The sequence below is a fragment of the Monopterus albus genome, unplaced genomic scaffold (genome assembly GCF_001952655.1).
Source record: "Monopterus albus unplaced genomic scaffold, M_albus_1.0 scaffold344.1, whole genome shotgun sequence".
Lineage (NCBI taxonomy): Eukaryota > Metazoa > Chordata > Actinopteri > Synbranchiformes > Synbranchidae > Monopterus > Monopterus albus.
The window spans coordinates 140,770-192,027 of record NW_018128224.1 but is presented as its reverse complement, the minus strand read 5'-3'; the positions used below and the strand labels follow the sequence as shown (position 1 = coordinate 192,027).

At 38.8% G+C, this 51,258-nt stretch overlaps 3 protein-coding genes across 4 annotated transcripts; 2 read left to right on the top strand and 1 right to left on the bottom strand.

Annotated features, from left to right (window-relative positions):
- Nucleotides 1-611: 611 nt before the first annotated feature.
- On the top strand, nt 612-4,739 carry LOC109974708 (tetraspanin-13-like). Of its 2 annotated transcripts, none has more exons than XM_020625048.1 (6): nt 612-852; nt 1,833-2,000; nt 2,206-2,286; nt 3,258-3,371; nt 3,478-3,594; nt 3,677-4,739. In XM_020625048.1, the coding sequence occupies exons 1-6, from the start codon at nt 790-792 to the stop codon at nt 3,749-3,751; spliced, it is 618 nt and encodes a 205-aa protein (XP_020480704.1). In that variant the 5' UTR covers nt 612-789; the 3' UTR covers nt 3,752-4,739. The 2 variants fall into 2 exon arrangements, with proteins under 2 accessions (XP_020480704.1, XP_020480703.1); XM_020625047.1 differs by lacking the exon at nt 612-852 and adding an exon at nt 970-1,137.
- A 3,815-nt stretch (nt 4,740-8,554) lies between these two features.
- bag6 (BCL2 associated athanogene 6) lies at nt 8,555-23,973 on the bottom strand. Its single transcript, XM_020625045.1, is given in 26 exon segments — nt 8,555-9,064; nt 9,706-9,852; nt 9,941-10,048; nt 11,552-11,764; nt 11,872-11,928; nt 12,255-12,389; nt 12,503-12,627; nt 12,865-12,973; nt 13,614-13,667; nt 13,889-14,058; nt 14,178-14,436; nt 14,873-15,198; nt 15,327-15,399; nt 15,502-15,696; nt 15,699-15,802; nt 16,899-16,949; nt 17,270-17,492; nt 17,579-17,779; nt 18,163-18,295; nt 18,576-18,778; nt 18,877-18,999; nt 19,083-19,154; nt 20,176-20,390; nt 21,217-21,334; nt 21,432-21,519; nt 23,889-23,973. Coding segments are annotated over 25 exon segments (3,591 nt in total). The 5' UTR covers nt 21,513-21,519; nt 23,889-23,973; the 3' UTR covers nt 8,555-8,968.
- Nucleotides 23,974-24,024: 51 nt separating this feature from the next.
- On the top strand, nt 24,025-25,631 carry glrx3 (glutaredoxin 3). The gene has a single exon (XM_020625046.1). It carries the CDS (start codon nt 24,049-24,051, stop codon nt 25,024-25,026), a length of 978 nt encoding a protein of 325 aa, XP_020480702.1. The 5' UTR covers nt 24,025-24,048; the 3' UTR covers nt 25,027-25,631.
- The last annotated feature ends 25,627 nt before the right edge of the window (nt 25,632-51,258 follow it).

Below are 51,258 nucleotides of genomic sequence, written 5' to 3'. Positions count from 1 at the left end.
GACATGAAGTTAATTGGGGTGAGAGTAGAGGATGCCGAGGATAGTTAGGTGGAAACAGATGATTCGCTGTGGCAACCCCTAATGGGAACAGCCTAAAGAAGAAGAAGTAAATAATTTTTAATTATTTTTTAAAATAAAATACAAGTAATATTTTAAAAATGAGTAAAAGCCTCAATCACAGGCAAAGTACTGACACTGAAGCATACAGACTGCACACAACACTGCACTCAGTGAAGTTTCTGACTCCCATTAAATGCTGAGCTTACATGAAGCACCTGTAGTGTGCATGTGCTGTCACCAGGTGGCGCTACAGAGTACACTCATAATGTATGAAAAACGATTAGGTTGTGCTTTAATTTTAAACTCAGTCGTTATACAAATGACGTTAACAAGGCTCAGTATCTTTGTGAGCAGCTCTGTTATGTTGATCATTCTGTTTTCACTTCTGCTGTCAATATGTAGATTAAACATATATTTATTTAAAAAATGTAGTGTAAGTTTAATTTGAAGGTCTGATTTTTAGTAAACCTTTACCTATGATAATCTGTGTTCATTTGTAACTAACTATAAAAAGCTATTATCTGCATGACCAGTGACTCATATGTGTCAGAGGTAAGTGACCAATCAGCGAGCAGGATCTGCTCAGGAAACGCTCCCTGGTTCAGTTTCGACCTGCGCGACAGGTGCAAGGAGTCTGGTAGTGTCTTGCTGACATCGTATCGGTTAAAAAGTCGGAGAAGTAAAAAAAAAAAATTGTATCATTTGTGAGGGACTGTCCTGGGAGCAGCGATGGTTTGTGGCGGATTCTCTTGCACCAAGAACGCACTATGCGCTCTGAATATACTTTACATTGTAAGTACAAACGAACTTCCTTTATACCGTAGGACATTTAGCCGATATGTATTCTAAAATATCTCGTCTAAGTTGGCAACAGAGTCTCTGCTTTTGACTTGTCTGTTATGGGAGTGCTACACGCTTTAACAGATGTTGAAACGTTGGCGGTGCTTTGTGATTCTCGTGCTTTCTGTGGTGACGCCACTGGCAGGTGTTGGTGGTAAGCGATTAGGACCAGGTAATGGCAGCCAGTTGGTTTGTCAGTGCTGGTTTGACTCGGAGATAAAAGCAGACCGTGATAAAGTAAGTTATAAATGTTCTTTGTGTGCAGTGGAAACATTCATAAATGAAGCAACAGGCAGTCTTCATGATATACTACAGTGGAGAAAAGCTATGCAATTCTCTGTAATGTCAGTGGACAAACCTACTTAAAATTAAGTTTCCTTAATCTAAAGAAGGTAATTAGTAGACCTGATATTTTATGATAAGGTTTGTGTTTTGTACCTTGACTACTGCAGTCGTCTCTTAGGCTGACTATGGCTCAGAAATCCTCCAGCAATAAGGAAGGGGAGCCTGCGTAGCTATAAAGATCAGAGATCTTAGTAAAAAAAACGAAAGCTGTAAATGTTGGGTATATCACCCTGGCATTTTATGGTTTGTACACTCTGGAGGCTTTGTTTTTGTGAAAGGAAAAACAGTTTGTGTGGAGTTCAGGCTGAAACTGAAAGAAAACTATGCATTCACAAATTTACCTGGCTTTATGTGGATGTAGGCTTCTCTGAGCCATAAGTGTACAGAGTTTTATCACCACCAGACAGGTAGGAAGTTAAAAAGAAAAACCTGAAAAATGAGTGGACTCTTCCAAGATGACGGGGTCCCTATCCGCAGGGCCAAGGGGCAGAATGGTTTGAGTATGAAAATGACGTGAATCATATACTATGCATAACATGTCCTTCCTTCTCTCATGCCAGCACTGTTTCACTTTCTTTCCTCTACAGTTGGTGAGTCTGCTGCTGATCGGAGTGGCAGCCTGGGGTAAATGGTTCGGCATGGTCTCCAGCATCAGAGTGGTGGCAGGGGTCATCGGCGTGGGTATTTTCCTCTTCCTAGTTGCCTTTGTGGGGCTGTGCGGTGCCATGAAGCACCACCAAGTCCTGCTCTTCTTTGTATCCTTTGGTTTCTCTGAGTGGTTTGTTTGTAGGAGTTCAGGAAGTCATCTTGCACCTTCTGACGACTGGTTGTGTGCCAAATCACCATAAATCTCTCTGAGGGTTCTCTTCTTCTATTGAGCTTGTGTTTTACTTGTTCCTGTGTAGCAGTAACACACTGAGATTTCAGGAGTTTTAATCCAACTTCCTAAACTTGGTGCAGTACATGATGATCCTGTTCATTGTGTTCGTGGTGCAGTTCTCTGTGTCCTGTGCGTGTCTGTCCCTGAATACAGACCAACAGGTATGTTTTTACCTGTGTTGAACTACATAAGTGAAGATATTTTTGCCTATGTACTATAGTTTTCTTTAGGGCTACAATCTCTCATTTCTAAACAAATTTTTATGCAATTCTCTTTGTATGAACTGAGGTAATCTGTGTTATGGGGGGTGGGGGTGTACTTATTAAAGTACTGCACAGTTTTGAGGTACTAGGCTTCAAGTTTGTACTTTTTTTTTTTTAACTCCATTTATTTGACAACTTTATCTACTAGGTATTTGATAGTATTGATTAATGTATTAAAGTGATGTAGCCTGCACTAAATGCATTAATAATTATAATTCCATAACAGAATAAATATTATTCTGAAGTGGGCCATTTAGTAGAATGTACTTTAAGTATATGTTATGTGGTTTGTAACAGTGTTTCTGCCCTGAGGTATTATTTTTATTTAAAAGATCTGAGTACTTGTACCACCACTGTTCTGTGATTCAGTTGTCCACCTCATCCTGCTGCTGTCTATAACAAACAAAAAAAAAAATGCATAAAACACTGTAAATGCAGCTTTTCTGCTAAATTCGATTTTATTTGTATAACGCTAAAACACCAAAGTTGTCTCAGGACACTTGACAAAGTATGAAATAATTCATGAATGTGTCGCATGCAGACAGAATACAGAACAAAGAACTGTAACATAAAGTGAACATGACATTTAGTAAACAATACGTGACTAGACATGACCCTGCTTTATTTTTACAGTAGTGCAAAGCATTGTTACAATACACACATCTACATAAGGCTATAAAACTGCCACTTCGTATATGTTGTAGGCTCACGAGTCGCAAGCAACACACCACCTTAAGTCATTAAACAAACAATTAAGGGTGGACTGATTCAGTAGACGTCAGCAGTTTCACCCATTCCACTATTATTAATATTCTAGAGGAAAAATCCAGCAAATTGAAATGTAACCAGGATGTGGCTTTCATTTACAGAAGCACCTGCTGGAGATTGGATGGAACAAATCTGAGGCCACACAACGGGACATAGAGAAAACACTTCACTGTTGTGGCTTCTCCTCTGTTAATGAAAGTGACTCATGTGCTGCTGTAAGTAAATCATCTGAAAAATTTTATTTTTCATCTTGGTCTAATCTTAATCTTCATTTGCATGATCATGACTCAGTTGTCGTGTCCCCCCCACCCGTTATTCCAGAGTTGCTTTAACAACCCTACACAGCCTTGTAAGCCCTGCTCAGACATCATCCAGCAGTACGCTGGGGAAGTGCTACAGTTTGTGGGTGGTGTCGGTCTCTTTTTCAGTTTCACGGAGGTCAGTAAATTGTCATGGGAGCAAAGCCAACTGGTTTGAAATGTTTCCTCAAATCAACTGACAAGTGTGCGTTTCTTTTTAGATCCTTGGAGTTTGGCTCGCCCACAGATACAGAAATCTCAAAGATCCACGATCAAATCCTGGAGCCTTTCTGTAACCACTCACAATTTAATAAACCAGAAATGACGCTGCTGAATACATTTCCCCCTTAACTATGTAAACCACCCTTTATCTCTCTGTTTGTATGATTTAAAGCAAGAATGAGGCTCTTGTTGAATAGTTCTGTAAAAGTCACAGGAGTAGAGAAGAGTCCAAGTCAAAAAAAAAAACACATTACTAGTGTCAGTTAGCATGAGCCGCTGGCCACACGAGTCTGTGAGAGGCTATAAAATCCTGTACTGTTCTGACCTGAGCAAACATTTTTTTTTTCTTGTTAATTCAGTTTTCTGTTTGTAAGAACTGTTCTATGATATTCTATTTATCAAATGTCCACAGTGTCACTATATTATATGCTGTTTGGTTATTTTCATTTGAATTGATGCTTTGTTTGCTGCCGAGAACATAAATTGTGTTGTTTTTATAGGCTTTTTTTTAAGACTAGTTTGAAATTTTGGGACATGTATCTACTTAATTAGTGAAAATTAGAAGAGTGATCACTCCTGTGTCTGTATGGTACGTATGTAGCTGGAGTCGGAAGCCATTTATCTTAGCTTAGCATAACAGGGAAACTGTTTGCTTGGTTATGTCCAAAGTTTACTATAAGAGTTCTACCTACCAGCACCTCTAAATTTCACTAGTCAACATGTTGTATCTTGTTTAATTTGTACAAAAGGCAGTGTTTTACTGGAAGGTATGTGCCTGCTGGGATGACAAGGCTCCAAACTCCCGTGTTGTCTTGATTAGCAGACATTAGCAGGGCTGATGGGTTAATTTTGTTATGTTTGCACAGAGCCAAACTAGCTATTTCACATTTTTAGTCTTTATGCTAAGCTATGCTAACTGGCTGTTGCTATAGCTTTATACCCACAGATGGGATGGTGATACCAGTCTTCTACTTAAACTCTCAGCAAGAAAACAGTATTTCCCAAAATGTCAAACTATGCCTTTAAGAGAAACCTGATAAGTATTTTAATACGTCTCGTAGTGATAGAGGTTGACAGCATTTGTACATGCTCACCACACAAACACCTTATGCAAAGAAACTGCATAAGGTTAATGAGGTAGTGTTGACTCTATGGTGACTGTAGTTGCCACGCCCAGACTAGTCATGGGTGACGACATACATTGAGTAGACTGGAGCTTTGCGTGTTCCATTCCATTCCAACTTTATTTATAAAGCACTAAAAACAACCAAGGTGGACCAAAGTGCTGTACAGTGTAAATAACAATATACATTAAAAATAAACACCAATATAAGATATCAAAACGCCAATGATAATGAGTTTTCAAAAGGGACTTTTGGGTGCTGGATGTCATATGAGCAGGAAAAGGTTAGAATCAGATTAGTTGGACCTGTTGCTACTTCTAGACAGACAAAAATATTATTAAACCAATAGTTTTGTTGTATTTATTGCTCTTTGCTTTCTGTTTAACCCATGAACATTGATTTCATAATCATTGTCTCACAATTTGGAGTTGACCCTAATATGTCCAAAATAAACGTGCACAGTTGCAGAACACTGATACTCTTTTATTATGCTTTGCCGGTCGGATCAAGTGCAGATAGGTGTGTGTTTATACAGGAGCACGTAACTTGGTGCCATGTTATTTGCTCACCCCAAACAGGATGCCAACCAGGAACTGTTTAAATTCCTCTGATGGGGAAATGGACTCCAGTCCAACCAGTTCATCAGTGTGTCTATGAGCTCAGATAGCTCAGCTGCTGCATTGCCAACTTGACAGGTTGGAGTCTACCACGTGGCCATTGGTATTAAATATTTAAATAACACGCAGTGATGAACATGTACAGTAATACTCTAAGAAAACTCACTGCATGAGATATCTAGTGCACTTTGAGATTGTGAGTTATTTTTTTCTTAAATAAACAGGCAACTTTACAAAGGAAAAGTTTGGAAATACTTCCAGGGTCAGAGGCCACTGGGGAAAAGGTAGAGAGGAAGCACATGGTAAGTATTCACTGATGCAGTTGTTTGTTTGAAAGTTTATAATAAATAATGGTCAAAGTGTTTTGGTGCAACAACTTATAACTTAATAAGGCAGTTTATTTTGTACTAAGCCCTGCAGCAGTTAATAGGGATTTGATTTAGAAGGATAAACAATTAAAATGAAATGAAGTTAGCACAGATGATGCAAATGGATACAGATAATTAAGGCATGTAAAATATGCCAACTGTATGTAGTGTGAATTAAAAGAGGTAAAATGTCTAAGTGTTGTGTAACTTTATCATACTTTACTGAAATGGGGGCATGGGCAGAAACAGGTTATATTTTATGTTTGTCGTATGCTAGCATTGCCTCGTTTAATTTTCCACAAATCTTAGCTGAAACCTTCTAGAGATTCCCAGTTTGTCTGAAAAAGAATAGTCATGTTTCCAGATGGACACTGGAACAGGTTTTGCTTGCTGTACCCTTCCAATGACAAAATCTACTCTCAAAATGACAAACATATTCAACAAATTATCTGAAGCATGTGACGACAAGCCCCTGGGTACAAACTTGTGAAAGGTCCCCCACCTCTGATACATAGAAGCCGAAAGATGTAAAACAACTACAAATAATGTGTTGGTATCATTATGTCTCTTAGTGGCTGTTTTGCATCTTTTTGTGGTTGTTTATGTCTTCAGTGTTATGTCACATCTTTGTAGTTTAGCCTGTCTGTCATTTTATTTGAATCTCTTTTTCTTGTGTGTGTCTCTGGTTATTTAACATCACTTTGTCCTTGTTTTGTATCTCTTTTTGTTGTTTTGCATGTCTTTGTTATCACACAATAAGAACTATTAAGACACCTCAGATGTCCATTGTAGTGAGGTTGAGCTCAAGTAGTGAGGGGCTCCAGGCCTATGGACCTGTTCAGTAATCCACCCATGATCATAAACTAATGTAAGGCTTCAGTAGAAGACAGTTCAAATGAATGCCATGCAAAGTTGCAGTGTTTATTTGCTGAGCTGTGGAGGAGGAGGAGTAAAAAAAAAAGGAGAAGTTTGGAGTAAAAAGGCCAAAATTTGGTAAATATCTACTTGATTTGTTTAACCCAGACTGTTGAAGCCTCACATTTAACATCAGATACAGTTTTTAATGTGTTTTGGCACTGAAGGAGAATTGTGGATCAGGGCTGCAACTACTAGACAGTGAAATGTCAAAAAGTAGCGACAAAAAAAGCTCATTACAATTTTATCCCATGTGACATTTTCAAATTGATTTTGTCAGATCACGAGTCAAAAAACAAAATATATTTATATAAGTATAATATAAAACAAAGAAAATCCTCATGTTTGCTTGAAAAAACAGTTAACTGATACACTTAAAATAATTGCATATGAATTTTGTCTGTTGAATAATTATGTCTTATACGGTGGATTTTGTCCCACAATACTTACAGTATATACTGGAAGTATATTAAGACATTTTAATAGCCAGTATTGACAGGAGGAATGATTAGAGCAAGCAAAAATCCACATCAATCAACAGGAAAATGCTTCCTACATATTGGTACATTTGTCTTAGTATTCGAACTTGTTTTTCTGCAAAACAAGTACTTTATATTACTTTCGATGTTTTGCTGATAATTTTCCTTCAGTAGGATATTGAATGCGAGACTTGTAATGCAGTGTTTTTACATTGTAGCTATGACTTTTACTTAAAGGATCTACCTTTTTATTTTTTTACTTTCAGCACCAAGTGATGGGACACAGTGAGACTCCACTCAGCAGATGAGACTCCTGTTTACAGAGGAATGAGATGGAGCAAAGTAAAGGTTGGTCGAGAGGGGGAGGGGGGTGGGGGTGTAAAATTATAAAATCGATTAAAATAAACAATTTGATAAAACATAAAAGATGGCAAATAATATATGTGAGTATAAACATTTTACTCACTTTTGTTGCCAGCAGTTTAGACATTAATGGCTGTGTGTTGCGTTATTTTGAGGGGACAGCACATTTACACTGTTATACAAGCTGTAGACTCACTACTTTACATTGTAGCCAAGTGTCATTTCGTCAGTGTTGTCACATGAAAAGATATACTTAAATATTTACAAAATGTGAGGGGGTGTACTCACTTCTGTGGTATACTGTAGCTTATATTTCCCAAACTTTGAAAGTGAAAGCAGGTCCCTTTTCCATTTAGTTTGAACTAGGGTCTGAAGCATTATTGAAAATTAAAAAGACAACAAAACATTTCGGTTTGTATCCTATGAATTTGGCAAAGAACTTGAGACGAGATGTTGATCAGGACATTTTACGGATGAAAAAGTTGTCAGTGCCCTCTAGTGTACAAACAGCCATGTTGTGGAAAGTACATTTATCCAAATACTTTACTGAAGTACAAATATATATACCCTACGTTAAATATTGTACTCCACCTGATAGCTGTATGTAATTACAAGGTAACTAGTAAAACTACATATACAAAGATCTTGTATGTTTTCATAGATCCGTTTTTTTTTTTTAAACTGAAGCAATTGACAGAATGTAATTATTTTGATAAATGTCATATTTCATGGTTCCAATGAGGAGTTGCTGCTTTTCCATTGATTATCCATTCATTAGAAATGAAAATTTGCTAACCAATCAACAAATTGAGGAGAAAATCAACTTATAATGAAAATTTCAGCCTTATACAAGTTGAAAAAAAATAGCTCAACTTCAATTAAAACCTGTAAAATGTATCCATAATTTGTTGCTTACCAGCAAATGAATGGGATACTGATCTATAATAAGCTACTATCAGGCATACAAAGCTGCTTTCAACCCTTCTCAAATTGATATCACCCAGAAAAGGACCGTTGTTTTGTAATGTATCAAGATTTTTATTAAGCTTCTGTACATTCATGTACCAAACAGCACTCCTGAGTGCAGGAGTGCTGAGCGCATGTCCACTAAATAATGAGATCAGGCTTCATATTAACAAAGCTACATGAGGATAAGAAATCAAAAGAAAAAAACCGACATACAGTCAAACATAACATGGAACATTCTCTCAGCAAGTGTTGGACAAAAATAAACACAAAGCAATAAATAGGCACTGGGGAAGTAGTCACACTAGCATTAAGCTGCTAACTGTTCAAACAGTATACAGACAGTCTGGGGGTGAAGCTACATTGAGCAGGAGTCAGAGGAAGATCTAAAATAACAATAATACAAATGAGGATGGAAACAGCTCGAGTGCTTGCTGGTTGGGTATCAGCTGAACTTGATTATGAGTCTGAGGAGAAGGCTCTGTGTGAGTTGGGGAACTGCTGAGAGCTGAAATCCGGGTCTTCCCTCACTCGTTTCTTGATGTCTGATTTAACCTGGGAGACCAAAAAAAGTACAGTTATCATGGTGGAACATAAAAGCAGTTTGTCAGAAAGTGACCTTGTGGTTTGTTCACTCAGATTAGCACAGAGTAAAGGTGAAATAATGACAGCTGTGCCCCTGGAATAATTAGGCATTTAAATTGTTTCATCACAAGAAATATATTATAAATGTACTAATTAAAACCTAATGACAATAACTTTATTAACTATCTGCCAGTTTTTGTCTGGATTAATCACTTAATCATTTTAAAGAAAGTGAACATACTGTCCATGTAACAGAGTCCAAAAGCTGCAAATGTTTACAATTGAGAAGCTATAACATGGAATCTTTGTTCATTTTATCCAATTAACTGCTGAATATTTTTAATTGACTAATCAACAAATTGTTTATCTCATCTACTTGTATAAAAGAAACACACCAGAAGTGTGAAACTACTACACTGTAAAACTGGTTTGGTAGGTTCAAAATTAACCAAGATGTACATTTTTGAAATCCACTTGACTTTTACTTTACGTTAAAGCAGACCTGACTTCTACAGCAAACACGTCTAACAGTGTAACCAACCAATGTCAATGGTACCTAAACCGTAATGTAAATGCTGTGCTGTTGTGAGATCCAGATGAGGGTTTGTTACCTGTTCTGCATATGCTTCCTTGAGCTCATGTGTTTCCAGGTCGTCTTGTAACCGCTCAGCAGAGGTGATGGGCTTCACTCCTGCTGTCCTGGCTGCCTGACTCACTGCATCAGACAGGGAGAGGAGGCTTCCACTAGCCTGTCCAGTCTGAAAACGCAAACACACAACTTGAAGAAGGTAAGGGCTGGAAACACATTCATGTAATGAGCTGAGGGACTAAAACAGATTTGATTACCTTTCTACGTTTAGCTGGCATGCCATGCAAATAGGCGTCAGACAGAGGAGGCTGAGCCTTCATCTTCCTCTGGGTGATCATGTCACATCTGATAATTGGCACCCACTCCTACAACATGTGCAGTAAATACACAGGAGTGATAAAATTATTATTTTTAGTTAGCTGGGTACGTTTTAAAAAATAGGTTCACACTGGTTTAAGTCTGTCTTGTCTAAAAGCAGTCAAACCCCTTTCTGTGCTACTAATACTCTACCGTAAGATGCACTTTACAGGGAAACGCAGTGGAAATTTGTGCCAAGAAACCAAACTTTAGAAAATTCCACTTGATTTAATGAAGCCACTGAAGTCTCATATTAGAATGACATGGATGTTGTGTTGTTTTAGGAGATGAGGCTGGTGATTTTTTTATTAAACCAAGTCCACACAAACTAAAACCAACTGAGTTTTGCGTATTCACTGTAATGACTGTGAATCCGGACCCTGGTTTAGCTTATTCGTCTCTGCCGTAGACATTCCTTATTGTCCTAAAACTACTATAAACACACCCGTGAGCCAGTGTTTACTTTACTTTGCTTCTCTGTCTGTTTACTCTGAAGTTAGTGTGTGATCTCTGCTCCAAAGATAGAGACTAAAGAGTGATGGGTTCTTAACCTTTGGAGCTATTTTTGAAGACCAGCCTCCTGTTTTGCAGGCAGAATAAACAGAGTGCAGCGGTGTGGCTTACTTGAGTGCTTTTTTTTTTTTTTTTTTTAATACTTTTGGCCAATAACTGAGTTCTATGACATAGACCAATAAGCTGAACCATGGTCTGGATTCACATGCATTAAGGTGAGTACACAAAGGTCACTACTGGTTTTAGTCTCTGTATGAGATTTGTGGAAAATAAACACATAATCACCGGCCTTATCCCTCAAGACACTTTAAAATTAATGGAAACTATCCTTTAAAGTACTGCTGAAAAGATCATATAAGGCTGATTAAAAACTCCACTAGATCAACATCAGTTTGTCTTGCCAGAATCAAGGGGTACATCTCAAGTCTCTTATAAGATCGTTCCTACGTCCTCTGGCGACCTGGAGGTGGTTCTGGTCAACTGAGAACATTCCAATTCTCTTATATCATATCGACTCTGAGGACTGAGGAGCCCGCTGGAGGAGCCATGACCAAGGATCCAACTTTGTGCAGAAATTTTTTTTTTTTTTTTTTTTGTGAAATAAACCAACATGCCCCTTTATCAGAAATCGGTTGGTGGTCAGATGCTTCAGACGAAGGATCTGAGAAAAAGATGCCATGTTTTGTTGTTTTCTCCAGTCATGTGTCATCACAGCTTATGTGGGCAGGACCAAGACACAAGGAAAAGCAGCAAGTGAGGGATAGGACAGTACTTATAAGAGACTTGGGATGTAGTTACTCTGGCTAATCCCCAGACTTCATTACAACAGTTTCTACTGGAATTACTTTCTACAGAAGAAACCGTACCAATAAAAGCTGTTGAGTTTGTTCATCCCATTATTCAGAGTAACAGGGATACTCTTTGTGACTATGTTTAGTTGCACTGCCCAGCTTCATATTTAGAAACAAAAAGAATAATCATACTGTGGGGGCTCTTACAGGGGGAACAGCAGCAGCCCAGGACTCTCCAGCAGACTCGTCACTCCCTCCCTCTGCTCCTGCCATGCCGCCACCTAATGGTACGGCTCCTCCCGAGGTTCCCAGGTCTCCAGGCAACACCCTCGTCTCCTGTGAAGACGCCCTTGTGTCGTTTGACACTGACATGGCCTCCTCTGCTGTGGTGGCTGCAGCTGGTGAGAGGGTGTCCCCAATCTTTAGAGGTGGAGAACAGTGAAGTGAGGGAACTAAAACACAAAGCTGTACCTAAGCTGTCAAAGTGAGTTAATCTGAACAGGACATGAAAAAGACCGTGTGCTCACCGTTGCACTTTCTGTTCGCTCAGACTCTTGTGTGCCAGTTGCAGAAGAGTGATCTCTCTGTAAGAATGTCATTTAAAATTTATCAGCCATTTCACATGTGCTGTCGAGAGTAACTGGATATGTAATAGCCATCAGATAAGATAGGCTGCTTTCTCTGTGTGTAACGTGCATTCTATTCTGAAAGAAACTAAAATTTACAGTTACAGTAACTACATTTGCAATAAAGAAATTTCTGATCGCTGGTTGTAACTGATGACCTGAGAGGCCACACTATACCTGTGAAGCTTGCTAAAGTGTCCATCCTTATTTTGAGAAGAGGGCACAGACACTGAGCTAAAATAAACAGTAAATATTTTGAAAGAGCCGACTGACTGAGCCATTACCTGTGTGTGAACTATGTAGTTCTGGATCTGCTCCTGTGAAACAGGGATGTGCTCCAGTATGACCTGCAGCCTCATCGTCATCATGCTGGTCATCCAGTTGACCAGAGAGGGGTTGATGTCACTGGACATCCTCCGCTAGAACAACAAAAGGAAACTTTTATATTTGTGCATTTTGTCTTTTAGCAGGTTTTCTCTCTGTGACTTTTCTAGCATCACAAAACCTTATGCACCAAACATTATATACTGACTATTCTGTGGTTGATGACTGCGGTGAGAGCTCTCTGGTCTCCTCTCAGGCAGTGCAGGTTGAGGGCAAGGCATTCAAACAGTGCCTGGTTACACATCTGTAGCAGCTGGGGCCCAAATGAATCATCTGCATGAGAAAAAATATTGATATTAAATAATTAACAAAAATACACTAAATTTCTTTAAATAAATTCTAGCACCATACTGGCTACAGAGAACATGAAATTGACTTTTTTTTTTTTACCACTTGTTCACCTCAACAGTATTCCTAATAAATAATTCAAATACGACTACCTGCAGTACTTCCTCTACTTGACACAAATGGGAGCAATGGCAGGATCAAAACAACACAACTACAGCTTACCGGTGCAGCGCAGAATGTGTGTAGCGATGCGAATCAGCTGCTGTCTGAAGAACAACATGTTGGTCTGTGTGATATCAACACCCTCCAGCACAGTGACTGAAGATTCTCTCTGGGGGAGGTGAAGATGTTTTTACAATTACACGAGAAAGGAAAAAAAAATTACAACTACATATGCAGAGAATTTCAATATTTAGGTAATTTGATGTTAAAAGTGGCTTTAAAGTTCCACAGGTAGAGCAGAAAGACAATGGGCCAAGAACCGGCTGTATGAACAGTGTAAGAGAATTTGTGGCACTTTCCAATTTTCCAGTCTAGTATCTCTGACTGTCATCCCCCTTGACCACCTTGCATGCTAGTCATGAATCATTTTACTTAAAGATTTTACCTAATACAGAGGGTTCAAAATACCCAAAAGGAACACTAAAGTAATTAATTTCATTTCCAGGTGAAGGTCCAGGTACCTACCACCATCATAAACTGTCAATTCACTACTTGAAACATGGATCTAACTTAATGTGTAACATCACAGTATTAGTGGTCAACTTTCTACTGACACACGATGCATGCATTCTGCTACACAGCATATGAATAATCAATGAAGAAATATTAAACACAGCCTTATTTGTGGTGATGTAGTTTTTTTGGCTTTTATATATAATTTATACTGTAAATAAATATATCTTGTGGTAAAATTTAATCATATACCGTTTTGTATTTTACTGGAAGAGGACTAGACATTAGGGACTTACAAAGCTCTCAGTGATGTACTCCTCCAGTTCACCAACAAGGCTGTCAGCAGCATCCTGAGGAGTACAAGGGGGAAAAAAAGAGAATCAATGCAAATAGAAGGAGAAGGAGACAAACATACAGCAAAAGAATACAAAACCTTTAAAATGGGACCAATAATAAAATACACAACAGAACTAACTAGGTGTAAAAATGCCTAATTATTAAATGATGTTAAATCCATCTTGAGATAACATTCAAATAAAAAAAAAAATCTTTTCTGGTGAAAAATACTGACAGCGATGTTCTGGTCAGTGGGCTCTCTGCCACCGAGGTAGTTCTGGGTGAAAAACTGGGACAGTTGAGGCTGGATGCGACCCAGGGGCTGGTGCTGGCCATGAAGCAGCATTACTAGGTCTGACATGGTGAATGTCTGGCACACCAGCATCAGCAGCTCTCCAAAAAACCCTGGGAGCCATAATTAAACAAAAGGGGAAAAAAAACAAAAAAATTAAACAATCCAACTGAAACAACTGAAATTTAGATATTTTCTCTCAGCAGCTGTTTTTGTTTTGTTTTTTTTTTACCTGTAGGATCCTCAGGGCTGATGAACATGTTGGTTGCCTGAGACAGCCTCTGCATGAACTGAGCAATGCTCTCTGTGTCGTTCTCAGCCTGGGCCAAAGAGCCCATCATGGTGTTCAGGACGCCACGGACAATGCCCGTGAACAGCTCGGGGTTGAGGGCTTCAGCTGCTGTGGAGGGGTTAGGCGCGGGGTTGGTCCCTGCAGCAGGAGCTGGAGCAGTACCAGAGGGAGGTGGGGGTGGAGAGAAGATGGGCTGGGCCTAGAAATGAACATTTGTTAACATTACTTTGCTTTACTCGCTGTTGGCCTTTCTACCCTATTAGCAGCCCAAAAGCCCAAAATAACCAAAATGAATCCACAGAAAGTAAAAATGTTGACAACACTGATCTGGTTTAGGTGATGTATCAGCATTCACTAGTTGTAAGACATTTTAAAAAATATGAACAGTGTGCACCCGGTTGTACTTGTCAAATTAAATATGTTTATTAGATCTAGATCTAAAATCAATTCAGTTTTCACAGATAAAGGTTTGTCATTTTTTACCGATACAATCCTTTAACATGGTCTGTGTGCATCTCATTCCGGATTACAGAAATTATATGGACATTATCCAAATCACATCCAAATGCATGAGTAATTTTCAGCAATTTGCAAAATCTATTACGAGCAATCAAGTTGAACATTCAAACACTAACCTGCTGCATGAATTCAGTCACTCCCTGGATGAAAGCTGGGACACCAGACGTGGTGACTGTAATAGAAGGGGCTCCTCCAGAGCCTGCACCAGCCACACCGGCTACCCCCATGAGAGAACCCAGGAGTTGGCTGAGGTCTGGGGGCATCTCCTGGGACTGGGGCTCACTGGAGTTGGTTTCAGGTTGGTTCGGTGGACTAGTAGCGCTGACACTAGGCTGGGGTGTTGGACCAGAAGTGGTGAAAGAAAAGGAGGAGGATGAGGAGGATGTTTGAGAGGAAGAGGAGGATGTGGATGAGGAGGAGGAGGATGTGACTGTGTGATTGGCTGTGGGGGAAAAACAGATTAAAATATAACTGATGGACAGCAATCCTTGACTAATTCCCAACTTGTAATTACAAAAAAATGCTGCTGATTAAATCCAGATCCAAATTTAAATAACTAGAGAAACTTACCCATTTGTCCTGGCAGCAAAAGCTGTCCAACCAGTCCGCTAATCATCTGGTTGAGAGCAGCAGGGTTAAAAGCCTGTAAAGCAAGACTTTTAAATTAGTTTGAAATGTTGATCATGCCGACAATCAACCACAAAAAGCAAACAGGAACCAAGAGAAAACATGTTAGTTATCTGACCTGTCCAGGCTGCTGACCTGGCATGGCAGCCCTTACATTGATGGTAGTTCCCCGGGTGCCAAAAGCTGGAGGCGGCATGTTGGGTACAAAGGATGGTCGAGTGAACACAACCCTGGCCTGAGGATGGGGGCCAGTATGGGGAGGTGGTGGTGGGGCAGTGGGGGTGGTTGTGGGTGTGTTAGGACCTGTGGTGGTAGCTGAGGAGTTGGCTGTGGAGCTGTAGCGGCACTAGTAGCTACAGCAGCGGCGTACTGGCTGATCTGTTGCATGAGATTCCGCATAAAGTCAGGGGGAAGGGCTCCTGATGGGTGAAACAGACAAAAAAATAAAATAAATAAATAAATAAAAATAAAAAAGAAGAGCACAATTTAATTCTTTTATCAGCAGAAACTAAAATGGATTTTTAAGAGTTAATGCAATTAATAATAATTATCAATTTAGCTTTAAATTATCTTCCTGGATTAAACTTTTGTCGATTGAAAAATGTCCATCATAGTTTCCTATAACCCAAAGGTGTCATTATGAAAGTTGTTACAGTTTTGGCTGACAATGATTATGAAAACAAAATAAATCGAGATAAAATGATTGTCATATTCCATTTCACTATGAGGCTCTTGTTTTGTCTTGTGTTATAAATCCAGCATCGGGTGAAGTGAAACATCACTGGAGCTGACAAAACCTAAGCTACTTACTGTACATGCAATAATACCTCCACGAGGAAAAAGTCAAGAGTTATCAAAATCTCCGCCAAACAAGCATAAACAAGTCATAATTTCAGCGTTGCTTGCAGTCTGTCATGCACTGGCAGTTTGTGTTAACCGTAGCAAGCTTGTTATGAGAAAGCCAAAGTGAAAGATGCCTGTGTGTAGCCTTGCTGTTAAAGGAGAGGAAGAGAGATACTGTAGATGTGGCTGTGTCATGGTGAGCTCAGCAGACAGAACAATTTTTTGGGCTATGACAAGCAATGCTGATAACCTGAAGTAGCAAAGTTTTGTTTGTAAAATAAATGTAGAGTAATCAGTAATTTCCTCTGAACTGTCATTCACGATTGGGTAGATGGTATACTTAATATGTTCTTAAGTTCAAGTTCAAAATAACCCACTGTTAAAAGACAAGCTCTTTTTTAAGTTCAGTAAATGCACAATGTTTCCAAAAACAGAGTTAGATAATCATGATCTCAATATTGACCAAAATCATCATAATGATATCTGCCATAATCATGCAGCCCTAGCTGCTATTTAGTTATGTCAATCAATTTATTACAAATAATTTATGATTTAGTGAACCTAATTGTTACAAACTGGAAGAACAGAAAAACTGGACTGGAAACAGTTCACATGACTACATGCTGTGATGTGAAATGCAGCATGCCAAATAAACCATCAACTGGCTTTTACCTGGTTGCCCAGGCATTTGCTGACCAGCTGCTGCAGGGTTTGCACCTTGGCCTAGACACACAAAAACAACACAGACTGCGTGAACTCCCTTGTACAATCCCCAAGCATCTACCAGTATATCACTCATTACAGACATGCATTTGTAGTAATAAAGCCATCATTCAACAAACATGGGGAAAAATCTCATGAGCCTAAAACAGACAAGTATCATTCTTCAGATTAATCATCAAATCCTTGCAGCAGCAAAACACTGAAGATGCAGTGGTGTGGTATGGGTATTCATTTCACTCCAGTGCACTGCTGCCCAGCAATATGACACAAACTGCTTTGAGGTGGAGCATTCAATCAGTGGGAGGTAGGGGACAACACACCGTCCGTGTTCATCTGCATCATGACCACCGGGACTGCCTGGTGGCCGATCCTGATGACTCGGGGGCCAGCCTGTCCCTGCCCAACCTGCTGATTGGATGGGGAAGTCTGTGGGGGGGAGGTCTGTCCCTGACCTGCCTGCTCTGATTGGCTGGCCGACTGAGTGGGTGGGGCTTGTCCCTCAGAGCCGTTAGCTGCCACAGTCACTGTGGCTCCTAGGTTCATCTGTTGGTGAAGATGCAAGCACATTCAGTGGCATTAAATTGACAAATCAGGTTAATAGCCTCTAACTAAAATACATGCTCACTTACTTGCACTGGGATGTGGTGGTGTACAGCTCCAGGCAGAGTGACAGGGGTGACATAGTGGGAAAATGGCCGGACCACATGTAGGTGGCGGGGCACAGGGCTCATGAGGTTCAGTCGAAGGTCACTGAGGGCCACAAGGGCATTACCAAGAAGACGTAGACACTCCCAGGTCAGGATGAGAGTCCGCTGGTCCTCCTCTCTCTCCTGTGGTAGAAAAGTAAGGAGCTTGGACAACTTTCTAAATAACAACTAATCTATGTTGAACAGCTCATGATTTTGATGATTGAAGAGTTAACAGAAGCTGAATATAAACAAACAAGGATTGTATTTGAAGAGTATTCTACTATTAGCACAGTAATGTATGAGACTGTGTGAAAGTCTTCATTTTGGTCCTACTGCACTGTGATGTCACACATAGAGGAGTGCAGAAATAGCTCAAAGTACAGGTGTGTTTAAATAAAGCCTTAAAGAGCTGCTAACATGGCTCCAGAATTATCTTGTTTAAATGTTAAACATTTAATAGACATCCTATCATTGATTTTCACTTATACAGTGAGTGAATTATTATTTTGGAGTTCAAATCCTACTGTATTGTTGTTGTATTCTGCAGTGGTGGCCGTCTCCAGGATGGTGTGAGCCCTCTGAATGAAGGGCTGCAGTCTCTCCTCCACCCTCCGCAGCTCAGATAATATCTCTGCCAGCTCAGCTGGGCTGGGATGACTACAGAAAAAAGAACAACAAAGCTTTAGATTCTATATATGGAAAGATATACCACTGGCAGGAGAATACATGCATATGCACACATTAGTTTTAATAAAATGATCTGTTTTATGTTTTCAAAGTTCAGGAATGATCAGCATTTATTCTACATAATTTCACGTTCTTTTGACATTCATGTGGCTTAAAAAACTTGTAGTTAAAAAAAAAATGACTGCTTGAGTCAATCATTAAGTATGTGGCATAAAAATGATCTGGGTCAGTAAGCAATAAGATTTCTCACTTGGGTCCAGGTTGGGGAGTTGGTCCATCAGACTGTGATGAAGAGGTGGGCTGAGGTGAAGGAGTTGTTGGAGGTGGGGAGGTGTCCATGGGCTGGGCAGAGGGAGAAGGAGTAGAGGTTGTAGATGAAGATGACGGGGGAGGGGGTGCAGCAGCAGAAGCTGTTTCTGTCTCTGTTTGGGAGGACGAGTCGCCTGGCCGACCCTGACAACAGACACAAGATAGCAGGTGTATTTGTTACTGAACAGCAGCCATTTACCAGGAACTTTGTTACTCGAATAAGTTGAAGGTTGGGTTCTCACCTCCATCCTGTGGATAACATCACTGACATCCCTAAGTAAATTCTCTGCCAACACCAGCCTCAGCCTAGGCTCGCTCTGCACTGGCTGATCCATGTCAACATGCACATTCACAGACCCATTGCTCTGCAACAGAGAAGGTGACAATTAACAAAACATAGTGTAATATCATGTGAGATTATATACAGTCACTGGGCATTGGATCTTACCCCGGTGCTGGTTGTCACTCGGGCATTCCTCACATTCTCCCCCATTCCAGACACCATCTGCTGAACTGACATCTTTAAACGAAAAGAAGGAAAGCAAAGAATGAATACAGCTTCGGAAACAGTTAACATGAAGGACAAACATTCTTTTTAGGAATATACTACATGCAACAATTTAAATTACAACACTTCTAAAGCAACAAACACAGCAGTATTTTCACCCAACCATAAATAGAACAGGTCACTTTTTACCAAGTGCGGATAATCAATCAATTAAAAGTCTCCTAGTGTGTCAAAAAGCAAGCATTTGTGTACAATTCATTTTATTGCCAAAAGAGTTGTCTAGCAACATAAGCAGCTGTAAATCTGTTATCACTAACTAACAAGAAATCTTGCATTGTTTAATTATTCTAAATAAAAAAAGAAAAAAAAAAAGACCCATGGTTGAATTATACCTCCGCCAAGGAGCTTATGTTTTTACCAGCATTTGTTGGTTGGTTTGTTCACAGCGTAACTCAAAAAGTAATCAACAGATTGGATGAAATTTTTGGGAAAGGTAGAGTATGGTCCATGGAACAATCCACTAGTTTTTGGTGGTGATCATCATCTGGATCCAGGAACATTTTGAAGGATTTTTCACCACTGTCAATATTTTTTGCTTCTAAATTCATATATAATGCCTAGAATGCATGGAAAAAATGTCACAATAACATCCACGTAAGATCTGCCACACACCAAAGTACAATTTGGATCCAAGTAATATTCTGGATCCGGTGATCCTGAAAGTTCAAATTTATAGGGCTCACGGAAAACTCGCAACTGAGAGACAACAAACAATACTATAGACTTGCAAGTAAAATCAAATTCTGTCTGAAACTCTGCTGGTCCAACAGAGGGCCGCGAACAGTTGCTGAGCTAGATATTGAAGAAAATCACCATTTGTGAAACAGTGATTTTCTTGAATAACTTTCAGAGTAATAATGATATCAATGTGATTCCAGATGTTAAGGGCAGATTTTCATGGCCACAGAATCATATTGTGACAGTCAAACTATAATAGGAATACTGTTTTAAACAAGTCACAAAGCAGACCTACCTGTATCTGCTGGGGGTCCATGATGTTGACAGGGAGGTTGAAAGTGCCAAGCATTACATAGCTGTTAGCGTTGCGATCATGTGGAGGCACTTGGGGTGTTCCTTGGGAGGATGAGGAGTGACCACTGTCAGCTGAAGTGCCTCCTGACCCTGAGCCAGGCTGGGAGGGTGGAGGGGGTGCCCGCTCCACAAGGTGTATCACTTTGCCACCCACATCTTGGACAACAGATAACTATAGTTACAACTTCACACATAACAGCACGTTGACTTCACTTTTTTGTTTTGAAAAACAAGAAGCATTTTCACTTTTGACTTCATCACTCAAGTCCAAAAAATATATATCTAACAAATGCACTTCTGCCAGCAATTCTACATAAAGGCTGAGACATGGTTGAGTGAGTTCCACTTAACTGTTTGTTTAAATTGGAGCCCAAGGAGGGTGTTTGAGAAATAACTACGCGATGCAACAAGGCTGCAACTAAGGCACATTTTCAATGCTATTCATCTACATTCATCCACTGGTTATTTTCTAATTTTTTGTTTGTTTGGTCTGTAAAGCACTAGAAAATTGTGAAAAATGAACACTTTTGATGTTTGACCAATAGTCCAATTCAGTTTGCTGCAATATCAAATCAGGGAAAAGTGGCAAATCTTTACACTGTAAAAACTAAAAGCATCAAAAGCTCTGCAATTAACAAAACAGTTGCCGAATAATTTTCTGTCAAACAGCTAATCAATTACTCATCTAACCATCGCAGGTCAACAATGCAATACAGGCTCTGACTTTCTCCCACAGTGGTGGTCGACCACAATAGCAAACTAAACCAAAGCTTAAGAAAAGTTACAATAAAAGAACAGCAAACTCTCAAATAAACTGTAACAATCAGTGTCAATGTAGATACAAATAAATGACAAAAACATTTTTAACCTGTGACTTAAAAAAACAACACTACATTGAGTGTTAAAAACAAATCTAAATGAGGCCTTGAAAGAATTTAAAATCAACTTACATATTACTTTAATTAACCCCTTGGTTACTTACTATAGTCTGCCAGAGTCCTTTCATCCTGTAGCACTCTGCCCTGGTAGATGAGCCTCTGTTTGTCCACAGGAATACCCACTGAAGGGGCAATATGCTCCTTGAACTCTTTCACTGTCAGCTAAAAAAAAAAAAAAATTTTAAAAAGTGGAACAGAGATGAGGGAGACGACCTCCAAGGCTGAAAATGAGTATTCAGTCAAAAACTGATGAATATACCTGAGCCCCGACAATGTAGGTTCTGCTCTGGGAGTCTAATGTTTTGACTGTGACCTCGATGTCTGTAGTTTGTTCCTCCATGGTGTTCCTGTATCATAAAACAACATGTCTCAGTAATTACATCCAGGCAGACATGGGATTATTGAGTCAAATATCTATATCAGCATTTGACATCTTAAACATTTTGATAACACCAACTGAAATTAGGCCAATTTCTTTACTTAAAGGTCCCAATATAAACAAACAATCATTTTGGACAAGGATTCCTTAAATATGTCTTTAAAGAATATTGTACCAAAAATATGTACAGAGCAGGGCATTTTACATTTGCATAATGAACTTGTCAGCCCTTGCTGGTGTACAGAGACTGTAACAGAGACACTTCTAAATGGTCCCACATATCTGGTATTCATGTATTGACATTTCTTGATACTTAACAGATGCCAATGTCAGTATGATACCTTGGTAAAGGACTAATATTGGTTGATACATAGGCCAAAGTGATTGTGTTCAATTTCCAGTCACTAATCTGATGCAAGGCTACAACTAGTGTTAACATCACTTTTCATTCTCAATAGGTCTGTCCAGTGTACGATTTGAGTCTTATAGACTCTAGTTACTTTATAAGCTTTAGTTACTTCTCATAACTTTAGTTCCCTTTCATAACTTTATTTTCCCTGTCTATACATATTACAGCTGTATTGATGATTGTCCAGAACTACTGAGCTTTGGTTATTTTTAACACATTTATTTTCCTTGCTTATATATCTTACAATTGTATTGATGAGAATCAAGTGATAGAAACCAGACAGCCTATTTACATTTTAACAGAGACAGGTTGGCCTATTTTACACTCATACCTCGACCCACTTAGCTTATCCCAAGCTTTGCTTTGTCTTGGGATGTCCTACAGAGGACGGGGGCTACAACCTGAGATGACCACCTGGTCAGTTTAGCATACTTAATAGCATCACACACACAGGGGACCTGCAACTCAGGCCACCCACTGTTTTGGGCCCATTGATCAAGACCAAACTGCCACCTGAGACACACAAACATACCTAGATTTACCATATTTCAACATGGAAGTGTGAGCTCCGGCTCACACCAAATGACCAATAGGATCACAAACTGTCCAGGGCGGAGCAGCCCAAAAAGATAAAATGTATTGTAAGAACTTAATTCAGGGTTCAGAGAATGGAATTCCTCTGGGAGCTCTGTCTCTCTGATCCCAGTGCTGTAAGACCGACCTGTGATCAGACTTTCAGTAAACTTTCTGTTGATTTTAAAGAGTCCTCTCCCATCTTCACTTCTCATGCTTCCAACAAAAGAATTGGGTTAATTTCTAACACCAGTCTGAATTAATCCTAACTTTCCACATGGACAAAACAAGGACTTTGAAAGCATCACCATGGGCTCTGAAAACATGTGACACCAATCTATTACTCTGTTTTGGGGATGAAACAATTAGTTATTTAATCAATTGACAGAATAATAATCAAGAACTATCAAATTTGTATTGTATTGTTCCCTGCTCAGTTCCTGAAAGACTGCCTGCAAATTTGTGATGGGAGCTTTTGCTGTTTCATAGAATAAATGATTAATCGGCAGATTTACCAATAACGAAAACAATTGTATGTTTCAGTCCCACAAAGTGCACTTAGACACACGTACATTTATTCACAAATTATTACAATACATTAGTACTTCAAAAATATAATGAATAACATCCACGATCAAATGCATGCTCATAAAACTAAATCGTTACAAAACTGGCTAAATGTTACTTCCTTAACATCAGTAACAATAAGAAATGCAGCAATGGTTTAGAGGTCAAGCAAATAGCATGTGTATATTTGTTTAATCCTATCCATATAGTGAAATAGACGATCTTGAGGTTTCACAAATTTACGTTTAACTAATCTAAAAATTAGCGCTACCTCTCGTGTTAATGTTGTCCAGATTTAACGTTAGGTGGGTAGTAAACAAGTAGACAAAAAATTCTGTTTCTTGCTTATTCTGTCAAATCTGAACGGTTACTGATGTCTAATTGTTAACCATTCGAAGTCTGCTTGCTAATTAACGTTAGCAACGCAATGTCAACCAACTTACCTTAACGTAACGTAACGTTACCGTTAGCTAAGTTAAGTTAGCGAAGCTGTACCTCGCTGGTTCAGACAACGGCACGGACACTTTAGATTTCAAACCTTAATTCACCACTTTGAAGATTAACATTTAGTAATGCTAACGTTAATCGGATAATGCTAGCCAACTACCGTTAGCTACCACTGGCTTGTTAGGCGGATTTAGCTTAACGTTAGCTTATCTCGGAAACAAGGCAGTCATTTGAGAAGCTAACTAGGCTAAGACAATGCTAAATAATGTTAGCCTAAGCTAAGCCTTACATTTAGCTCATATCAGAGAAATTAAGGCATATCAGTGTTATTAAACGGTTACCTTAAAGGCCGCACTATCCGTTTAGCTTATCCACTATATGAAGCTGCTTCTTATCAACAAATAACACGTAGTAGAAGCTCTGATACTTGCTAGAAGCTACCGAGCTGTAGGATGTGACGTCAGGACAAGACCGGAACCGCTGTGCAAGAGAAAGGAAAAAATGGCGAATTTCGTGGAAGTGACGACCCAACAGCAGTTTGAAGATTTCTTAGCTAGAGCTGGAAAATGCCTTACTGTGGTGCATTTCCAGGCGGCATGGGCGCCTCAGTGCGAACAAATGAACGAAGTGATGGCCGAGCTGGCCAAGGAGCACATGCACACCACGTTTATCAAGCTGGAGGCGGAAGCGGTGCCAGAGGTTTCGGAGAAGTACGAAGTGTCCTCTGTTCCTACTTTCCTTTTCTTTAAGGGGGGAGAAAAAGTGGACCGCCTGGACGGGGCCCATGCGCCAGAGCTGACCAAGAAGGTGCAACGCTTGGCAGTGACTAAGAGTGTAGGGGAAACTGCGGAAACTAGCACCACAGATCTGAACCAGCGGCTCAAGAAGCTGATCAACGCGGCACCCTGCATGCTCTTTATGAAAGGGTCCCCACAAGAGCCCCGCTGCGGTTTCAGCCGGCAGATAGTGGCCCTGCTGAAGGAGCACAACATTCAGTTCAGCAGCTTTGACATCCTGTCTGATGAGGACGTCCGACAGGGGCTGAAGACCTACTCCAACTGGCCCACCTACCCTCAGTTGTATGTGAACGGAGAGCTGGTGGGGGGACTGGACATAGTGAAAGAGCTGGCAGAGTCTGGAGAGCTGGAGAACACCTGCCCAAAAGCTGTCAACTTGGAGCACCGACTGAAGACCATCATCAACCAGAGCCTGGTCATGCTGTTCATGAAGGGCAACAAGGGGGCTGCAAAATGTGGTTTCAGCAGGCAGATATTGGAGATTTTGAATAGCACAGGTGTGGATTATGACACCTTTGATATTCTGCAGGATGAAGAAGTGCGTCAGGGGCTGAAGACTTACTCTAACTGGCCAACCTACCCCCAGCTATATGTGAAAGGGGAGCTGATTGGAGGTTTGGACATTGTCAAAGAGCTGAAGGAGAGTGGAGACCTGATGTCAGTGCTGAAGGGGGAGTCATAGGTGGATTTGCCATGCAGTCAGAGAGAGGGAACAAGAAACTACCACACATGTCCAGATTGGCCTGCAGTCATTGATGCAACACTATTAGAGGGGCAGGAAGTGAAAGAGAGAATTTCCTCAAAGGAATTCGAGATAATAATCTAATTGCCAATTTATAACTGAATTATTGTAGCAGTTGGATCAGTTCATGTTGAAAAATTAAAGTGCAGTTAACAGTGAGAACTTGGTTTCATTCTGAATTTTCCATAGAAGGAGATAAATCTTCAGAAATATTTGAAGTCAAAATTGGATGATCCTTGTGCTTAACTGAGTTTAGAAAACCCTGCAGTTAGTGATTGGTTAAACCCCCGGCTTCTTGCAGTTTGACACTGGGAGTGCACACTGTAGGTTCACACTTGAGAGCAAGTTTATATACAGCAAACCATTATTTTTTGACTGGTAAAGTGCTTGACTCTCCATGGCAGTCTATCCACACTTTCTGAAATACATTAAAATAGTCTTTTACTATATCTAAGAATCACTAGCTGAAATGCTTAGAACTAGTTCTATGTGGCACATTTTGTTTGTTCATCAATAATGCTATGATTAAACCAAAAAATAAAATTGAATTTATTATTACAAATTGAATTGTCTTTTTTTTGTGCAGCTTCCATTAACTCAGTGTTATTGAAATGTAGCTTTAAATGTTGTCCTACACACAGAAACTGATAGCAATGAAACTGGATTCTACATGTCATTTTACACTGCATAATATACACTACAATGTAGATTTTATCAAGTTAAAATGATCTGTAGACACAATTCCTCTTATCACCTGGGCCTGCTCAGTGGATTTAGATAGAAATAGATAGATAGAAATACTTTATTAATCCCAATCTGGGAAATTGCATTGTTTCAGCAGCGGTTCAAAATCAATATCAAACACACATACCAATAAATAGAATAGATAACTCACTAAAAATATAAAACAAAATATAAAATACGTTAAAAAGTTAAAAACAAACCCAACACAATCAACTGGGGAATTTATAGACAAGTTCATACAGGTCTAATGTGTGCAAACCAGTTATTTGACACCACCTTGTGGATGTAGGTCTAGAAGACAAGCATAACCTGATATTTTGACCTCAGGATAACCTATGTTAGAGTTGAAAGGCTTAGTCAAGTATTCAAATATCAGTCAATAATTTGAATTTACAACATATTGGTTTTTGGTTCAACAAAGTGAATATTCGCTCCTAAATATCTTTTGGTTTTCAATTCAATTTTATTTGTATAGCACCAAATCAAAAGTCAGCTGCTTTATAAAGCAAGATCTAGCCCTTACTATTATCATTATAGAGGAAAAACCCAGCAAATCCCCATTGAGCAGCACTTTGTGACAGCAGGGAGGAAAAACTGCCTTTAACAGAGGAAACCTCAAAGGTTTGTCGGAGCTCTATCCACTCACTCTGTCTGGAAAAGGTGAGTGGAGAGAGGAAATTAAAGCAACAAGACACAATAAACACAACAACAAACACTGGGCAGGTTGATGTGGCCGGTGACTGCTCATTAGAAATGTGCAGTTCCAGAGCCAGGGCTACCTGCAGAAAAGTACAGGGAGAGCAAGAGAGGAGACACAAAGTTAATTTCATGTAATGGTGGCATATAGATGCATGGAGAGAGAGGAGAGGATGGTTGGCAGGCTGTTAGGACAAAACAAGTCATTTGAGTATGTCAACATAGGTTGTTTGTTTGTGTGGTATATTTTACCCTTTTCTGACATTTTATAAGAGATGAATTGATTAACCGAGAAAATAACTGACAGATTGTGTTAGCTGTGTGTGTGTTTGTGTTCTTGCAATTCTGTTTCCCGTAACCTGATAGAGACACATCAGCACTAGTGTAGGCTGATAGAAAAAAGCTAATTTCAAACATGTAGTTAATGATTCCTAGTAGATGTATGTTGACAGAGTGTGTGTGTGGCAAGACAGAGTGAACGCAAACAAATCAGCAATGTTCTGTTTTCTTCCAGTGTTTTTGAAGAATACTTGAGATTGTACTTTACCAGGACTGTATATGATTAACTGCAGCTTTAAGTGAGTTAAAAGAAACCACCACCTCCTACATATGATGGTGACTCAGTTAGTGAGAGTGCTTAATGTAAGTTTCTCCTAAAAGACGATTTTGGAAACTGGGTAAAACGCACTGCATGAAAGAATGATTAATTTTACTATAAACATGCTTTTCCTGAATCCTTTATTTTCAAGGACACAGATACCTCACATTCAGTTCAGATCAGTGGTATTACAGCTACAGAGGTTAATAATTTACCCACACCCACACTCCTTTAAAGTGACTTGTTGGAACATTACACAAATTCAGAGAGTGTCCTGAGAATATGCAGGCATTCTAATCAGGTTTATTATTAAATATCAAATAAGACCGCCGTTATGTTGGCTGAAGCATGGTCATTTTTTCTGTATTTATATAGTTTGTTGTGTCAGGGTATTGTTCCCTGCTCAGTTCCTGAAAGACTGCCTGCAAACACTGTGAACCGTCAGCAGGTGAGAAATAAAATTCAATTTTGATTTTCTAAATTATGAAAATGCAATACAACATCATTGCTACCAAAATGTCTAAAAGTTTTGATTTTGGTATCAGGAAGTGTGAAAATGATTAAATATTTATGTCACTGGCACTTTGTTTTGGCTGACTTTGCAGAAAAACTGAATTTAATGATACATTTCATGTAATGTAAGCTAATTTTACTGTTAGTATTGTTGTATAACTCTGGTAACTTGCTGCTTAATGCACAATATCACACTTACTGCAGATATATGGAGATTAACAGAGATAAACATAGAGAGACGCACTTTTCACTCCCTCTGTTCTTTCCTATAATGGTCTCTGCCAGAAATTGTGGGCTTATAGCTTAAAATAGGTTCTGTTAATATATCATGCCTGCCATCCCACGCTTTTATTCCATCTCACTCTGTTTCTCTGCGTCTTTTAGTATCTGGGGAAATGGTATTTCAAAGCAGCAGTCAGTCAAAGAAAGGCTGACATCCAGAAGTTCAAAGCAATGGACAACATTTTGTTCAACATGGAGGAGACAGCCAGTGACACGCTGCTGCTGTCCGGACACATGCGCATGTGAGGAGCAAATACACACATACCTCATCTTAGAGGGATTAAAAATGAAAGTGAAAAGAAGTTCAAATTTTTCACAACATGCATCACATCTGCATCTTTCGTGATGCAGCTGATGACCAAGTCAGACAACCATTCTCCAAAATGAGATGCAGCAAGAATATGCATATATGATATACAAAATATGAAGCTATTCACTCTAGAATTGAGGTTTTCATACGACATTCATCATGATAAGTGATGTACCATCACTTTTTGAGTTCATCATATAGCAGGTGGGTATAAGTCAATATAATACAGTGGAAATGTTTATTAAGGCTTAGAATTCTTTTGTTTTATAGGTAAAGTTTTATGTGACTATTTGAACTCACATTAAGAAACATATTTGAGTTTGGATTGAATCTAATAGATTTAAGAAGTACTCAGATCTTTTACTTAAGGATCTGAATATAATGTAACACTCCATTATAAATCCCTAATCTAAAAGTACATAACCATTTTTAGCCAAATAGATCTGAAGTATCACATTTTTGCAGAAAATTTACATATAATTATGCATTATATTATTAGATTGTTGTTATGCTGCCCCTAGTCAAGGAACAGCTAGTTTTACTTACTTTATATACAGCTAGGAAGTTTTGTGGTTCCAAACGGGTCAGGCCCCTCCAATGACTCATAAGATAAGATCAAAAGGTTATGGTTTGATGATGTGTTAATGTCATAACTAATAGGGAAGGAACCCTTTATATAATATTTGGTTTGCTGAAACCATTCTTTCAGTCTTTAACGATGTATTATATTTTAAAAGCTCATCATGTGTTTTAATGTAAAATTTTAATCTGAAAAGTAACTAACTATACCTAAATGTGGTGTAGTACCACAAAATTGTGGTATAAATTGTGCTGAACTGTAGTGAAGTAGATAGTATAAAGTACCATAATGTGAAATACTCTAGCAAGGTCAAATCTGTACTTAAGTACATTACATAGGTTAAATATAGTTTACCACCACTGACAATATCAAAGTTTTAATATGAAGTTAATAATATAACATGTTTCATACATGTGTATGAATCTGCTTTACAGCATAGTTATAACAACAAAGTGTCATGAGAAGTAACAGAAACTAAAAAAACCCAGGACCATAAATAGATACTAAAATTTGGGAAGTGATGTTTAGAAAGTGTAAAAGGTGTAAATGTATTTTTCAAAATTGAAAGTTTTCATGTTGTGTGTATTTTAATCCTCAATGTGTGTGTCTATTTTTACAATAATTTTAGGGGAGATGAGTGCATAAATAAGACGTGGACTTATTACATACATCCCGAGAGGGAAGATTTGGAGCTGGAAGGTACATAACTACCACTTGCATTAACATGCTCAAAACACACACACACACACACACACACACACAATCACTAAATATGGGTTTCTGAAGGCTGAAACCAGTTTATGTTTGAAGAAAGTGGGCAGTTTTGTGCTAGTGTAAAACAAACAAACAAATAAACAAACAAAAAACCCTCTCTCCAATGGATTCAGTAATTTTCCCAACACACTGGGAAACTCCCCTGAGCCCATCTGTCAGTCAGGTCAATTCAATTTTATTTTTGCGACCCATTATCACAAATTCTCCTCATGGGGCTTACATAACACACCCTTTTACCTTTGGGTGTGTTTTCCTTTTTAAAAACCTGCATGTTGTCATGTAGAAAAAATTGGTGGATTTCCTTTTTTCAAAGTCATTTGACCTTTTTTTCCAGCTGACTGGACAACCAACTACAGTTAGCCAGAAATTATTTCCAAAATGGCTTTTTATTGTTTCGGTTAATAGAGTCTACAGAGCGAAAGGAATTTCAATAGGTGGATACCAACAGGGCAAAGAGAGAAAGTACCACATCAAGAAACAAAAACTAATGTAAACTTCTCAAATTATCCCCTTCGGGTGATTCACAATGGCTGCAATGAACCATAAACAAGAATTTATCAGTTTACTTAATGTATTGATTTGTTTAAAATAAATAAGTTGACTTCATTGAAATCCCTTTCAAGTTGTTTCTCCAGTATTGTTGTTCTGCCTCAGCTCACTACATACTGTACTGTATTAGTGAATATTATTGTGATGCAATATATGTATAAGTACAATTTTATGTAATAGCTGCTCTCTCCTTCCTTATAACATTCCATTAAACAGACAATTTAAATTAAATTTAACTCTTGTAGTTGACCAAGAGCATGGACCCTGGGGGAAAAATCAGACACAGGGCCCCCGTTTAACCTCCTTCACACCTTTTGTGCAATGTGTACAGTTTTTTTTTATTACACTGAAAAATAATTTTATGAAGCACGTTCATCTAGAAATATTTAACATGTAAGCACAAAAAACAGCATAATAAAGTTCTTTCAACAGTAAACCCCCCTTAAAGCAAAAATGTGGTATTTTTGTAACTATGCTTATTTGCTTTCTTGCCAAAAAATGGACGAGGACATTCACACATCATCCTATCTGTCGTTAAATGTAAGGCTACAGTCACCGGCTGGTTAGCTTAGCACAAAGACTGGAAACAGGGGAAATCCAACTGGCCTGCCCGTGTCAAATGGTAATAAAAAGGGCCTAACGGTATTTCTTATGATCACTAGATAACATCTGATACTATATGTCATTTGCTTAATCTGTCCAAAAGCCTATGTGTAAAACAATAGTTTTCTGTTGCAGCTGTGGCTGAAACTGCTTAGTCAAGACACAGATCAGTATTTAACCGCCATTACAGCAAATTATCAATTTTATACCAGAGGTTTTGCTCAGATTAAGCAAACAAGATGTGTTGTGGTGGATTGTGCTTTTGTGGTGTACAATATTCATTGAACTACTCCACCTGTTGACATCCAGTAAGCCTGGAGCTGCCTGCTTTGCCAGGTTGGGAATCCAGCTTTGACCAAGGCCTCAACATTCTATTGGTCAACCGATCAACTAAGAGAAAGCCACCTTAATGATTAGACTTTTAACACACAGGGTCTATAGTATACTGCAGCATGTCCACCTTATACTGTGTCACTTACTGAAGATCACTGCTGTTGCTACCTTGCTGATGCCCTGTGGTTTTCATCCAGGAAGGCCAGAGCGGCGGAGCCTGCTCTGGAGCGGCAAGTGGGTCAACTGCAACAACTGCATCATTCTCCAGGAAGTAGAGCCGCCTCTAAACCAGACAGACACAGAGGACTCCCTCAACAGATACATGCTGTATTGTAAGCCATTTTAAAGAAATAATCCACCCAAAATAATTTCACACATTTCACAATAATTTCAGCCTCCAACATCTGCAACATTCTCCAGGTATCTCTCCTAAAATACCTGTACGTTATTGAACACATTAGCTGAAGTCTGATTAGTTATCTAAGGGATTAACTCGTTTGGTCAGTTACTCTGTAGTCAAGTGATTACACTGTGGTCACACCTTTTTCTTTAACTTACCCAACTATTGGCGATTGCAGCAAAATTCAAGGAAATCATGAAGTAAAAGCTAGAATTGAGTTTTGTCTGGCTACAAAGCATTTAGCTCCTAACAGATGTGGAGGTGAGTGAATACAAAAGGCAGTTTTGTTTTTTACACAACTGCTCACAGAAAGGATCATTTAAACCAAAACGATGTGACTGTTGTAAATGTGTGGTAGCACTCAAACGGTCTACTGTGCTCACACAAGAAATAACCATTTTTGTTAATTGCTTTTCACTGTAGCTAGGCAGCCAAGTGTGGACTCTGAGGTGGTGACTACATTTCTGAAAAACTCGGCTTGTCATAAAATGTTGGCAAGTGTCAGACTACTTCAAGAGAAAGGTTTGTCATTCAGTTCATTTATTTATTTTAATTTGAAACTTTTTTTAATCTAACAATTGTATCTGCCTTTGCAGCATTTTGCATCTAAATATTTACACCAAGGTAAGCACAAATACATTTGAATAATTTTTCATACTTATCTTGGTCTGTTCTTGCTGACTGACATCACAGTCCAGTCTTTTGGTTCTTGGTTTCATACAGGATGTCGCTGTGGCTATAGATGCCTGGATTCTTTATGTTTCTTGTTTTCCCAGTGAGAGTGAAACAGTGAAATAAATAAAGCCAAAGTGCAAACTTTTTTTTCTAGAAATGTGTTGTTTTATTCACATACAAGAGACAAAGAATGAGTACCAGCAGTTTTTTTTAAACATCAAAATACTTCATATAAAGACTTACTTGTACTGTCACAATAATGACGCTACAGAGAAACGTGAAGCCAGTCACGACATCATCTTATACAATCATCCAGTCATTATCACTGTTGCTTTCAGTACGAAGAACCCCAGGTGCGACAGCTTTGAGCTGAATAAAGAAAAACTTTGTGGGAAGATCCACCCAAATCTACCTAGCAAAAAACCAAAAAACCAAAAAACAAAAACGGGGTAATTCCCATGATGCCACTGAACAGAAATACCTGTTCAGACAAGGGCTATGGCTCTGTATCCGTGTTTCTTAAATCCTCAAAGAACCGTTTTTCAAATCTAAAAGTGGAAGGCCAAATGTTAAGCAATTCTGCCAAGAAAAATCATTAAGAATTTTCATTAAGACTCCATTAATGTTCACCATGATTTTCACATAAATATATAGAACATAGATTTTATTCACATTTCATAAAGTTTTGTTATTTATACTCAGTACCTGGTCAGTTTTTGGAAAAATGTCTCTCCTGCACAGTATGTGACAAATAGATACTTTATTAATCCCCAAGGGGGAAATTTGTTTGGTCACCATAGACGACAACACCAAACACACAGTCAAACATCTGTAAAGCAAACAACAGCAGTTCATTCTGAATAAGAATAATGCAAACAGATACATGTTTGTGTATGTGTTCTTGTTTGTCACAGCAACCAATATTCCAGTCACTCCTACCTGCTTTGTACCTGTGGGCCAAACAAAATACGCCACTTGATTATAAAATTCATGTTCCGCTCTGCCTCGTCACTGCTGACTGTAACACTACAATGGTGACACATCCAACATGAGGAATGTGACACATCTGCAAACACATATGTAGCTAGTAAACAAAACATGGTCACTCAGTAACACACGTATTTGTGAGATACAGTAAATGTCAGTCAGGCAATGCTCACATGGTTGAATACAAAGACTCAGGTGACATACTGTTCATGATGGCAGAAGAAATGACAAGTATACAGAAGTTGAATTTTCTCAGGCTAGTTTCCCTTTATTTGTTCCTGCTTGGTTAAGGGACTCCAGTGTACCATCTTATTCCTATTTGCAACTATTTGGCATTACAGGTCATTTGATTAGGTAAAAGTACCAGTACCCTACTGTAGAAAGACCTTGTTACAAGTAAAAGTCCATCCATCCAAAATGCTAATGAATTTAATCAATTAAACTGAAGCATTCAACATGTTTCCCTAGAACCAGAAACTAGACAAACTCATAATATTTTAACTGGAACTCTGTATTAAGGTCTCCAAGTCTGACACTTGGATTTTTGTCCTGTTCAGTGTTGCCAACTTGGCGATTTTCTCGCTAAATCTGGCGACTTTCCAAATCCTCTTGTTGCTTTTGACAAAAAAGTCGCCTAGCGACAAATTTAGTGACTTTTTCTGGTGTTATTGGAAACTTTTCTGGTGTTTTGGAGACTGACATGAAAGCACATATCACTCTACAGTTCCTGTCCTCAACGAGCAGTGGGTGCTGCCGTGAGGCCCACACCACTCCGCATCCACACTGCAGATGAATCATGTGTGCGCAAAGCTTCTGCTGAGCCCGGATGAAGGAGGAGGGATGGATGTAGAACTAGCAATTACACTCCACATAACAGTCTTTTGATTAAATGTGATATTCTAACATTTAACAATACAGGACAAAATTGATTTATGTAATGTGGGTCTAAACAAATTATTTTGAGAAGTGATGGCCTATTTGTAGTTCTAAACGTATTTAGGGTGTTTTTACTCACTTTTACTCACCCCAGGAGCTGCTGATACAGTTCTACAAAGGAATCATTGAGTCTGTTCTCTGCACCTCCATCACTGTCTGGTTTGGCTCAGCAACCAAACAGGACAAGTACAGACTTCAGCGGACAGTCAGGACTGCAGAAAAGGTCATTGGTGTGAGCCTGCCCTCCATGGAGGACCTGTACACCTCACGGGTTAAAAGGAGGGCGGAGAAGATCACTGCAGACCCCTCACACCCTGGACACAATCTGAACTCCTCCCCTCTGGACGGCGTTACAGGTCACTGTGCACCAAGACAACCAGGCACAGCAACAGTTTCTACCCCCAGGTCATCACTCTGATGAGCCATCTGCGGCGCCACCTCAACTGATGGCTCTAGCCATTGGGGGCAACAGGGGGGGTTCAGTGTCTTGTCCAAGGACACTTCGACATGTGGACTGGAGGCATCAAGATTCAAACCTTCAGTCTTCTGGTTGGGAAGCGACTTCTCTACCCAACGCACCACTGTCGCCTCACCTGCAAGAAAAGGAGCCAGAAACAATGGCTGTAGCCTTAATCATCTGCCACTGAGAAATCTAGCATTTGCTTACTGCAGCAGAAACTGCAGCTCTCTCTCTGAATTTCCATGAAGACAGCATATGCCACAACTGGATGACCTAGTAGGGGGAAGATGTGCAGCAGGATCATTAACATAGAAAATAACATTAGGGTTAGTGAAAGTCAAAGTTCAGTGGTGATTTTCACTCGGGCTTTGCACTTAAATCAGGGGTGGCCAATTCCAGTCCTCGAGGGCCGCTGTCCTGCTTGTTTTCCAACTGTCCCTGCCTGACCTGCTGGTGATTACCTGGCTCAGGTGTGTTCAGTCAGTCAGAAGCTGGAACATACCATCTTAGGTGACAGTGGAGTGAAGAAAGATAAAATGAATTGGTATCTTCCAGCTTTTGACTGACTGATTATAACAGTGTTAACATTCTTGCATCACACAAGTACATCACCAGTTCTGTACTTTTCATAGTCAGATTAATAGTACACCATACACTATAATCATAAGACTTTATTGATGCCTAGTGGAAAATTCACAAGCTATCCAGCAATATGTAAAGTACTTTAAATTGTAAGTATATAGTTAAAAGGTTTCTACAACCTGTAAATTCCGTGGTGTGGGCCTCACGGTAGCACCCACTTGCTCTACCTTTTAACCTGTAGTTAAAAATAGCTCCACCTTTACCAGGTGCAACAGTGATGCACACAATAATGCATCAATAATGATGATCCAAAAATATGATACACATGCTTGTGTAATGTGCTATTCTGCATAATGAGTACATTTACTTTTGGCTCTTTAAGTACATTTTGATACTAATACTTTTGTACATTCACTTAAGTAACATTTTTATGCAGGACCATTACTTGTAACATAGTATTTTTACACTGTGGTATTGCTACTTTTACTGAGTACTTCTTCCACCACAGTTGGTTGCTTGATAGTAGGATTTTTGGACTCTTCAACATGATCAGACCCGAGGGTGTAACCCTACAGAGTGATAATATGGCCCAGAACATATTGTAACATGGCTCACTCTGGGAGATCAACTGCAGATTGTTGCCACTATGGTGGGTATGCTCAGTGGGCAAGTGGAGCGGAAAGTTGTCACTATACTGTTTCCACATACTACTACGTAGCTACCCAAAGAGGAAGCTACACCATAGCTAAAGTAAAAAGAATAAATAAATAAATGGAGTGGGGGGAGGCTAATGGTTTTCTTCAATGGTAAAGGCAAATCAGAACTGAAAGTTGCAGGAGCCTACAATGTGAGTGAGAAATGAAGAAGTGCAGTTGCTACCGATGTTTGTCTATGTGGGGCTAATTTTAAAAAAAGTACATGTATTCCCAAATGGAGACATGTATTTTGTTAAGGAGCATGGGTTTTTGTTTTGTTTTGTTTTGTGGTGGGGGTGTGTTAAGAGTACACAAGATGACCAACATTTCACAAATATTCAGGAGAATTTACAGGTTGTAGAAACCTTTTGCTGACTGGCAAACAGCTTCTGCTTTTGTGGTGAGCAGTGAACCTCAATGCCAAGCAGGACCATCAACTCCCACCCCACTAAATTGAAAGAACAGAAACCACCAGCTCCTCTGACTAACACTATCAAGAATCAGTGTAAATGCTCTTACACACTTTTCTACTCACTGATGCACACTCAAAGCACTTTATACTATTTCACATTAACACACAACAGTGCTATCACCAGGAGCTACTATGGGTTCAGTGTCTTGCTCAAGGACACTTTGACATGTGGACTGGAGAAGCCAGGCACTGAACCATTGACCCTCCATCGAGGGAATGGCTTGCTCTACCTTCTAAGCCACAGCCACCCCAAGCAGCAAGGTGGAGCTAGTCCCATGGTTCCCAGGCTACTGTAGGGCCCGCACCCCTCCAGAGGGTCACATGACCAATCTGAGCAGTCATGAGATGATTAATGGCTGTGTGGATATGACTTTGATTAGAAGCAGAGGACAAAAATCTGATTTGTTACCAATTTGTTCCAAGTAAAGAATTACATTTAGCTCTGTCCACAATATGAGCCTTTGGTCTTGTATATCCTGTATATTATAAAAATGAATATACAGTACATTAAAATGCTTTGCGTTTGTTTTTATTTTTGTAGTGTGGAAGCAAAAAGTTTTTACATCTGCAGGCTCCATGCGTCTTTCTAGAGGTAGACCATTAACTCAGCCTGACTAAGTCAATATATTGGTATTGGTAGCTATATCAGCCAATAGAAAGCCAGAGAAATGCCAGATCATGTTTTAGTTAATTTAGAAACAGTGTCACAATAGCATAAGACTTTACTGATCCCCAAGAGAAAATTCACAATATCATGTAGTGTGTCACTGAGAGAGCGCTGACATGTAGGTTGCTCAGCTATAAGGGATCATCATCAAATTATAAATGTCACCTGATAAATTGTTATTGGATTTTTTTTATCAAATATTGATATTAGCCTAAAAATCCTGCATCAGTTTGGCTATAATGTTTTTACATTTGAAAAATGATTTAACTCAAATTCCTTTTGTGGTTGTAAAACCCAATGCAGCACTTTACAATGAAGCACAAACATAGCACCACAAAGCAGAACTCTGATATTCAAATAAGGGGATTACTCATCAGGCTGATATCAGTGCTGTAGCTCCAAACATAGGAACATAAAGTTCTCCTTGGTCAGAGCTGACCTATGACTTGATCAAGAGCAACCTAACACTAAAAACAACTTGTGCACATAACCTTTTACTGGATACTACACTGACCTTACTGTACGTGTTCATTTTGTTTAATATAATCAGAGCTTAGTTTGACCCCTATCCATTTCCATGGACCTACTGTGGGAAAGCATGCTGAGGCTTTTAACAAAAATAACTAGAACCTGTGTTTCCATCAAATACATTACTATTACAAGTAAGATGCATGTAAATAACAATGAACAACAGTTCCCTTGCTGTTTTGAGTGGGGACAGCACCAACGACCCACAGCCAGCCCATATATCTTTCATATCTTGTATGTAGGTGCGTGTGTGCAGGCCTGATAGAAATACGGTAGAAGAAAGTTGGTGACATTTACAAAATTCAGGAAAACATAGATTGGTTGGTTGGGGATTCCCCAAGGAGCATGAAACCAAAAAAACAGTAAAGTGAAATGGAAATTGACCATCTCACTTTCTCGTCTGTCTGGCTCCAACTACTTTCTTCAAAACCAACCTGTAACTTTCACTACTGTTTTCATAAAAAACTTTCTTGTCCTCATACTTTGAAATACTGTAAAATTGTTTCTCTTACCATCATTTCATTCCACACAACAGCATTTCTGCAACTGAGTCCCACTTCTAACGCTGGTTATTTTTAACTGTTACTGCATTACAACTTCTTTCAGAGTATGGGTAAAAGTAATAACACTGCAGCCTCTTCACTTCAGCTTGGTCAGTATTTAAAGGAGAGGCTCAGAGTTTTTCAGGCCAGTCTTAGAAAAACAGTCAGGTGCCCATATCGAACATAGAAACAGATCTGCTTGCTGTAATAATTCCTCCTCTGCTCCCTGGGTATTAAACAATAGGGGTGGGACAAAAAATATCACCACCAACTGACTGATGCTGGTGTAGCAGAGCAGCAAAGTCATTAACAAAGGAGAGCAGCTCAACGACACGCACTGCAGCACTTCAGTCAGACTGGTGGGGCAAAGAAAATCCCTTGTTTCTACAGACCTGTGCCCAATTTGGATAACGCTGGCTTTTTCTGGTAGTAAAATGCTGAAGCAGAGACACTGTTCCACAACGCAACCAAGTGCTCTGCTTTGTTTATCCCCCTCCCCTTTACAACACACACGCCAGCTACCTAAAACCAGCGATGGAAGAAGCACTCAGATTGTTTGCTGAAGTAAAGTAGCAGTACCACAGTGTAAAAATACTCAAAGTGCTGCCTTCAAATTGTTATGCAAATTGGGACATTTATTTTATTGAATTATATTTACTGATGGATTATTGTGTTAATCACATTTAAAGCTGTAGCTGGTCAATGTGGAGCCAATTTCAATAACATTATACTTATAATTTCAAGTACTTTACATGCTGGTGGGCAGCAGTATGTAAAGTACTTGTATTTGAGGCTCATTAGAACCAGTTAGCTTAACTGTCAATCTTCATTAGTGGGCAATGGATAGGAATCAGTTGTTTGACACACAGTAAACTACAGCCAAAATGTAGTGCCCTTATTCTTTTTTAATTGAATTGTTTTGAATTAAAAATCCTTGTGAATCAAACTATGACACCATCTGAATCTAATCATGAATTTACCAAAGGTTCCCACCCCGATTAAACAACCATGACTCACTCCTTGAAGTTACCCTTACACAGTATGCTACTAAACAGTCTTCTCGATTACATTGTAATCAGGGAGGTGACACCTCAGTCTGGGGTTTGTGTTTCGGTTTAGGCAACAAAAGCACTTTGGTTAAGGTCAGAAACGGTCACATTCAGCACATTTGCTACCTGCCAAAACAACATTTCCTCATGGTGTTAACAGAAAACATAATCCAGACAGTAATACATTTTACTGTTGCTGTTGTTGTGTAATTGATAAGAGATTACATGTATTAAAAATAAGTCCACGTAAGTGTTCAGTGTAAGATCAGTCTTGCTGTGTAAAAATATTTTCCAAAGCTTATTTGAGGCTAATGTGAGGCTTCAGCTGTGTCACATCAGCCAATAATGTCCACCTTTGTCTTATTATGCCGCCAGTACAGCTCAACAAGGAAACACTGCCCAGGGAACCAACTTTTATATTAAAATGATTCTTATCTTTGGATGATATCCACTTTTATTTGTCAAACTCAGGCTGTTGAAGCCTCATATTAGCACTGGAATACATTTTTGCAAAGAACAAGGACTGTGAATTTTGTCCACAGAACTCATTAAGAAGAAATCTCATAATGGTCAGTATGAACAGGAGGAATGATTACAGCAAGCAAAAATCTTTTCAGTGTTCAATAAGGACAACTGACTGAACCTATCGTTTAATCACACCACAACAGCTGGAGAGCAGAAATCTGAGATGACCAACTACATCAGGGCTAATACTGTACATGGGAGGGACAGTGGCCACTGATGCAGATCTTACTCATACTGTCTTTTGGTAAATGACCTAAAACATGCATGCCATTTTGTACTTCTTATACTAAATAAGGTCACATCAAGTGCATAAGAAACCTGTGCAGGAAGGAAGAGGACAGACTGAGGAGGCTGAATAATCATCTTTGGGGTTTTCTTACCCGATCATAAACACATTTAGCAGTTTCTGTGTACTGAGTCTGAATCAGAAAATATATTACAAATCTGTCTTTTTAGCATTTTAAAGGAAGTTTTAAAAGAATCTATGCCGATGATAACTGTTTTCTTTTATACTCAAATAAGATTAGCTCAATTACACAAGAAACCTTCAAGTTGCAGTAGATGAACCTTGTGCAATTGCTAATGATTAGTCAAACAAAGATTAGTGAGGAAGTGGCTGAATTTAATTGGTCAAAAAAACTGAATGCAACAAATGAGATCAACCCAGCTGCATAAAATATGGATAAAGCGTGCAGGTTTGCTCACACGGGTTCAACAAGAAGCAAGAAGAAAGGAAGTGGCTGAATTTAACCTCATTGTGATTTATAAAGAAACAACCCTGCTGTAAGTTGTGGTATATGTGAGCACTTCACGAGGCTTTTGGGACCTTTCCTTTAAACTAATGTAAACATTTAGCAACAGTTGTGTATACTGCATCTTATACTCAAAAGATCCTTTGGACAGAGAGAAACTGAGGCAATGGCATATCACAAGGGATGCCAAAACTCACAACGTTACTTTAAGGCAACAGCGTGCTTCCTCATTACACACCAGTCAACTCAGATCAACTTCATGGTGTGAAGAAAAAGTCCCTGTCATATTTTTTAGGTGTTAAAACTCTGACACTGACCTACAAGCGTGGGAAGTCACAAACCACCATCAACAAACATCAGTGTAATAGCGAAAGGGCCACACCACAAATGAAATACAACAGTTTTTACAACTTATTCAACGTCACCTCTACTTAGTGTTAAATATTTTACTCCAACTCTCATTTTAGGGGAATTAAAGGCCATTACTCCACATCAGCTTTACAGCATTTTGGTTTCATTAATCAAATAAAAATTTCAAACCAGCCTTGTATGATGCTACCCAGTTTCACACTACAGACAATACACTTTGCTGTCCATAATTGGTGCCACCTACAACACTGCTTCCCTCCTCTGTCTAACCGCAACTCTCTGTACAGAGGGGGAAAAAAACCCTCCGTCTCATCTTCCCTTCCATGACAAAGTGAAAGCCCTGCTAACCTGAAAACCTGATCTGTATCAGAGAGAAGCATCAGATGATTTTGGACACTGAGCGAACAACACACACTGGGTGAGTCCAAATTTAGTGGCGGTTTTTAATTCCTCTCTTAAATGTGTTTCAAAATATTGTTTTATATTCCTGTGACATCTCTGAGAACATTAGGCTTTCTCTCATCTTTTTTGTTCAGCAGTGTGTAAGAGAGAAAATGGTTGTGATGCTGAAATGCCATTATATAATATTGGAATATGATATTCCAACTATATAACTGTGCAAGACAAAGAAAGACACAATCAAATCCACAGTCTCTTTCTCTGGGTCACTGTCCAGAAGGAACTGGAATTTGGTACAAAAGCATGATGAAATATTGAGTTTACAGAAAAGGATACATTTCCTCGATTTTCATAGTCAGTGACAAAATATTAAATGTGCTATTCATATTAGCCTAGATGATTTATTTAATAGGATTTGTTGGGATAATGTTTGGATATTATAAATATTACTATTTTCTCAAGTAGCATTTTGTGTAATTAACCTAAAGGTGCCTAACCTGCATGGGACACTTAGTACAAAAAAGAAAGTAGACTCAGATAGTAATCTATATTAACATGAAAGATGCTGCAGCGCACTATCATTAAAAATGAGAACTGATTTAACAGCTGTTTCCCTCTGCAGAACCATGATGATGAGTCTGTCAGTGCTGTGCCAACTGAAATGGGTTACAACCACAGCTCTCTCTCTCTCTCTCTCTATATATATATATACATACATACACTGTATGCTCCTGGAAAGTACCTGTGGAACATCATAACACTCTCATTTAAAGGTTTGAGGTTTGATTGACAGCTACTTGGCACACAATGCAGGGTAGTGTACTGGACGTTTCAGTCTGTCATTCTAAACGACCAAACCACAAATTGTCACAATGTTATGCTGTCTTCTGTGCAGGACAAAAACCACTCCCACTGAGGTAAAATCCCAGCAAAGTGGCAGCATGGTGGCTCAGAGTACACGTGCAGCCTATGTAGCACATTTTATGTGCAGTCATGTTTAGTTGTACTTCTCAGGTCATACTCTTATATAAAAAGAGTTCTTTTATTTAAATTTATGTAATTTATGACTTTTATTCCTCTGAGTCATGTTAACATTATTATTACTTACCAAAAAGAGGTAAAAATTCATAAGGACAAGCAGCGGTCGGACAGGTTTTCCTCAAATGGTCATAGAACTGCAAATATGTTTGAAACCTGTCTGACTGCACTTACCGCCATAATAACAGTGGTGAAAGAAGTATTCAGATCCTTTAAGTAGAAGTACCAAGTACAGCACCAAACACTACAATGTAAAAATACACCACTACAAGTCTAAAATTCAAGTACAAAAGTACAATGAACAAAATGTATTTCAAGTATTGAAGTTAAAGTATTTGTTACATGCAGTTATATACAATTTTAACTGTTATGGTCAGGCCACGCCAAAGGGTCACAAAATGAATCTGAGAGGTCATGAGATGATTAATGGGCTGAGGAAAAACAAAGTTCTGCCGCACAAACTTGTCATGCTTTTTGGAACTTCTTTCATCTTTGTAGTTTTAAGAAACATCGGATAATCTACCATCTTTGGGCCTCAAACACCGATTTAAATGAAGCTAGGCGAGATGGTAAAAGGGGAAATCTAACAACTAATAAGCTTCTGAAACATCATGTAGGCACTGATTTTTCTAAGGGGCTACAAGCCAGAAAGGTTGGGAACCACTAATTTAATTTTTAATACTGTTACATTTTATAAGCTTACCACACATGTACAGTCAAAGCTTAATTTGAAAAGTAACTAGTAGCTATTGTTGTCAGATTAATGCAGTTCAGTAAAAAGAATAGAATGTAGTGGAGTATAAGCATAAAGTAGCATAATGTGAAAATACTGAAGTACAGTGGTTGAGAAACTGTACTTAGTGACCTTCCACCTCTGCCTAATGGACTCCACTGTAAAGGTGCATCAGCTGTTAGAAATGGAAATGGTGAGTCTTTAGCAGAACTGATAAGAATGATGCACAAAACTACGAAAGAAGGACCAGTTTAAAATATTCAAACTTAATTCATCATTAAGTCTCCAGAGAACCAACTATAATCACTATAATCTTAATTGCGTGTGTGTGTGTATTTGACAGAATGGAGGCTCAGCCAAGGTCCTCTCATAAGTACCTGGTGCTGCAGGTGTGGTGCGGTCTCCTCACTGTGGCCATGGTGGTTATGGCTGCACTTCTCGTTTCAATCAGACCAAAGTCGACTGAGGTCAGTACACCTGGCACCACAAAAGGAAATTACACTCAGTCATACTCATTGCACAGGTGGCTTCTTATCTAGCAGAGTTTGGAACATTTTGGGTTTTTTCTGATATTTCTCATGTCACACAAATAACCAATGTGTGTTTTAAAAATCGTGCCACTCCATGTGAAATCCCGTCTCATCATACGTATAAAATTCCACTTGTGTAATTCTCCTGATGCCACATAATTAGCTTTTCCATGTGCCTAGTCTGCTTTCATTTTAATAACACAAGGTACACATGCACAAGTTAGATTTGTTGCTAAGAGTCAAGTCGAGACTCAGCTCCTCTAGGTGGCAACAATATTATGACTGATGATAGGGTCTACAGTAGCAGGTGGACAGGACCGGTTTTGAGCGGAGATATGCACACTGGTGCTCAGTGTTGGAATATATGTACACTTAAGGGTTGGACACAATAACAGAACACTTGTATAATATAATGCAATAGAATACAAACATAACCACAATCTACAACCAATTTGATTAGTGAAATCAAAGCATCACAAAGCAGTTACTCTTCTGTATTGGAGTACAGTATATGTATCAGACTGCACCGATGTTTCTGCTATTGTAGTCTGCCGCTGTACTGTAACAAGAGTACAAATGGAGAACATGTTCCTGATTCTCTTAGCTCGTACAATCCTCCCAAACCACATGAAATCATTTAAAAGATGCAAATTTTCCCCAGTGTTGTAAAGCACCGGCTTTCACTGGACACTGACAAAATGTAATCTGTTAGTTTATTTCCAGTGAGACAACGAAGTACACTAGATGGTGAAGATGATTACGATGATAATGCAGACAATAATGTACTGTAAATGGCAATGGTGATGAATGTTTTCTATCTTTTCAAGGTTGAACACTCTACACTAAAGCCAGAAAATATCAGTCCAACAGGTATGCTAACTGGATGTCAGACTTTACAGCTTTTTCTTTAAATGATGCCTTTTAAAGCAACATCATATTATTGTACTAATTGAGGGCTTATGAGTATTTTACAACAAATCAAAAAGTATGCTACATTTACATCAGTGAAGCTGGATTTAACTTCTTTTTTTTGCAGTCAACACTTTTGTGGCCCCTTTAAAGTCAGCAGGTAAGTTAGAATTGACTTTTTTTATTGCTAATGTCTCACATTTACCAAACCTTCATAAAGGTATACCACAAACTAAAAAATAATAAAGGGAGAATTCAAAAAGTACACAGTTATTGCATTATCAAATAACATCTAAATTATGTTGGTTTTCAGGATCACCTCTCTCATACATCCAACTATTCCATTGTAAGTTCACTTCCTCCTTTTTTTATGGTTTAGATTTGTTTTCATAGCTTTTTCTCATGTGGTCAGTTGATGTTTGTGCAATAAAGTTATTGTACTGTCACATACACTTTTAGTAAGAAGTCTCCACTAAGATGAGTATGAGGCCTGACTTTCTTACTGATCTCTCTTGCAGTCACACTACACACCTACAGATGCTGGGTACAAGTTCAAGTGCTCTGGGAGCTACTGAAAGTCATTCTGAGAAACGTAGGAAGTCTTTATGCAATGCAGATGTAGATATGATCGGCTGAAGGGAAGTGGGTGTACAAACAAGTAAATAATAACAACGTAAAAACTCCTACTTTATTTCGCGATGCATTTAGAGTGAGATTTCCAGACTGAGTGAAACAAGTTTGACTGGGTCTATTTAGGCCCTGTCATGTTTTATTGTGAAGCTTAACAACAGTGAAAACCTACATTCTCCATCAGCTTCTTGCTATGAGCAGTAGGGTTCTATTGCAAATGAACGTAACATTTTTCTGCCAAAGTCAGAAGTAGACAGCACTCAGGGCAAACCTCCGCCAAGGCAGATCACTGTCTCCATAATGCTGTTCCACCTAAAAGCAACATTCCCATAGTTCCTATCCCTAGCATTTGGAATTATGTTGACATCGTTATTAGTTACTCAAGAAAGAAGATATTTCAGTAAAGGCGGTTTTCTTCCGGATCAAGCTCAGTAACCTTTGAAGAAACATCAAGTCTGTTGACACCCTACTGAATCAGCAGCGTTTTAGCTCAAATCTGATGCTAGTTGCAAGTCTGTTGATTTAATTGTTGTCTCACAGTAGCGAGTTTTCCATGATCCCTAAACTGGATAATCAGATCCGGAATATTATTTGGATATAGATCACACTTTGGTGTGTGTTAGATCGTAATAGATGTTATCATACAATTTTTGTCCAAGCATTGCACCTGGAGTTAGAAGCAAAAATATGGAAATTGGCCCTATGTCACAATGATGAAGAATCATTTTAAAACATTTCTGGATCTGGATGGCAATCCAGACCAGCACAGCCATACCTTACCTCTGGAAATTATTTCTTTCAAATCCATTCATTACATATTGAGTTATGCTGTGAACAATACAACCATCAAACAAGCACTGGCAAAAATGATTTTGGTTATTTCACAAGACAGATTTCTGCATTTCTGTCCTCAGTCTTCTAACTGGTTTTAAACAGGTGTGGCTGTGGACTGAAGTTGAGGTCTACACTGGGTTTTTGTGTGTCAAACTCCAATATCTAAAAACTAATAACTGATTAGTTATGTCATAACTTTGACCTTGATTGTTGCAACAGAAGTTTCAGAGTTTTCAGGGACTTTCACTGTAATTGTTCATACATATACAGTAAATGTATTACATTTGAACAGCAAAGTAAACAGCATATTTCTGCATGCACATACAGTCAGACTAAACCTCCGCGCAGACTGACATACAGCACTGTCATGTTTCCAGTCTCATGCACTGTGTTCCTTCCACTACGCTGCCTTTTCCTGTTTGAAGCAGGTTCCTAAAACCACAACAGACCCAAAGCAGAGCTGTAATGTGGGCTGTGCTGACTACAGCCCACGGCAACAAACTTCATTCGTGTGTCAGAGGATGGTTACTTTACCAACTGGAAGGAAATTAGCCATTAACTAAAGGCACAACTTTATGAGCTGATGTCTTTATTCAACCTATGATGACAGCTTGAGCATGATCGCTAGAAAAGAGCAGAATATTTATTCTATTCATTTTATCCTTTTTGTTTGCTTTGCATTTCATTGCTAGTTTATTTGGGTGCTAATGTTTTTTTCCATGGCATGGCTCCTCTTTATGTGGCTTTCAACAAACCATTACTAACTTGTACTTCCTATACACTTCAGTCTAGATACAGCAGTCAGCCATGTGTAATCAGAATGAGCTTTCTAAATGTCCACCACTGTTACAGTGATTACATTTGTTTTTGTTGAATTATTATGATCAGTATCACCCTGTATTGACAGTACCATATTAGGTAAAACATATCCGCTGATATAAAAACATTATATACAACAAAATAACTTTTTTCATCATATAGTTTATAACCAGGAAATGCTGCACATTCCTTGGCAGTGTTGGTTAAAATTTAGCAGCAATACCTTCACCATTAATGGCCATTTCTATTAATCATTAGACTTTTTTTTTATTTAGTCAGCCTTCTAAAAGTGAACAAAATTATCAATAATTATAAAAACTTTCCCCATGTCACATAAATAGGTTACATATTAAGAGTGATTTTTTTCTAACATACTTCAAGTTTGTATATTTACAGTCTGAACCAGGGGTATCATACATCACTGCCTAAGATGAGTTGATAATGTTATTGCAGCTGACTGACTAAAGTAAGGTTTGTTATCTCTTCTGCAGCTTTCGGTTCCTCTTGGCAGAAATCACTCGGATGTCACTCCTGCTCCCTCGTCCTGCGTAACAACTCCATCCACTGCACACAAGACAGCCTCTACTTCTTCTACGCCCAGGTCACCTTCACCAAGCAAAAGACAAACAATACGAACAAATATGTGATTTTGAAAAGAAATGCTACATTTGGCAAACAAACTAAGAAACTGATTGAGGGCACCTTCCAGAACACAACAGTGAGCTCGGTGTGGGTGGCCAAGATTGTCAGGCTCCAGAACGGAGACAGTGTCAGCTTAGAAATCAATAGTGACTATCGAAAAGATAGCACATTCTGGGGTGCCTATCAGCTTCGTTAGCACTGCAGGTTGTTAAAATACAAGAGAATCTTTTTCTTTGTACTGGACTGGTATGTTATTATTAGGCCTGTACTAAATAGGTTTCATTTAAATATTTTCAAAAAAAAACTGAAATCACAGGGATTCAGAGTTTGCAGGATAGTAAAGCCTTTTAATCATCTTTGTGGCCAACATGGAACACTAAAATGTTAGAAGCTCCATAAGACAAGGTGAGCAAGGCTTTTACTACAGATTCTGACTCAAACCTTTGTAACTGTCGAGTAAAAGGCCACATCTTTACAGTATTTTGGCAAAACAACATACCGTAACAGCTCAACCATAGCTGACTTTCTGTAATTTTATGTGTGCCAGCTGGTTCTGAGTCTTGGAATTGTGTGCCATTTGGTGGTCTTGTACATTTTTAGGCTAAATGCTTTTTAAATAATGTAAACTGTGACTGTCTGGGGTAATGATATGTTTTTCACTGCTATGTGCTTGAATAATTTATGAAATGTAATTTTATACTGTGGTGCTTTTATATCATGGAGGTGAACAGTAAAAGAGTAATAAAAATTGTATTATGTCAAAACCACTGAATCAATTTAGTGACATTTTACCGTGATCTGCTGGATGGCCACATAGTGGCGCCACCTTCCTCCAAATCAGAGGTGACATGAAAGACTGAATGTACTGTATATCTGCTACCACCTCATCATCATCACAGAACACATTACAAAGCCTAATAAAACATTCATCAATTTAAACCATAAAGATATTTCACTGATCAACTGAAACCTCAATAGCAGTCTTGCACACCCTTGCCAACACAAATCATGATGTTACTCAACTTATTGGCCTGAGGCTAATACTGTACACACATACTGCATGCAACAACAACTGCAGCTAACCAGGCTTTGTGTTGAACTGTCAGAGTAACAGGTTCAGAGAAACAGATTTAGAACAGGAAACCATATGTTTGGTGCAACATCAGTCATACTACTTCCCCTCTACAACACATTACACCTATACAGTATCTGAACTCAAAACGCCCTCTGATCAGTCATGTCAGAGGCAATTTGGTTCCTCTCATGCAATAAGTTATTCCTAGACAGTGTTGGTAGTTGTAGATGATATTAATATGTATGAATAAGCTACAGCAAGTTCTTGTATATAGGATATTATTAGCTGGATTTTGACCAACCTGACCGTGGTGCCACCTTCCAAATCACATGATTACATTTGAGCATGAGTACTCAATCCAGTGAACATTAAGACTATTTAAACAGTTCATAAGCCAATTTAAGAGCTATTTTAAATTTAATTAACTTATATGATGTAAACTGGTAAAATGTTCAAAAATGTTTGTATTTTTATATGTGTGAGTGAAAGTACTGACTGAACAAAACAAGAGTCTACAATCAGACCTAGGCACAGCAGTGCTTCAAACTAAATGCAAACATCTGCATTTCCCAGTCTAAGTCTCAAATTTCTTAAAGTTAATAATTATACAAATAAAACCTTGAAAATAACTCCTGTATAAGTGATTCACTGACTGTGGCCGATACTTTATACCTAGCACTGACATCATGAAATATGGGAAACATTTCCTCTTATGAGTGATAACACAAACTGTGCCCTTTAAAATCAGGATCTGGAGAAAGCAGTCCATATGACATCACCTCTAACAGACATCTCAGGCTGCCAGTTTCTTCACACATTACCTACAACTCCTTTGTTCTCTTGCACCTTTGTATTTCTGTGAGGATTATTTGTCAAGGCTTGTCATTTCTGCCAGGTTCCAATTATGAACTCTGATGACATTTTCAGTTTCACATAGGAAAGAAATGCTCTTGACCATGTGTTGAAATAGATCTACAGTTGCTTCACTCTAGTCGAGTCAAAAATAAACCCATTAACTGGAACAAGAATCAAGATGTAAAGAAACAAGTTAAGGCACTCCTGGTGATAATGTAGAGGAGGTTAGCATTCAGAGGTCAATAAGGTCATAACATATGATGATGTAAGATAAAACAAAAATTCTTCAGTAATTCCTCATCCCTTACAACATTTTGTTTTATTTAAAAAACTGCCAACCGTTATGCTTAAGTGCAGGTTATCTTTGGTGTGTATGACATATAAAGATACTGGCTAACTCTTTTTTCTTTGACTGTTTCTGTTTTTTTTTTTTTTTTTTTATTACAGAAAGTTACTTTTTCTAAAACATATTAGAAGTCCTGCATTCACATTTTTATGTAAGTAGAATAATTAGCAAAGTGTGAACACAATAAAATTCCAATTAGATAAACTGGCCCCTGTTAGTGTACTTTACTAGGTTATATTGGATTTTTACTGATACATTAAATGGTAAGCAGAATTTTATTGTTGCTGGTGTAACTGGTCAAGGTGGACTTAATTTTAATTACCTTACATACTGTTGGGTAGTTTATAAAAATGTGACAATATTTTATAAGCTCTTCATGTTTTGTATGTAAAATCTGTATCTGAGAATATCTCAGACTTGTGCTTTAGTATATTTCTCAGTTATACTTCACCAGTGCATATATGCTTTTAAGTTTTAGTCACCATATATTTTTAGCTATTTTCCTTATATGTTTTATGTGTTGTATTATGTGCAATAACACAAAATGTTAGTCAACACTTCCTCTGTTTTGTCAGTGAGTCTAATCACCTGACTTTAAGTCATGCTGATGGGTTCCTGTATTCCACTGTGGCTTTTTTGTCTATATTTTTGTTTCATTGTAGCTTCAGTCACATGTGTGTGCTCACACTGAATCAACTGTTTGTCATGTGAGGCTCTTAACTGTTGAGATGCAAATAATGGAGCGACAGCTGGAGCAGAGGGGAAAAGTTCTATAAAATTTGTCATTTTAGCACAGTGCTTTAATCATTGAGTTTCCAGTGTAATGAAGATTCAAGATTCAAGATGTTTATTTGCCATTTATGCATAAACAAACAGTCTAGGCATATAGGAATTCTTGTGCAGCTCTCCTTTGGAGTCAGGTAAGGAGTCAAAAGCCAGAAAGAACACTTAGTCTTAAAATAAAAAGTTACATAAAGGCAACAAAGTATTAAAAACCGCAATACATGAAAATAGATCTGCTGGAACTCTGTTTAAACACTACCTACTTCCAGTTTAGGGGGCACTTCTATAGGCAGCAACACAGCTATGCTATGGGCTCCCCGGTGTCTCCTATGGTTGCCAACCTGTACATGGAAGAAATTGAGGATAAAGCCCTGTCTTCCTTCACTGGTACCGCTCCCAGCCACTGGTTCCACTACTTGGATGACACATGGGTTAAAATCAGGACCCAGGAGGTAGAGGCTTTCACCAAGCATATCAACCTTGTAGATGACAACATGAAATTCACTCGTGAGGATGCCAGAGACGACTGTCTGGCCTTTATGGATTATGCAGTCCACTTGGGAGGGTACAGAAGCCTGAGCCTGTAAGCCTGAAGGTAGAAGTATATCGAAAACCTACACACACACAGACCAGAACCTGCTTTTTGACTCACACCATCCACTTCAACACAAACTGGGAGTCATCAGAACTTTAAATCACAGGGCAGAAGAAGTGCCCACAACTGCATACGGGGCTAAGAAGGAGAAATTACACATCCAGAACTCCCTTAAGGCTTGTGGATACCCAAAGTGGGCCTTCACCCACGGAGATCATTACGATCGTCCTCCCAACTCACCCTTGTGGTGCCTTCTTCCCGTTATAAAAAATGGGGAGGTCGGGCCTTTGCCGTGTACGGCCCGGTATTGTGGAACGCTCTGCCATTAGATTTACGCTCTATAACTGAACTAGTCCCGTTTAA

Bases quoted from the DNA above. Each gene is read 5' to 3' on its own strand.
- LOC109974708 (XM_020625047.1), top strand. From the start codon at position 985: ATGTTGAAACGTTGGCGGTGCTTTGTGATTCTCGTGCTTTCTGTGGTG. The intron at 2,287-3,257 runs GTATGTTTTTAC...TTTCATTTACAG, and splicing joins CCCTGAATACAGACCAACAG to AAGCACCTGCTGGAGATTGG. The intron at 3,595-3,676 runs GTCAGTAAATTG...GTTTCTTTTTAG, and splicing joins TCTTTTTCAGTTTCACGGAG to ATCCTTGGAGTTTGGCTCGC.
- glrx3 (XM_020625046.1), top strand. From the start codon at position 24,049: ATGGCGAATTTCGTGGAAGTGACGACCCAACAGCAGTTTGAAGATTTC.